Source organism: Dermacentor variabilis, chromosome 2, assembly GCF_050947875.1.
Source record: "Dermacentor variabilis isolate Ectoservices chromosome 2, ASM5094787v1, whole genome shotgun sequence".
Taxonomy (NCBI): domain Eukaryota; kingdom Metazoa; phylum Arthropoda; class Arachnida; order Ixodida; family Ixodidae; genus Dermacentor; species Dermacentor variabilis.
This window is the reverse complement of record NC_134569.1, coordinates 191018281-191090369: the sequence shown is the minus strand read 5'-3', so window position 1 is coordinate 191090369 and position 72089 is coordinate 191018281. Positions and strand designations below refer to the sequence as shown.

The 72089-nt window shown below is 47.0% G+C and overlaps 1 pseudogene; it reads left to right on the top strand.

Moving 5' to 3' along the window:
* The first annotated feature begins 34134 nt into the window (after positions 1 to 34134).
* LOC142570611 (uncharacterized) lies at positions 34135 to 48404 on the top strand (annotated as a pseudogene).
* The last annotated feature ends 23685 nt before the right edge of the window (positions 48405 to 72089 follow it).

Genomic DNA, 72089 nt, shown 5'->3' with positions numbered 1-72089 from the left:
AGGCATTCGTGCAACCTTGATAATTTGACTATTCTGTCTACTCTCACTGGTACGTAAGATAATTGTTAGCCACATGGGCCGATCGCTGTGGCAAAAAATAGGCGCCTTTTTAACAAGTTCGGGAAAAGAATTTTCTAGGAACAGACGCGGTAAACTAACGATAGTTTTATAGCCAATTGGGGGGAGTGGGTTACGTCCCAAGGACGCCGTAGTGGAGGTCTACGGAGAATTTTGCCCAACTGGGGATCTTTAACGTGCGCTACGATGCACACGGGCGCCTTCGCAGCTTGCCTCCATTCAAACTGAAATCTCCGGAGCCGGGGATTAGCCCGCAATTTCGAGCCGAGTATACTAGCGCCTTAGGTACTCGGCTACCCCGAAGGGTGATAGAGTAAGTTTATACAGGGATATGAATGTGATGAGTCCAGGTAGGTGTGCATCGATTCTCAAGCACTGCAGGTTGAAAGTGTATTTGACCCAGGTTGCCGAGCTAGTAGCTGGATATATAGGGGGTCGTAATGATAGCGACAGTTTGACATCAATCGGGCAGTTGAGGACTTTGTCGACTTTCTCGCCTACATGTACCATCGGGTCGTCCACTATCCCCTCACTATATCAATGATGAAGGGCTGTTTTCGTGGCGAAACGGCATTACTAGCCGATAGGCTGAACAGGTTGTGTCCTAGGAATGTGGCATTACATGTGCAGCTCTCCTCAGCTGACCCATTTGAAGCGAACCTGTTTTATTAGCTATATTTCGCTGATTACACGTGGACCTTTCGTAAAATCAATGTAACCGCACTTTAAATGCGTTGCCGAGACTGGGTGTGCGCCACAATTCAATGAAAGTACCTAACGGGAATCTAACTGAAACGGAGACAGTTTTCTTGTGGTTTTCTTCAACAAAACGGGCTCAGTCAGACTTGCATGATTGAATAGATGAAAGCAGGCTAGTGCCAGATTCAATGAACATCTTTGACGTGAATGTCGGTCACATCGTAGTTGCCACTGCCATGTGCTTTTCTTCAAACAACCTAACTGACTAAAACTTGCATAAGTGGGCATACCAAACTAGTTGTGCACCAATCTGCAAGGAACTTCCGTGATGAGCATTTGCGTCACTGTAGATGGGCCAATAGGTATGTGCCCCTCTTCAATAAAGCTTGCTGGCCCCAACATGTACCGCTATGTACGAGCCGCACTTCAATGTAGTGAAATTGGAAGATCAGTCAAGTAGTCAGTCATACAAAAAAGAAAGGCATTCGTGCAACCTTGATAATTTGACTATTCTGTCTACTCTCACTGGTACGTAAGATAATTGTTAGCCACATGGGCCGATCGCTGTGGCAAAAAATAGGCGTCTTTTTAACAAGTTCGGGAAAAGAATTTTCTAGAACAGACGCGGTAAAGTAACGGTAGTTTTATAGCCAATTGGGGGGAGTGAGTTACGTCCCAAGGACGCCGTAGTGGAGGTCTACGGAGAATTTTGCCCAACTGGGGATCTTTAACGTGCGCTACGATGCACACGGGCGCCGTCGCAGCTTGCCTCCATTCAAACTGAAATCTCCGGAGCCGGGGATTAGCCCGCAATTTCGAGCCGAGTATACTAGCGCCTTAGGTACTCGGCTACCCCGAAGGGTGATAGAGTAAGGTTATACAGGCATATGAATGTGATGAGTCCAGGTAGGTGTGCATCGATTCTCAAGCACTGCAGGTTGAAAGTGTATTTGACCCAGGTTGCCGAGCTAGTAGCTGGATATATAGGGGGTCGTAATGATAGCGACAGTTTGACATCAATCGGGCAGTTGAGGACTTTGTCGACTTTCTCGCCTACATGTACCATCGGGTCGTCCACTATCCCCTCACTATATCAATGATGAAGGGCTGTTTTCGTGGCGAAACGGCATTACTAGCCGATAGGCTGAACAGGTTGTGTCCTAGGAATGTGGCATTACATGTGCAGCTCTCCTCAGCTGACCCATTTGAAGCGAACCTGTTTTACTAGCTATATTTCGCTGATTACACGTGGACCTTTCGTAAAATCAATGTAACCGCACTTTAAATGCGTTGCCGGGACTGGGTGTGCGCCACAATTCAATGAAAGTACCTAACGGGAATCTAACTGAAACGGAGACAGTTTTCTTGTGGTTTTCTTCAACAAAACGGGCTCAGTCAGACTTGCATGATTGAATAGATGAAAGCAGGCTAGTGCCAGATTCAATGAACATCTTTGACGTGAATGTCGGTCACATCGTAGTTGCCACTGCCATGTGCTTTTCTTCAAACAACCTAACTGACTAAAACTTGCATAAGTGGGCATACCAAACTAGTTGTGCACCAATCTGCAAGGAACTTCCGTGATGAGCATTTGCGTCACTGTAGATGGGCCAATAGGTATGTGCCCCTCTTCAATAAAGCTTGCTGGCCCCAACATGTACCGCTATGTACGAGCCGCACTTCAATGTAGTGAAATTGGAAGATCAGTCAAGTAGTCAGTCATACAAAAAAGAAAGGCATTCGTGCAACCTTGATAATTTGACTATTCTGTCTACTCTCACTGGTACGTAAGATAATTGTTAGCCACATGGGCCGATCGCTGTGGCAAAAAATAGGCGTCTTTTTAACAAGTTCGGGAAAAGAATTTTCTAGAACAGACGCGGTAAAGTAACGGTAGTTTTATAGCCAATTGGGGGGAGTGGGTTACGTCCCAAGGACGCCGTAGTGGAGGTCTACGGAGAATTTTGCCCAACTGGGGATCTTTAACGTGCGCTACGATGCACACGGGCGCCGTCGCAGCTTGCCTCCATTCAAACTGAAATCTCCGGAGCCGGGGATTAGCCCGCAATTTCGAGCCGAGTATACTAGCGCCTTAGGTACTCGGCTACCCCGAAGGGTGATAGAGTAAGGTTATACAGGCATATGAATGTGATGAGTCCAGGTAGGTGTGCATCGATTCTCAAGCACTGCAGGTTGAAAGTGTATTTGACCCAGGTTGCCGAGCTAGTAGCTGGATATATAGGGGGTCGTAATGATAGCGACAGTTTGACATCAATCGGGCAGTTGGTACATGTAGGCGAGAAAGTCGACAAAGTCCTCATCTTGTCGTCCACTATCCCCTCACTATATCAATGATGAAGGGCTGTTTTCGTGGCGAAACGGCATTACTAGCCGATAGGCTGAACAGGTTGTGTCCTAGGAATGTGGCATTACATGTGCAGCTCTCCTCAGCTGACCCATTTGAAGCGAACCTGTTTTACTAGCTATATTTCGCTGATTACACGTGGACCTTTCGTAAAATCAATGTAACCGCACTTTAAATGCGTTGCCGAGACTGGGTGTGCGCCACAATTCAATGAAAGTACCTAACGGGAATCAGTCTAACTGAAACGGAGACAGTTTTCATGTGGTTTTCTTCAACAAAACGGGCTCAGTCAGACTTGCATGATTGAATCGATGAAAGCAGGCTAGTGCCAGATTCAATGAACATCTTTGACGGGAATGTCAGTCACATCGTAGGTGCCACTGCCATGTGCTTTTCTTCAAACAACCTAACTGACTAAAACTTGCGTAAGTGGGCATACCAAACTAGTTGTGCACCAATCTGCAAGGAACTTCCGTGATGAGCATTTGCGTCACTGGAGATGGGCCAATAGGTATGTGGCCCTCTTCAAAAAAGCTTGCTGGCCCCATCATGTACCGCTACGTACGAGCCGCACTTCAATGTAGTGAAATTACAAGATCAGTCAAGTAGTCAGTTATACAAAAAAGAAAGGCATTGGTGCAACCTTGATAATTTGACTATTCTGTCTACTCTCCCTGGTACGTAAGATAATTGTTAGCCACATGGGCCGATCGCTTTGGCAAAAAATAGGAGTCTTTTTAACAAGTTCGGGAAAAGAATTTTCTAGGAACAGACGCGGTAAACTAACGATAGTTTTATAGCCAATTGGGGGGAGTGGGTTACGTCCCAAGGACGCCGTAGTGGAGGTCTACGGAGAATTTTGCCCCACTGGGGATTTTTAACGTGCGCTACGATGCACACGGGCGCCTTCGCAGCTTGCCTCCATTCAAACTGAAATCTCCGGAGCCGGGGATTAGCCCGCAATTTCGAGCCGAGTATACTAGCGCCTTAGGTACTCGGCTACCCCGAAGGGTGATAGAGTAAGTTTATACAGGCATATGAATGTGATGAGTCCAGGTAGGTGTGCATCGATTCTCAAGCACTGCAGGTTGAAAGTGTATTTGACCCAGGTTGCCGAGCTAGTAGCTGGATATATAGGGGGTCGTAATGATAGCGACAGTTTGACATCAATCGGGCAGTTGAGGACTTTGTCGACTTTCTCGCCTACATGTACCATCGGGTCGTCCACTATCCCCTCACTATATCAATGATGAAGGGCTGTTTTCGTGGCGAAACGGCATTACTAGCCGATAGGCTGAACAGGTTGTGTCCTAGGAATGTGGCATTACATGTGCAGCTCTCCTCAGCTGACCCATTTGAAGCGAACCTGTTTTACTAGCTATATTTCGCTGATTACACGTGGACCTTTCGTAAAATCAATGTAACCGCACTTTAAATGCGTTGCCGAGACTGGGTGTGCGCCACAATTCAATGAAAGTACCTAACGGGAATCTAACTGAAACGGAGACAGTTTTCTTGTGGTTTTCTTCGACAAAACGGGCTCAGTCAGACTTGCATGATTGAATAGATGAAAGCAGGCTAGTGCCAGATTCAATGAACATCTTTGACGTGAATGTCAGTCACATCGTAGGTGCCACTGCCATGTGCTTTTCTTCAAACAACCTAACTGACTAAAACTTGCGTAAGTGGGCATACCAAACTAGTTGTGCACCAATCTGCAAGGAACTTCCGTGATGAGCATTTGCGTCACTGGAGATGGGCCAATAGGTATGTGCCCCTCTTCAATAAAGCTTGCTGTCCCCAACATGTACCGCTATGTACGAGCCGCACTTCAATGTAGTGAAATTGGAAGATCAGTCAAGTAGTCAGTCATACAAAAAAGAAAGGCATTCGTGCAACCTTGATAATTTGACTATTCTGTCTACTCTCACTGGTACGTAAGATAATTGTTAGCCACATGGGCCGATCGCTGTGGCAAAAAATAGGCGTCTTTTTAACAAGTTCGGGAAAAGAATTTTCTAGAACAGACGCGGTAAAGTAACGGTAGTTTTATAGCCAATTGGGGGGAGTGGGTTACGTCCCAAGGACGCCGTAGTGGAGGTCTACGGAGAATTTTGCCCAACTGGGGATCTTTAACGTGCGCTACGATGCACACGGGCGCCTTCGCAGCTTGCCTCCATTCAAACTGAAATCTCCGGAGCCGGGGATTAGCCCGCAATTTCGAGCCGAGTATACTAGCGCCTTAGGTACTCGGCTACCCCGAAGGGTGATAGAGTAAGGTTATACAGGCATATGAATGTGATGAGTCCAGGCAGGTGTGCATCGATTCTCAAGCACTGCAGGTTGAAAGTGTATTTGACCCAGGTTGCCGAGCTAGTAGCTGGATATATAGGGGGTCGTAATGATAGCGACAGTTTGACATCAATCGGGCAGTTGAGGACTTTGTCGACTTTCTCGCCTACATGTACCATCTTGTCGTCCACTATCCCCTCACTATATCAATGATGAAGGGCTGTTTTCGTGGGGAAACGGCATTACTAGCCGATAGGCTGAACAGGTTGTGTCCTAGGAATGTGGCATTACATGTGCAGCTCTCCTCAGCTGACCCATTTGAAGCGAACCTGTTTTACTAGCTATATTTCGCTGATTACACGTGGACCTTTCGTAAAATCAATGTAACCGCACTTTAAATGCGTTGCCGAGACTGGGTGTGCGCCACAATTCAATGAAAGTACCTAACGGGAATCAGTCTAACTGAAACGGAGACAGTTTTCATGTGGTTTTCTTCAACAAAACGGGCTCAGTCAGACTTGCATGATTGAATCGATGAAAGCAGGCTAGTGCCAGATTCAATGAACATCTTTGACGTGAATGTCGGTCACATCGTAGGTGCCACTGCCATGTGCTTTTCTTCAAACAACCTAACTGACTAAAACTTGCATAAGTGGGCATACCAAACTAGTTGTGCACCAATCTGCAAGGAACTTCCGTGATGAGCATTTGCGTCACTGGAGATGGGCCAATAGGTATGTGGCCCTCTTCAAAAAAGCTTGCTGGCCCCATCATGTACCGCTACGTACGAGCCGCATTTCAAAGTAGTGAAATTACAAGATCAGTCAAGTAGTCAGTTATACAAAAAAGAAAGGCATTGGTGCAACCTTGATAATTTGACTATTCTGTCTACTCTCCCTGGTACGTAAGATAATTGTTAGCCACATGGGCCGATCGCTGTGGCAAAAAATAGGCGTCTTTTTAACAAGTTCGGGAAAAGAATTTTCTAGGAACAGTCGCGGTAATGTAACGATAGTTTTACAGCCAATTGGGGGGAGTGGGTTACGTCCCAAAGACGCCGTAGTGGAGGTCTACGGAGAATTTTGCCCAACTGGGGATCTTTAACGTGCGCTACGATGCACACGGGCGCCTTCGCAGCTTGCCTCCATTCAAACTCAAATCTCCGAAGCCGGGGATTAGCCCGCAATTTCGAGCCGAGTATACTAGCGCCTTAGTTACTCGGCTACCCCGAAGGTTGATAGAGTAAGGTTATACAGGCATATGAATGTGATGAGTCCAGGTAGGTGTGCATCGATTCTCAAGCACTGCAAGTTGAAAGTGTATTTGACCCAGGTTGTCGAGCTAGTAGCTGGATATATAGGGGTCGTAATGATGGCGACGGTTTGACATCATTATGGCAGTTTGAGGACTTTGTCAACTTTCTCGCCTACATGTAACATCGGGTCGTCCACTATCCCCTCACTATATCAATGATGAAGGGCTGTTTTCATGGCGAAACGGCATTACTAGCCGATAGGAGGAACAGGTTGTGTCCTAGGTATATGGCATTGCATGTGCAGCTCTCCTCAGCTGACCCATTTGACGCGAACCTGTTTTACTGGCTATATTTCTCTGATTACATGTGGACCTTTCGTAAAATCAATGTAACCGCACTTTAAATGCGTTGCCGAGGCTGGGTGTTTGCCACAATTCAATGAAAGTATATAACGGGAATCAGTGTAACGGAAAAGAAGACAGTTTTAATGTGGTTTTCTTCAACAAAATGGGTTCCGCCAACTTGCATGACTCAATAGATGAAAGCAGGCTAGTGCCAGATTCAATGTACATCTTTGACGTGAATGTCGGTCACATCATAGGTGCCACTGCCATGTGCTTTTCTTCAAACAACCTAACTCACTAAACCTTTCATAAGTGGGCACACCAAACTAGTTGTGTACCAATCTGCAAGGAACTTCCGTGACGAGCATTTGCGTCACTGGAGATGGGCCAAGAGGTATGTGGCCCTCTTCAATAAAGCTTGCTGGCCCCAACATGTACCGTTACGTACGAGCCGCACTTCAATGTAGTGAAATTGGAAGATCAGTCAAGTAGTCAGTTATACAAAAAAGAAAGGCATTCGTGCAACCTTGATAATTTGACTATTCTGTCTGCTCTCACTGATACGTAAGATAATTGTTAGCCACATGGGCCGATCGGTGTGGCAAAAAATAGGCGTCTTTTTAACAAGTTCGGGAAAAGAATTTTCTAGGAACAGACGCGGTAAACTAAAGATAGTTTTATAGCCGATTGGGGGAGTGGGTTACGTCCCAAGGACGCCGTAGTGGAGGTCTACGGAGAATTTTGCCCAACTGGGGATCTTTAACGTTCGCTACGATGCACACGGGCGCCTTCGCAGCTTGCCTCCATCGAAACTCAAATCTCCGGAGCCGGGGATTAGCCCGCAATTTCGAGCCGAGTATACTAGCGCCTTAGCTACTCGGCTACCCCGAAGGGTGATAAGAGTAAGGTTATACAGGCATATGAATGTGATGAGTCCAGGTAGGTGTGCATCGATTCTCAAGCACTGCAGGTTGAAAGTGTATTTGACCCAGGTTGTCGAGCTAGTAGCTGGATATATGGGGGTCGTAACGATAGCGACGGTTTGACATCATTATGGCAGTTCGAGGACTTTGTCAACTTTCACGCCTACATGTACCATCGGGTCGTCTACTATCCCCTCACTATATCAATGAAGAGGGGCTGTTTTTATGGCGAAACTGCATTACTAGCCGATAGGCTGAACAGCTTGTGTCCTAGGTATGTGGCATTGCATGTGCATCTCTCCTCAGCTGACCCATTTGACGCGAACCTGTCTTACTGGCAATATTTCGCTAATTACACGTGGACCTTTCGTAAAATCAATGTAACCGCACTTTAAATGCGTTGCCGAGGCTGCGTGTGCGCCACAATTCAATGAAAGTATATAACGGGAATCAGTGTAACGGAAAAGAAGACAGTTTTCATGTGGTTTTCTTCAACAAAATGGGTTCCGCCAACTTGCATGACTCAATAGATGAAAGCAGGCTAGTGCCAGATTCAATGTACATCTTTGACGTGAATGTCGGTCACATCATAGGCGCCACTGCCATGTGCTTTTCTTCAAACAACCTAACTCACTAAAACTTGCATAAGTGGGCATACGAAACTAGTTGTGGACCAATCTGCAAGGAACTTCCGTAAGTGACGAGCATTTGCGTCACTGGAGATGTGCCAAGAGGTATGTGCCCCTCTTCAATAAAGCTTGCTGGCACCAACATGTACCGCTATGTACGAGCCGCACTTCAATGTAGTGAAATTGGACGATCAGTCAAGTAGTCAGTCATACAAAAAAGAACGGCATTCGTGCAACCTTGATAATTTGACTATTCTGTCTGCTCTCACTGGTACGTAAGATAATTGTTAGCCACATGGGCCGATCGCTGTGGCAAAAAATAGGCGTCTTCTTAACAAGTTCGGGAAAAGAATTTTCTAGGAACAGACGCGGTAATGTAACGATATTTTTACAGCCAATTGGGGGGAGTGGGTTACGTCCCAAGGACGCCGTAGTGGAGGTCTACGGAGAATTTTGCCCAACTGGGGATCTTTAACGTGCGCTACGATGCACACGGGCGCCTTCGCAGCTTGCCTCCATTCAAACTGAAATCTCCGGAGCCGGGGATTAGCCCGCAATTTCGAGCCGAGTATACTAGCGCCTTAGCTACTCGGCTACCCCGAAGGGTGATAAGAGTAAGGTTATACAGGCATATGAATGTGATGAGTCCAGGTAGGTGTGCTGCGATTCTCCAGCACTGCAGGTTGAAAGTGTATTTGACCCAGGTTGTCGAGCTAGTAGCTGGATATATGGGGGTCGTAATGATAGCGACGGTTTGACATCATTATGGCAGTTTGAGGACTTTGTCAACTTTCTCGCCTACATGTACCATCGGGTCGTCCACTATCCCCTCACTATATCAATGATGAGGGGCTGTTTTTATGGCGAAACGGCATTACTAGCCGATAGGCTGAACAGGTTGTGTCCTAGGTATGTGGCATTACATGTGCAGCTCTCCTCAGCTGACCCATTTGACGCGAACCTGTTTTACTGGCTATATTTCGCTGATTACACGTGGACCTTTCGTAAAATCAATGTAACCGCACTTTACATGCGTTGCCGAGGCTGGGTGTGCGCCACAATTCAATGAAAGTATATAACGGGAATCAGTGTAACGGAAAAGAAGACAGTTTTCATGTGGTTTTCTTGAACAAAACGGGTTCCGCCAGACTTGCATGACTGAATAGATGAAAGCAGGCTAGTGCCAGATTCAATGTACATCTTTGACGTGAATGTCGGTCACATCGTAGGTGCCACTGCCATGTGATTTTCATCAAAAAAACCTAACTCACTAAAACTTGCATAAGTGGGCATACGAAACTAGTTGTGGACCAATCTGCAAGGAACTTCCGTAAGTGACGAGCATTTGCGTCACTGGAGATGTGCCAAGAGGTATGTGCCCCTCTTCAATAAAGCTTGCTGGCACCAACATGTACCGCTATGTACGAGCCGCACTTCAATGTAGTGAAATTGGACGATCAGTCAAGTAGTCAGTCATACAAAAAAGAACGGCATTCGTGCAACCTTGATAATTTGACTATTCTGTCTACTCTCACTGGTACGTAAGATAATTGTTAGCCACATGGGCCGATCGCTGTGGCAAAAAATTGGCGTCTTTTTAACAAGTTCGTCGGGAAAAGAATTTTCTAGAACAGACGCGGTAAAGTAACGGTAGTTTTATAGCCAATTGGGGGGAGTGGGTTACGTCCCAAGGACGCCGTAGTGGAGGTCTACGGAGAATTTTGCCCAACTGGGGATCTTTAACGTGCGCTACGATGCACACGGGCGCCTTCGCAGCTTGCCTCCATTCAAACTGAAATCTCCGGAGCCGGGGATTAGCCCGCAATTTCGAGCCGAGTATACTAGCGCCTTAGGTACTCGGCTACCCCGAAGGGTGATAGAGTAAGGTTATACAGGCATATGAATGTGATGAGTCCAGGTAGGTGTGCATCGATTCTCAAGCACTGCAGGTTGAAAGTGTATTTGACCCAGGTTGCCGAGCTAGTAGCTTGATATATAGAGGGTCGTAATGATAGCGACAGTTTGACATCAATCGGGCAGTTGAGGACTTTGTCGACTTTCTCGCCTACATGTACCATCTTGTCGTCCACTATCCCCTCACTATATCAATGATGAAGGGCTGTTTTCGTGGCGAAACGGCATTACTAGCCGATAGGCTGAACAGGTTGTGTCCTAGGAATGTGGCATTACATGTGCAGCTCTCCTCAGCTGACCCATTTGAAGCGAACCTGTTTTACTAGCTATATTTCGCTGATTACACGTGGACCTTTCGTAAAATCAATGTAACCGCACTTTAAATGCGTTGCCGAGACTGGGTGTGCGCCACAATTCAATGAAAGTACCTAACGGGAATCAGTCTAACTGAAACGGAGACAGTTTTCATGTGGTTTTCTTCAACAAAACGGGCTCAGTCAGACTTGCATGATTGAATCGATGAAAGCAGGCTAGTGCCAGATTCAATGAACATCTTTGACGTGAATGTCGGTCACATCGTAGGTGCCACTGCCATGTGCTTTTCTTCAAACAACCTAACTGACTAAAACTTGCATAAGTGGGCATACGAAACTAGTTGTGCACCAATCTGCAAGAAACTTCCGTGATGAGCATTTGCGTCACTGGAGATGGGCCAATAGGTATGTGGCCCTCTTCAAAAAAGCTTGCTGGCCCCATCATGTACCGCTACGTACGAGCCGCACTTCAATGTAGTGAAATTACAAGATCAGTCAAGTAGTCAGTTATACAAAAAAGAAAGGCATTGGTGCAACCTTGATAATTTGACTATTCTGTCTACTCTCCCTGGTACGTAAGATAATTGTTAGCCACATGGGCCGATCGCTTTGGCAAAAAATAGGAGTCTTTTTAACAAGTTCGGGAAAAGAATTTTCTAGGAACAGACGCGGTAAACTAACGATAGTTTTATAGCCAATTGGGGGGAGTGGGTTACGTCCCAATGACGCCGTTGTGGAGGTCTACGGAGAATTTTGCCCCACTGGGGATTTTTAACGTGCGCTACGATGCACACGGGCGCCTTCGCAGCCTGCCTCCATTAAACTGAAATCTCTGGAGCCGGGGATTAGCCCGCAATTTCGAGCCGAGTATACTAGCGCCTTAGCTACTCGGCTACCCCGAAGGGTGATAGAGTAAGGTTATACAGGCAGATGAATGTGATGAGTCCAGGTAGGTGTGCTGCGATTCTCCAGCACTGCAGGTTGAAAGTGTATTTGACCCAGGTTGTCGAGCTAGTAGCTGGATATATAGGGGTCGTAACGATAGCGACGGTTTGACATCATTATGGCAGTTTTGAGGACTTTGTCCACTTTCTCGCCTACATGTACCATCGGGTCGTCCACTATCCCCTCACTATATCAATGATGAGGGGCTGTTTTTATGGCGAAACGGCATTACTAGCCGATAGGCTGAACAGGTTGTGTCCTAGGTATGTGGCATTACATGTGCAGCTCTCCTCAGCTGACCCATTTGATGCGAACCTGTTTTACTAGCTATATTTCGCTGATTACTCGTGGACCTTTCGTAAAATCAATGTCACCGCACTTTAAATGCGTTGCCGAGGCTGCGTGTGTGCCACAATTCAATGAAAGTATATAACGGGAATCAGTGTAACTGAAAAGGAGACAGTTTTCATGTGGTTTTCTTGAACGAAACGGGCTCTGTCAGACTTGCATGACTGAATAGGTGAAAGGAGGCTAGTGCCAGATTCAATGTACATCTTTGACGTGAATGTCGGTCACATCGTAGGTGCCACTGCCATGTGATTTTGATCAAAAAAACCTAACTCACTAAAACTTGCATAGGTGGGCATACGAAACTAGTTGTGTACCAATGTGCAAGGAACTTCCGTGAGTGACGAGCATTTGCGGCACTGGAGATGGGCCAAGAGGTATGTGGCACTCTTCAATAAAGCTTGCTGGCCCCAACATGTACCGCTACGTACGAGCCGCACTTCAATGTAGTGAAATTGGAAGATCAGTCAAGTAGTCAGTTATACAAAAAAGAAAGGCATTCGTGCAACCTTGACAATTTGACTATTCTGTCTGCTCTCACTGGTACGTAAGATAATTGCTAGCCACATGGGCCGATCGCTGTGGCAAAAAATAGGCGTCTTTTTAACAAGTTCGGGAAAAGAATTTTCTAGGAATAGTCGCGGTAATGTAACGATAGTTTTACAGCCAATTGGGGGGAGTGGGTTACGTCCCAAAGACGCCGTAGTGGAGGTCTACGGAGAATTTTGCCCAACTGGGGATCTTTAACGTGCGCTACGATGCACACGGGCGCCTTCGCAGCTTGCCTCCATTCAAACTCAAATCTCCGAAGCCGGGGATTAGCCCGCAATTTCGAGCCGAGTATACTAGCGCCTTAGTTACTCGGCTACCCCGAAGGGTGATAGAGTAAGGTTATACAGGCATATGAATGTGATGAGTCCAGGTAGGTGTGCATCGATTCTCAAGCACTGCAAGTTGAAAGTGTATTTGACCCAGGTTGTCGAGCTAGTAGCTGGATATATAGGGGTCGTAATGATAGCGACGGTTTGACATCATTATGGCAGTTTGAGGACTTTGTCAACTTTCTCGCCTACATGTAACATCGGGTCGTCCACTATCCCCTCACTATATCAATGATGAAGGGCTGTTTTCATGGCGAAACGGCATTAGTAGCCGATAGGAGGAACAGGTTGTGTCCTAGGTATATGGCATTGCATGTGCAGCTCTCCTCAGCTGACCCATTTGACGCGAACCTGTTTTACTGGCTATATTTCTCTGATTACATGTGGACCTTTCGTAAAATCAATGTAACCGCACTTTAAATGCGTTGCCGAGGCTGGGTGTTTGCCACAATTCAATGAAAGTATATAACGGGAATCAGTGTAACGGAAAAGAAGACAGTTTTCATGTGGTTTTCTTCAACAAAATGGGTTCCGCCAACTTGCATGACTCAATAGATGAAAGCAGGCTAGTGCCAGATTCAATGTACATCTTTGACGTGAATGTCGGTCACATCATAGGCGCCACTGCCATGTGCTTTTCTTCAAACAACCTAACTCACTAAACCTTTCATAAGTGGGCACACCAAACTAGTTGTGTACCAATCTGCAAGGAACTTCCGTGACGAGCATTTGCGTCACTGGAGATGGGCCAAGAGGTATGTGGCCCTCTTCAATAAAGCTTGCTGGCCCCAACATGTACCGTTACGTATGAGCCGCACTTCAATGTAGTGAAATTGGAAGATCAGTCAAGTAGTCAGTTATACAAAAAAGAAAGGCATTCGTGCAACTTTGATAATTTGACTATTCTGTCTGCTCTCACTGATACGTAAGATAATTGTTAGCCACATGGGCCGATCGGTGTGGCAAAAAATAGGCGTCTTTTTAACAAGTTCGGGAAAAGAATTTTCTAGGAACAGACGCGGTAAACTAAAGATAGTTTTATAGCCGATTGGGGGAGTGGGTTACGTCCCAAGGACGCCGTAGTGGAGGTCTACGGAGAATTTTGCCCAACTGGGGATCTTTAACGTGCGCTACGATGCACACGGGCGCCTTCGCAGCTTGCCTCCATTCAAACTCAAATCTCCGGAGCCGGGGATTAGCCCGCAATTTCGAGCCGAGTATACTAGCGCCTTAGCTACTCGGCTACCCCGAAGGGTGATAAGAGTAAGGTTATACAGGCCTATGAATGTGATGAGTCCAGGTAGGTGTGCATCGATTCTCAAGCACTGCAGGTTGAAAGTGTATTTGACCCAGGTTGTCGAGCTAGTAGCTGGATATATGGGGGTCGTAACGATAGCGACGGTTTGACATCATTATGGCAGTTCGAGGACTTTGTCAACTTTCACGCCTACATGTACCATCGGGTCGTCTACTATCCCCTCACTATATCAATGAAGAGGGGCTGTTTTTATGGCGAAACGGCATTACTAGCCGATAGGCTGAACAGCTTGTGTCCTAGGTATGTGGCATTGCATGTGCATCTCTCCTCAGCTGACCCATTTGACGCGAACCTGTCTTACTGGTAATATTTCGCTAATTACACGTGGACCTTTCGTAAAATCAATGTAACCGCACTTTAAATGCGTTGCCGAGGCTGCGTGTGCGCCACAATTCAATGAAAGTATATAACGGGAATCAGTGTAACTGAAAAGGAGACAGTTTTCATGTGGTTTTCTTCAACAAAACGGGTTCCGCCAGACTTGCATGACTGAATAGATGAAAGCAGGCTAGTGCCAGATTCAATGTACATCTTTGACGTGAATGTCGCTCACATCGTAGGTGCCACTGCCATCTGATTTTCATCAAAAAAACCTAACTCACTAAAACTTGCATAAGTGGGCATACGAAACTAGTTGTGGACCAATCTGCAAGGAACGTCCGTAAGTGACGAGCATTTGCGTCACTGGAGATGTGCCAAGAGGTATGTGCCCCTCTTCAATAAAGCTTGCTGGCACCAACATGTACCGCTATGTACGAGCCGCACTTCAATATAGTGAAATTGGACGATCAGTCAAGTAGTCAGTCATACAAAAAAGAACGGCATTCGTGCAACCTTGATAATTTGACTATTCTGTCTGCTCTCACTGGTACGTAAGATAATTGTTAGCCACATGGGCCGATCGCTGTGGCAAAAAATAGGCGTCTTCTTAACAAGTTCGGGAAAAGAATTTTCTAGGAACAGACGCGGTAATGTAACGATATTTTTACAGCCAATTGGGGGGAGTGGGTTACGTCCCAAGGACGCCGTAGTGGAGGTCTACGGAGAATTTTGCCCAACTGGGGATCTTTAACGTCCGCTACGATGCACACGGGCGCCTTCGCAGCTTGCCTCCATTCAAACTGAAATATCCGGAGCCGGGGATTAGCGCGCAATTTCGAGCCGAGTATACTAGCGCCTTAGCTACTCGGTTACCCCGAAGGGTGATAAGAGTAAGGTTATACAGGCATACGAATGTGATGAGTCCAGGCAGGTGTGCTGCGATTCTCCAGCACTGCAGGTTGAAAGTGTATTTGACCCAGGTTGTCGAGCTAGTAGCTGGATATATGGGGGTCGTAACGATAGCGACGGTTTGACATCATTATGGCAGTATGAGGACTTTGTCAACTTTCTCGCCTACATGTACCATCGGGTCGTCCACTATCCCCTCACTATATCAATGATGAGGGGCTGTTTTTATGGCGAAACGGCATTACTAGCCGATAGGCTGAACAGGTTGTGTCCTAGGTATGTGGCATTGCATGTGCATCTCTCCTCAGCTGACCCATTTGACGCGAACCTGTCTTACTGGTAATATTTCGCTAATTACACGTGGACCTCTCGTAAAATCAATGTAACCGCACTTTAAATGCGTTGCCGAGGCTGCGTGTGCGCCACAATTCAATGAAAGTATATAACGGGAATCAGTGTAACTGAAAAGGAGACAGTTTTCATGTGGTTTTCTTCAACAAAACGGGTTCCGCCAGACTTGCATGACTGAATAGATGAAAGCAGGCTAGTGCCAGATTCAATGTACATCTTTGACGTGAATGTCGCTCACATCGTAGGTGCCACTGCCATGTGATTTTCATCAAAAAAACCTAACTCACTAAAACTTGCATAGTTGGGCATACGAAACTAGTTGTGGACCAATCTGCAAGGAACTTCCGTGACGAGCATTTGCGTCACTGGAGATGTGCCAAGAGGTATGTGCCCCTCTTCAATAAAGCTTGCTGGCCCCAACATGTACCGCTACGTACGAGCCGCACTTCAATGTAGTGAAATTTGAAGATCAGTCAAGTAGTCAGTCATACAAAAAAGAACGGCATTCGTGCAACCTTGATAATTTGACCATTCTGTCTGCTCTCACTGGTACGTAAGATAATTGCTAGCCACATGGGCCGATCGCTGTGGCAAAAAATAGGCGTCTTTTTAACAAGTTCGGGAAAAGAATTTTCTAGGAATAGTCGCGGTAATGTAACGATAGTTTTACAGCCAATTGGGGGGAGTGGGTTACGTCCCAAAGACGCCGTAGTGGAGGTCTACGGAGAATTTCGCCCAACTGGGGATCTTTAACGTGCGCTACGATGCACACGGGCGACTTCGCAGCTTGCCTCCATTCAAACTGAAATCTCCGTAGCCGGGGATTAGCCCGTAATTTCGAGCCGAGTATACTAGCGCCTTAGCTACTCGGCTACCCCGAAGGGTGATAGAGTAAGTTTATACAGGCAGATGAATGTGATGAGTCCAGGTAGGTGTGCTGCGATTCTCCAGCACTGCAGGTTGAAAGTGTATTTGACCCAGGTTGTCGAGCTAGTAGCTGGATATATGGGGGTCGTAATGATAGCGACGGTTTGACATCATTATGGCAGTTTAAAGACTTTGTCAACTTTCTCGCCTACATGTACCATCGGGTCGTCCACTATCCCCTCACTATATCAATGAAGAGGGGCTGTTTTTATGGCGAAACGGCATTACTAGCCGATAGGCTGAACAGGTTGTGTCCTAGGTGTGTGGCATTGCATGTGCATCTCTCCTCAGCTGACCCATTTGACGCGAACCTGTCTTACTGGTAATATTTCGCTAATTACACGTGGACCTCTCGTAAAATCAATGTAACCGCACTTTAAATGCGTTGCCGAGGCTGCGTGTGCGCCACAATTCAATGAAAGTATATAACGGGAATCAGTGTAACTGAAAAGGAGACAGTTTTCATGTGGTTTTCTTGAACAAAACGGGTTCCCCCAGACTTGCATGACTGAATAGATGAAAGCAGGCTAGTGCCACATTCAATGTACATCTTTGACGTGAATATCGGTCACATCGTAGGTGCCACTGCCATGTGATTTTCATCAAAAAAACCTAACTCACTAAAACTTGCATAGGTGGGCATACGAAACTAGTTGTGGACCAATCTGCAAGGAACTTCCGTAAGTGACGAGCATTTGCGTCACTGGAGATGTGCCAAGATGTATGTGCCCCTCTTCAATAAAGCTTGCTGGCACCAACATGTACCGCTATGTACGAGCCGCATTTCAATGTAGTGAAATTGGAAGATCAGTCAAGTGGTCAGTCTTGCAAAAAAGAAAGGCATTCGTGCAACCTTGATAATTTCAATATTCTGCCTGCTCTCACTGGTACGTAAGATAATTGTTAGCCACATGGGCCGATCGCTGTGGCAAAAAAATAGGCGTCTTCTTAACAAGTTCGGGAAAAGAATTTTCTAGGAACAGACGCGGTAATGTAACGATATTTTTACAGCCAATTGGGGGGAGTGGGTTACGTCCCAAGGACGCCGTAGTGGAGGTCTACGGAGAATTTTGCCCAACTGGGGATCTTTAAAGTCCGCTACGATGCACACGGGCGCCTTCGCAGCTTGCCTCCATTCAAACTGAAATCTCCGGAGCCCGGGATTAGCCCGCAATTTCGAGCCGAGTATACTAGCGCCTTAGCTACTCGGTTACCCCGAAGGGTGATAGAGTAAGGTTATACAGGCATACGAATGTGATGAGTCCAGGTAGGTGTGCTGCGATTCTCCAGCACTGCAGGTTGAAAGTGTATTTGACCCAGGTTGTCGAGCTAGTAGCTGGATATATGGGGGTCGTAATGATAGCGACGGTTTGACATCATTATGGCAGTTTGAGGACTTTGTCAACTTTCTCGCCTACATGTACCATCGGGTCGTCCACTATCCCCTCATTATATCAATGATGAGGGGCTGTTTTTATGGCGAAACGGCATTACTAGCCGATAGGCTGAACAGGTTGTGTCCTAGGTATGTGGCATTACATGTGCAGCTCTCCTCAGCTGACCCATTTGACGCGAACCTGTTTTACTGGCTATATTTCGCTGATTACACGTGGACCTTTCGTAAAATCAATGTAACCGCACTTTAGATGCGTTGCCGAGGCTGGGTGTGCGCCACAATTCAATGAAAGTATATAACGGGAATCAGTGTAACGGAAAAGAAGACAGTTTTCATGTGGTTTTCTTGAACAAAACGGGTTCCGCCAGACTTGCATGACTGAATAGATGAAAGCAGGCTAGTGCCAGATTCAATGTACATCTTTGACGTGAATGTCGGTCACATCGTAGGTGCCACTGCCATGTGATTTTCATCAAAAAAACCTAACTCACTAAAACTTGCATAGGTGGGCATACGAAACTAGTTGTGGACCAATCTGCAAGGAACTTCCGTAAGTGACGAGCATTTGCGTCACTGGAGATGTGCCAAGAGGTATGTGCCCCTCTTCAATAAAGCTTGCTGGCACCAACATGTACCGCTATGTACGAGCCGCATTTCAATGTAGTGAAATTGGAAGATCAGTCAAGTGGTCAGTCATACAAAAAAGAACGGCATTCTTGCAACCTTGATAATTTGACTATTCTGTCTGCTCTCACTGGTACGTAAGATAATTGTTAGCCACATGGGCCGATCGCTGTGGCAAAAAATAGGCGTCTTCTTAACAAGTTCGGGAAAAGAATTTTCTAGGAACAGACGCGGTAAAGTAACGATAGTTTGATAGCCAATTGGGGGGAGTGGGTTACGTCCCAAGGACGCCGTAGTGGAGGTCTACGGAGAATTTTGCCCAACTGGGGATCTTTAACGTGCGCTACGATGCACACGGGCGACTTCGCAGCTTGCCTCCATTCAAACTGAAATCTCCGGAGCCGGGGATTAGCCCGCAATTTCGAGCCGAGTATACTAGCGCCTTAGCTACTCGGCTACCCCGAAGGGTGATAGAGTAAGGTTATACAGGCAGATGAATGTGATGAGTCCAGGTAGGTGTGCTGCGATTCTCCAGCACTGCAGGTTGAAAGTGTATTTGACCCAGGTTGTCGAGCTAGTAGCTGGATATATGGGGGTCGTAATGATAGCGACGGTTTGACATCATTATGGCAGTTTAAAGACTTTGTCAACTTTCTCGCCTACATGTACCATCGGGTCGTCCACTATCCCCTCACTATATCAATGAAGAGGGGCTGTTTTTATGGCGAAACGGCATTACTAGCCGATAGGCTGAACAGGTTGTGTCCTAGGTATGTGGCATTGCATGTGCATCTCTCCTCAGCTGACCCATTTGACGCGAACTTGTCTTACTGGTAATATTTCGCTAATTACACGTGGACCTTTCGTAAAATCAATGTCACCGCACTTTAAATGCGTTGCCGAGGCTGCGTGTGCGCCACAATTCAATGAAAGTATATAACGGGAATCAGTGTAACTGAAAAGGAGACAGTTTTCATGTGGTTTTCTTGAACAAAACGGGTTCCCCCAGACTTGCATGACTGAATAGATGAAAGCAGGCTAGTGCCACATTCAATGTACATCTTTGACGTGAATGTCGGTCACATCGTAGGTGCCACTGCCATGTGATTTTCATCAAAAAAACCTAACTCACTAAAACTTGCATAGGTGGGCATACGAAACTAGTTGTGGACCAATCTGCAAGGAACTTCCGTAAGTGACGAGCATTTGCGTCACTGGAGATGTGCCAAGAGGTATGTGCCCCTCTTCAATAAAGCTTGCTGGCACCAACATGTACCGCTATGTACGAGCCGCATTTCAATGTAGTGAAATTGGAAGATCAGTCAAGTGGTCAGTCATGCAAAAAGGAAAGGCATTCGTGCAACCTTGATAATTTGACTATTCTGTCTGCTCTCACTGGTACGTAAGATAATTGTTAGCCACATGGGCCGATCGCTGTGGCAAAAAATAGGCGTCTTCTTAACAAGTTCGGGAAAAGAATTTTCTAGGAACAGACGCGGTAATGTAACGATATTTTTACAGCCAATTGGGGGGAGTGGGTTACGTCCCAAGGACGCCGTAGTGGAGGTCTACGGAGAATTTTGCCCAACTGGGGATCTTTAACGTCCGCTACGATGCACACGGGCGCCTTCGCAGCTTGCCTCCATTCAAACTGAAATATCCGGAGCCGGGGATTAGCGCGCAATTTCGAGCCGAGTATACTAGCGCCTTAGCTACTCGGTTACCCCGAAGGGTGATAAGAGTAAGGTTATACAGGCATACGAATGTGATGAGTCCAGGCAGGTGTGCTGCGATTCTCCAGCACTGCAGGTTGAAAGTGTATTTGACCCAGGTTGTCGAGCTAGTAGCTGGATATATGGGGGTCGTAACGATAGCGACGGTTTGACATCATTATGGTAGTATGAGGACTTTGTCAACTTTCTCGCCTACATGTACCATCGGGTCGTCCACTATCCCCTCACTATATCAATGATGAGGGGCTGTTTTTATGGCGAAACGGCATTACTAGCCGATAGGCTGAACAGGTTGTGTCCTAGGTATGTGGCATTACATGTGCAGCTCTCCTCAGCTGACCCATTTGATGCGAACCTGTTTTACTGGCTATATTTCGCTGATTACACGTGGACCTTTCGTAAAATCAATGTCACCGCACTTTAAATGCGTTGCCGAGACTGGGTGTGCGCCCCAATTCAATGAAAGTACATAACGGGAATCAGTGTAACTGTAAAGGAGACAGTTTTCATGTGGTTTTCTTCAACAAAACGGGTTCCGCCAGACTTGCATGACTGAATAGATGAAAGCAGGCTAGTGCCAGATTCAATGTACATCTTTGACGTGAATGTCGCTCACATCGTAGGTGCCACTGCCATGTGATTTTCATCAAAAAAACCTAACTCACTAAAACTTGCATAGTTGGGCATACGAAACTAGTTGTGGACCAATCTGCATGGAACTTCCGTGACGAGCATTTGCGTCACTGGAGATGTGCCAAGAGGTATGTGCCCCTCTTCAATAAAGCTTGCTGGCCCCAACATGTACCGCTACGTACGAGCCGCACTTCAATGTAGTGAAATTTGAAGATCAGTCAAGTAGTCAGTCATACAAAAAAGAACGGCATTCGTGCAACCTTGATAATTTGACCATTCTGTCTGCTCTCACTGGTACGTAAGATAATTGTTAGCCACATGGGCCGATCGCTGTGGCAAAAAATAGGCGTCTTTTTAACAAGTTCGGGAAAAGAATTTTCTAGGAGCAGACGCGGTAAAGTAACGATAGCTTTATTGCCAATTGGGGGGAGTGGATTACGTCCCAAGGACGCCGTAGTGGAGGTCTACGGAGAATTTCGCCCAACTGGGGATCTTTAACGTGCGCTACGATGCACACGGGCGACTTCGCAGCTTGCCTCCATTCAAACTGAAATCTCCGTAGCCGGGGATTAGCCCGTAATTTCGAGCCGAGTATACTAGCGCCTTAGCTACTCGGCTACCCCGAAGGGTGATAGAGTAAGGTTATACAGGCAGATGAATGTGATGAGTCCAGGTAGGTGTGCTGCGATTCTCCAGCACTGCAGGTTGAAAGTGTATTTGACCCAGGTTGTCGAGCTAGTAGCTGGATATATGGGGGTCGTAATGATAGCGACGGTTTGACATCATTATGGCAGTTTAAAGACTTTGTCAACTTTCTCGCCTACATGTACCATCGGGTCGTCCACTATCCCCTCACTATATGAATGAAGAGGGGCTGTTTTTATGGCGAAACGGCATTACTAGCCGATAGGCTGAACAGGTTGTGTCCTAGGTGTGTGGCATTGCATGTGCATCTCTCCTCAGCTGACCCATTTGACGCGAACCTGTCTTACTGGTAATATTTCGCTAATTACACGTGGACCTCTCGTAAAATCAATGTAACCGCACTTTAAATGCGTTGCCGAGGCTGCGTGTGCGCCACAATTCAATGAAAGTATATAACGGGAATCAGTGTAACTGAAAAGGAGACAGTTTTCATGTGGTTTTCTTGAACAAAACGGGTTCCCCCAGACTTGCATGACTGAATAGATGAAAGCAGGCTAGTGCCACATTCAATGTACATCTTTGACGTGAATGTCGGTCACATCGTAGGTGCCACTGCCATGTGATTTTCATCAAAAAAACCTAACTCACTAAAACTTGCATAGGTGGGCATACGAAACTAGTTGTGGACCAATCTGCAAGGAACTTCCGTAAGTGACGAGCATTTGCGTCACTGGAGATGTGCCAAGATGTATGTGCCCCTCTTCAATAAAGCTTGCTGGCACCAACATGTACCGCTATGTACGAGCCGCATTTCAATGTAGTGAAATTGGAAGATCAGTCAAGTGGTCAGTCTTGCAAAAAAGAAAGGCATTCGTGCAACCTTGATAATTTCAATATTCTGCCTGCTCTCACTGGTACGTAAGATAATTGTTAGCCACATGGGCCGATCGCTGTGGCAAAAAAATAGGCGTCTTCTTAACAAGTTCGGGAAAAGAATTTTCTAGGAACAGACGCGGTAATGTAACGATATTTTTACAGCCAATTGGGGGGAGTGGGTTACGTCCCAAGGACGCCGTAGTGGAGGTCTACGGAGAATTTTGCCCAACTGGGGATCTTTAAAGTCCGCTACGATGCACACGGGCGCCTTCGCAGCTTGCCTCCATTCAAACTGAAATCTCCGGAGCCCGGGATTAGCCCGCAATTTCGAGCCGAGTATACTAGCGCCTTAGCTACTCGGCTACCCCGAAGGGTGATAGAGTAAGGTTATACAGGCAGATGAATGTGATGAGTCCAGGTAGGTGTGCTGCGATTCTCCAGCACTGCAGGTTGAAAGTGTATTTGACCCAGGTTGTCGAGCTAGTAGCTGGATATATGGGGGTCGTAATGATAGCGACGGTTTGACATCATTATGGCAGTTTAAAGACTTTGTCAACTTTCTCGCCTACATGTACCATCGGGTCGTCCACTATCCCCTCACTATATCAATGATGAGGGGCTGTTTTTATGGCGAAACGGCATTACTAGCCGATAGGCTGAACAGGTTGTGTCCTAGGTATGTGGCATTACATGTGCAGCTCTCCTCAGCTGACCCATTTGACGCGAACATGTTTTACTGGCTATATTTCGCTGATTACACGTGGACCTTTCGTAAAATCAATGTAACCGCACTTTAGATGCGTTGCCGAGGCTGGGTGTGCGCCACAATTCAATGAAAGTATATAACGGGAATCAGTGTAACGGAAAAGAAGACAGTTTTCATGTGGTTTTCTTGAACAAAACGGGTTCCGCCAGACTTGCATGACTGAATAGATGAAAGCAGGCTAGTGCCAGATTCAATGTACATCTTTGACGTGAATGTCGGTCACATCGTAGGTGCCACTGCCATGTGATTTTCATCAAAAAAACCTAACTCACTAAAACTTGCATAAGTGGGCATACGAAACTAGTTGTGGACCAATCTGCAAGGAACTTCCGTAAGTGGCGAGCATTTGCGTCACTGGAGATGTGCCAAGATGTATGTGCCCCTCTTCAATAAAGCTTGCTGGCACCAACATGTACCGCTATGTACGAGCCGCATTTCAATGTAGTGAAATTGGAAGATCAGTCAAGTGGTCAGTCATACAAAAAAGAACGGCATTCTTGCAACCTTGATAATTTGACTATTCTGTCTGCTCTCACTGGTACGTAAGATAATTGTTAGCCACATGGGCCGATCGCTGTGGCAAAAAATAGGCGTCTTCTTAACAAGTTCGGGAAAAGAATTTTCTAGGAACAGACGCGGTAAAGTAACGATAGTTTGATAGCCAATTGGGGGGAGTGGGTTACGTCCCAAGGACGCCGTAGTGGAGGTCTACGGAGAATTTTGCCCAACTGGGGATCTTTAACGTGCGCTACGATGCACACGGGCGACTTCGCAGCTTGCCTCCATTCAAACTGAAATCTCCGGAGCCGGGGATTAGCCCGCAATTTCGAGCCGAGTATACTAGCGCCTTAGCTACTCGGCTACCCCGAAGGGTGATAGAGTAAGGTTATACAGGCAGATGAATGTGATGAGTCCAGGTAGGTGTGCTGCGATTCTCCAGCACTGCAGGTTGAAAGTGTATTTGACCCAGGTTGTCGAGCTAGTAGCTGGATATATGGGGGTCGTAATGATAGCGACGGTTTGACATCATTATGGCAGTTTAAAGACTTTGTCAACTTTCTCGCCTACATGTACCATCGGGTCGTCCACTATCCCCTCACTATATCAATGAAGAGGGGCTGTTTTTATGGCGAAACGGCATTACTAGCCGATAGGCTGAACAGGTTGTGTCCTAGGTATGTGGCATTGCATGTGCATCTCTCCTCAGCTGACCCATTTGACGCGAACTTGTCTTACTGGTAATATTTCGCTAATTACACGTGGACCTTTCGTAAAATCAATGTAACCGCACTTTAAATGCGTTGCCGAGGCTGCGTGTGCGCCACAATTCAATGAAAGTATATAACGGGAATCAGTGTAACTGAAAAGGAGACAGTTTTCATGTGGTTTTCTTGAACAAAACGGGTTCCCCCAGACTTGCATGACTGAATAGATGAAAGCAGGCTAGTGCCACATTCAATGTACATCTTTGACGTGAATGTCGGTCACATCGTAGGTGCCACTGCCATGTGATTTTCATCAAAAAAACCTAACTCACTAAAACTTGCATAGGTGGGCATACGAAACTAGTTGTGGACCAATCTGCAAGGAACTTCCGTAAGTGACGAGCATTTGCGTCACTGGAGATGTGCCAAGAGGTATGTGCCCCTCTTCAATAAAGCTTGCTGGCACCAACATGTACCGCTATGTACGAGCCGCATTTCAATGTAGTGAAATTGGAAGATCAGTCAAGTGGTCAGTCATGCAAAAAGGAAAGGCATTCGTGCAACCTTGATAATTTCAATATTCTGCCTGCTCTCACTGGTACGTAAGATAATTGTTAGCCACATGGGCCGATCGCTGTGGCAAAAAATAGGCGTCTTTTTAACAAGTTCGGGAAAAGAATTTTCTAGGAACAGACGCGGTAAAGTAACGATAGTTTTATAGCCAATTGGGGGGAGTGGGTTACGTCCCAAGGACGCCGTAGTGGAGGTCTACGGAGAATTTTGCCCAACTGGGGATCTTTAACGTCCGCTACGATGCACACGGGCGGCTTCTCAGCTTGCCTCCATTCAAACTGAAATCTCCGGAGCCGGGGATTAGCCCGCAATTTCGAGCCGAGTATACTAGCGCCTTGGTTACTCGGCTACCCCGAAGGGTGATAGAGTAAGGTTATACAGGCATATGAATGTGATGAGTCCAGGTAGGTGTGCTGCGATTCTCCAGCACTGCAGGTTGAAAGTGTATTTGACCCAGGTTGTAGAGCTAGTAGCTGGATATATGGGGGTCGTAACGATAGCGACGGTTTCACATCATTATGGCAGTTCGAGGACTTTGTCAACTTTCTCGCCTACATGTACCATCGGGTCGTCCACTATCCCCTCACGATATCAATGAAGAGGGGCTGTTTTTATGGCGAAACGGCATTACTAGCCGATAGGCTGAACAGGTTGTGTCCTAGGTATGTGGCATTGCATGTGCAGCTCTCCTCAGCTGACCCATTTGACGCGAACCTGTTTTACTGGTTATATTTCGCTGATTACACGTGGACCTTTCGTAAAATCAATGTAACCGCACTTTAAATGCGTTGCCGAGGCTGCGTGTGCGCCACAATTCAATAAAAGTGTATAACGGGAATCTGTGTAACTGAAAAGGAGACAGTTTTCATGTGCTTTTCTTCAACAAAACGGGCTCCGCCAGACTTGCATGACTGAATAGATGAAAGCAGGATAGTGCCAGACTCAATGTGCATCTTTGACGTGAATGCCGGTCACATCGTAGGTGCCACTGCCATGTGCTTTTCTTCAAACATCCGAACTCACTAAAGCTTGCATAAGTGGGCATACGAAACTAGTTGTGTACCAATCTGCAAGGAACTTCCGTGACGAGCATTTGCGTCACTGGAGATGGGCCAAGAGGTATGTGCCCCTCTTCAATAAAACTTGCTGGCCCCAACATGTACCGCTATGTACGAGCCGCACTTCAATGTAGTGAAATTGGAAGATCAGTCAAGCAGTCAGTTATACAAAAAAGAAAGGCATTCGTGCAAACTTGATAATTTGACTATTCTGTCTACTCTCACTGGTACGTAAGATAATTGTTAGCCACATGGGCCGATCGCTGTGGCAAAAAATAGGCGTCTTTTTAACAAGTTCGGAAAAAGAATTCTCTAGGAACAGACGCGGTAAAGTAACGATAGTTTTATAGCCAATTGGGGGGAGTGGGTTACGTCCCAAGGACGCCGTAGTGGAGGTCTACGGAGAATTTTGCCCAACTAGGGATCTTTAACGTGCGCTACGATGCACACGGGCGCCTTCGCAGTTTGCCTCCATTCAAGGTGCAATCTCCGGAGCCGGGGATTAGCCTGCAATTTCGAGCCGAGTGTACTAATCATCATTTCTCCGCATTTCTTAGAATAAATCGTGCTTTGGCTTTAGCCTGTTCGAACTTTAGAAGATTGTTATAAGTGAAGTACCTCCGTATTATTTCCCAAGCCTTATTTTGTTCTTTTTTGGCTTCAGTACATTCGTTTGTCCACCAAGGATTTAGCTTTTTGCGCACAATACCGGATGATTGGTGTATTGTCTTTTCTGCCGCTAAGATTATGACTTCAGTGATTTTTTTATTAAGTTCATCAATACTAAGCTCTGGCGAAAAGGCATTTTCCAGTTTCGCGTTCTCCATAAAAACCTGCCATTCAGCGAGCTGTAATTTCTATCGGCGTGGTGATAGGAGTTTGACGAGTGCGGGTAAGATATGGTTATCATATGACGTGTCGAGAGCTTCCTATTTAAGATCAGTAAAAAGAGAGGGCGAACAGAAACCTAAATCTAAACAAGTGAAAGTGCGGGAAGTCAGTGAGAAATAAGTTGGCGCACCTGAGTTCAAGAGGCAGATGTCATTTGACAGAACAAAATCTTTAACGAGTTGCCCTCTTTGGTCAGTTTTGACACTGCCCCAAAGAGTAAAATGAGTATTAATATTTCCTACTATAACAAAAGGCTCCGATAACTGATCTATTAGATTTCCTGAGTCATTCATAGTGAAATATGTGTGGGGTGGAATATAGTGAGCAAATGGTGATGGCTTTGTACCATAGAATGGTGACAGCTACAGCTTCTAAGGACGTATTCAATTGGACATTTCGGGTAGGGCTGCCGCCCTGCACGACTATAGCCACTCCCCCTGACCAACGGCTGGAACATTCGCGGTCCCTTCGGACAACGGTGAAAGCTCTAAGGAATTGACTGTGTTTATGGCCTAAGTTTGTTTCCTGTAGGCAAAATGCGACTGGCGAAAACTTATTCGTTATGTCTTTATTGTCACCTATACTGTGAATCAGTGCTCTATGATTCCAATGCATGATAAAAGCCCTATTGACAGAATTGAGAATGTTATTTTATATACAGTGTGCTAAGCGACTGTAGGTGATATTTATTAGCGGAAATGAACTATTGGATGAACGGTAACCGTTCAGGTTACCGTTCCCTGTGTTCGCGTAGTTATTGTGATCTTGTTTTTCTTAGTGCGCTGATCTTTTGGTGTCGATGACGCCTGAGTTGTTTTCTCGACCTCCATAGCCTTCTTCGAGGCGCTGGATGATAGAGAACCAGGCGCTGAAACGCGCGTCTCAGGCCTGCATCTCTGTGAAACTGGGGTCTGCAGGCCAGTCTTTAATGATGACGATGATGATGACGGAGCAGCACTGGCTGCTGCCACCAAGGGGCCGGATGGTGTTACTACTGGGCCACTGACTGCGGTCCCTGTAGACTCCTGAGACCACTGCAGTGCTGTCCCCTGCCGCAACGCACTGCTGTAGGTTGTTTGAGGTAAGTGCGCTAATTTCTTTCTTGCTTCATAGAACGAAATATTCTCTGTCACCGTAAGTGCGATTATCTCTTTTTCTTTTTTCCAGCAAGGGCAAGATCGTGAATACGCTGGATGATGTCCTTTGCATTTTCTACAGTGTGGAGCAGCATTGCAGTTCTTCGACTGATGGCCATTAGTACTACACTTTGCACATGTATATTTACCTTTGCATGATTGCGATGCATGTCCGAACCTCTGGCACTTGAAACACCGCCTCGGGTTTGGGATATACGGTCTTACGTTGATGTTTACGTTGACGTTTACGTTGGTGTTTGGTTGGGATTTGTTCGTCCTTTCTTCGGAGAGTTATTCTTTGAACCTTGATTACGCGTATACTTTGTTCTTGGAAACCTTCCAGGAGTTCGTCGCTCAGGTTCAAGAAATCTTCTGACGTTACGCCCCTGGTAGTGTTAAGAGAACGGTGTGCTGAGATTGTGACTTTGATGTCACCGACACTGGCGAGATCAGCGAGCTTTTCTACTTGGTATTTGGTTTTGAGTTCAAGGAGCAGGTCCTCACTTGAAGTCTTTGAAACCTTGTATTCTTTTCCAATTTTTTCTGCTAGTCATTTTGCTACTAGGAATGGGGATAGTTTTCTCATTGGCAGAGATCTTTCACTGTGGATCACGTGATAGTGTGGGAATGTTTCTACGTTGGTTTTTGAAGTGAAATCAACAACTGCTTCGGTGCGCCCTCTTTTGTTCGGACGATTTCGAAGGGGAGGGGGGAATGCATTTGCCATGTCGTTCTTAGAATATTCAGCGGCGACGGTAACCACTCACCACCGAGCCCAACAAGGGGACGCTACGAGGTTAGGAACATACCTGTATACGTCAGGTATACAACGCCGCTATAACCCAATATATGTACCCAAGGCTGGGTAGATGCACACGGTTAACCCTTGCTGCCTGGAAAATGAGTAGTAAAATGAAGTGAGTAGAAGACAGGAAAGATTCATAGTTAGAGAGAAAGACGAATAGTGGAGAAGGGGACAAGAAGAGTCAACTACCTATTTCGCCTGGGTGGGTCAGTCTGGGGGTGCCGTCTACGTGAAGCCAAGGCGAAAGCGATGTGTTCCCTCCGCCGAGCGGCCTTAAAGGTCCTGACACTCAGAATCGGCTCAATTCCCAGGATCCCCTTTTGCCCGAACACGGCTAAGCCGCGCACGGTTAGACGCGGGAGGATCCAACCCACATGTGCTCGGGTACGTTGTGTCGCAACACACCAAATGCCTGCAGACGCCCCTGAGGGGGATATGACGTTTTTTATTATTAAATGCTTTTACACTTTGCATGCCTCGCGACAGAGGAAAACTTCAATACATGCGCTCCACCTGCTGTTCAGGAATTGCTGAAAGCCTCCTGGAAAGGAATGCTTTTTTCACATACAGTAACAAAAAGCTGATAAAAGTGCTTCGAATGGTCTTATATTATTTCTGCAGACCTGACACTAGAATGGCCCGGCGCACCTGCAGGAAGGCCAGGCATGGTCTTCTCAAAGCAGCATTGTTTTTCATTATCACGTGATAAGTGTCCACACGACTTAGTGTAGCTATGGTGTGCGCCTATTGCTCAAGAAAAACTTGCATCTGTTTTTGTTCATAACTCCACTCATTATCATGGTGAAACCTGAAGTTGCAGTCTACACCTACTTGATATCTGTGTAAGTGTGGCACTGCTCATAAAATTCTGACGTGTTCTTGAACGTTGTAACAACGTGCAGGTTTGAAATCATGTGAGCTGTGTGTCTCTTCCTTGCATTATCTGTTAATGCTAGCACATGGCAGCTGTACCTTGGGCTTTTCACCAGCTGGTGAAGTTCCAAAGCTTTACCTCCTTCCCGTATAGCCTCCACTACTCCTCAGGCGGACTTCCCATCTCAGTAATATTTGAATATTTCGGCACCACACAACTGCTACACAACACGCATATTTTATTGATTTACACTATATATGGTCTCATAAACATGGATGGCACATGTACATTGCAAAGCAGAGTAATGTTCATCTACCAATGTAATTGTTGTGAGATAATATAGAAGCCAATAACTGTACCATGCTCAAGATGAGTTCCAGAAATCTGCAACTTCCAGCTAAAGATTCTCACTGTAAGATTTGTGTCAGTGCATGGGCAATGTGGACATTACTATGTACAAATAAAGTAGTTCTTAAGTTCAGGAACTTCCAGCAGCTAATGCGGAATAAAATATGTATGCAGGAAGTACCAGAGCTTTCAAATGTGAGGGAGAGTGGCACTTAGAAAGAAGGCTGGACTTGGAAAAAAAGCGACGGCGCAAGGCAGAGAAGGGGAAGAACTGCGGAAGTCACTCAATACTGCCGTTTCCGAGAGAGAGATAACTTTATTATGTCCTGGATGGGGTTGAGGCGTGGCGAGGGTCGGGAGACTAACCCCCAGTCCCCCCCCTGTCTCAGACGGCGGCCAGTCCTTGCTTTCTGGCGGCGTCTTCGGCCATCCGGACGGCCCGGAGCTGCCCCTCGGGTCCAAGCTGAGCAGCAAAGTCTCCCACTGCTCGGCCGTAGTTATGATGCGTGTTTTTGTGCGGCAGGTGTTGGTGGGTGAGGCTTTGGGGCATTTCCAGATAATGTGATCGAGGTCAGCGCCTCGCATGCATTGCAGAGTGGGGAGTATGCATCGGGGTAAATGCGGTTGTAAAGCACGGGGTTCGGGAAAGTTCGCGTCTGAAGGAGTCGCCAAATGGTTGATATTCATTCAATGTTTTGTGTGCTTGGGGGTAGCGTAACCGCTCTCTGCGGTAGTGAAGAAGAATTTTCTCTGGACGTGACCATTCGGTCCCGCGCGTGACCACGATGCAGAACAGAGGGCTGGTCGGGATCAGAAGACTCAGGAGAAGGATGATGCGCCCGGTGTGCGAGAGCTCGGGCGGCATTGTGGGCGGCTTCGTTTCCTGCCAGACCCGAGTGACCTGGTGCCCAGATGGTCTGGACGCGGCGTTGCCTAGAGGGAGGAATGCCAGAGAGTATCTTCTGCGCTTGGTGCGCTATCAGTCGTCTTGTGTAGTTGCGAATGGCCGTTTTTGAGTTGCTGATGATGCAGCGTGCATTGGTAGCCGCGTAGGCCAAAGCGATGGCCGTTTGTTCTCCTTCTTCGGGGTGCGTGGTGAGTATTGATGCGGCCGCAGCGAGGCGGTACTGCGTGCCCGCGGCTGCGACGACCGCCATGGCGTTTTGGTTGTGTTCCGTTGTGTCCACATAGGCTACGTCGGCGGCTTGGTCGTAGCGCTTTTGTAGTTGTTTAGCTCTTTCTGCACGTCGCTCAGGATTGTGTTCAGGGTGCATATTGCGATGTATGGGCGGGATAACTAGCTGAGAGCGAATGTTTGGAGGGATGGGTACTTTTGGTCCGGATTGGGTGGTGTAGGTTATGCCTATGGTGCGTAGAATGTGCCGGCCCGTGGTGGAATTGGCGAGTCGTTCGTACTGGATAATACGCTGCGCTTCAATAAGCTCGTCTGTGGTGTTGTGAACGCCGAGGGCGTCCAGTTCTCGTTAGAGGTGGAGATGGGAAGATGTAGGGCTTGTTTATAGGCTCTCTTGATCATGCTGTTGAGTTTGAGCTTGTCAGTTGCAATGAGGATGAGGTACAGGGTGACATAGGTGATCCTGCTCAGGGCGTAGGTTGTTACCAGGCGTATAAGGTTGTTTTCTTTCATGCCGTGATGTCGATTTGCGATGCGTGCTATGAGGCGAATGGTTTGGTGTACATGAGTATCTAATTGCTTGAGTATCTGCCGTTTTGTTGGATGCGTAAGCGAAGGATACAGATGCAAGGTACAGTAGGTATGCGTTGCTGGTGCATGCAGAGTTCTATCTTGGGTGGGTGAGGGTCTGGACGTCGACCTCGTCAATTAGGCTTGTACAGAAGGAGCTCCGATTTCTTTGGTGAGCACGCTAGGGCGCGCGGTTCTACGTATGCAACGACATCGTTGGTGGCTTGCTGCAGCGTGTCCTGGATGTCCCCGTCGCTGCCCCCGGTGACCCACACGGTGATATCGTCTGCGTAGAGGCTATGCTTGAGGTTGGGGATGCTAGCTAATGCAGGCGGCAGTCCGAGCAAGGCCACATTAAACAGAAAAGGGGACAGAACCAATCCTTGCGGCGTGCCTTTGCTGCCGAAGTGAATAATTGGCAACCGCAACCCTCCGATGGTAATGGTGGCCGTGCGACCTGTAAGAAAATTCTTCACGTAGTTATATGTTCGATGTCCAACCTGGAGTTGTGCCAGTTGGTTCAGTCTGGCCTCATGCGTGACGTTATCGAAGGCCTTGGTTAAGTCTAGCCCCAAGATGGCTCTGGTGTCCAGCCTGGAGCTTTTATCGCCATAGATAATTTGGTGCTGGAGCTGAATCATAATATCTTGAGCAGAAAGTTTCGGGCGAAAGCCAACCATGGTATTCGGGAAGAGGTCATTGTCGTTCATACGTCTGTGTAAGCGTGTGAGGATGACGTGTTCGAGGACCTTTCTGACACCTGAAGTAAGGGAGACAGGGCGGAGGTTTTCAAGTAGGAGGCGCTTCCCTGGTTTCGAAATCATAATAATTTTATCTTCTTTCCATTGTGAGCGTAGGTTTCCAGTTTCCCAGGACGCGTTGAAATAAGCTGTGAGGGCTAGTATAGAATCCTCATCTAGGTTGCGAAGCATTTGATTAGTACAACATCAGGTCCCGGTGCCGAGCTAGGGCGGAGTGCGAGAATGGCTTCACGTACCTCTGCTGCTTGCATAGGCGCGTCCAGGTGGTCGTTAGCGGGGCCAGTGTATGCTGGAGCGGGTGTAGTAGGTTGAGGTCCTACGTATCGGTCTATCAGCTCTTGAAGAACTTGTGCGTCCATGCCCGGATGGGTATGAATGATTTTTTGCAAGTTGTGCTGTTGCGTGTTCTTGCTTTTGGCCGGATCGAGGAGGCAACGGAGGATATTCCACGTTTTGGGCAGGTTTGGTTGCCGGTCCATGCTGTCGCATGTGCTGTGCCAATTTTGACAAGTAAGTTGTGCATAGTTTTCGATGTCAAGGGCGAGAGTGCTAATACGTTTCCTGAGCGTTCGGCTGAGCTTGATGTTTTTGTATCTGCGTTGCAGACTGGCGAGGGCTTCCCACACATGCAGTAACTTGCTATCTGCCGCCTGCAGATTGGCGTCCTCATGCACCAATTTGGCTTCGCTCGCGTCCGGTAGCAAGGGTGCGACGCAATCTTGGAAAGGGGTTGGGTACCGGGGAAAGAGGTGAGAACTCCGGCCTGCCGGAAAGCGTCCCAGTTCGTTATGCCCAGTTGAAGGCATTTAGGCTTTCGCGGGGGACCAGGTTCGAGCCTTAGGAAAACAATGAAGGCAAGTGCATGGTCACCAGACACACTGCAGAAAGCCATTCACGTAAAAGTTGCTTGTGGCAGCAAGGGCTACAACTTTGTCAAGGAAAACATTGTTCCCTTACCAGCCGCAAGGACGTTACAGAAGCACACTGAGTACATCAAGTTCAGACCTGGTAAGCTTCACTGTGTGTTGGCTGTAAGCACGTAGTATGTTTTCTTTATTCTATCATGTACTTGTAAAAGAAAACTGCTCGTACAGGTATTCTGGACGAAGTTTTCGTTGCCCAAAAGGAGGAAGTGGCTACAATGAGTCCCAGTAAGAGACACGCTTGTGTTTTGATGGATGAAATTCAAGTTTCACCTGGGCATCATAGGCAGAGAAGTTAAGGATTGCCTATTGCAAGTTATACAGCATGCAGAGGCAGCCGGGATGACCACTGATGCAGTTTTAACAGACATGGACCCAGGGAACAAGGCCATCTGGCGTCTGTGCAACATTCAGGCAACAAAATATGGGAAACCAAACGTGTCGTACCCCTACTGCTGTGACCACAACAGACAACTGTACTTTATCGCACACGCACCACATTTACTAAAAAACGTAAGAGGGCATCTTGTTCGAGGACAAGACATAATTCTTGATCAGGCTACTGTGGCTAAGCGTACCCTGTTATGCAACAAAGTAAGGCTAATGAATTACACCTTAGGTCGTAATGCATTCGTATGCGATAGCTTACTGGTTTCCTGTCTAACGGCCTTACCACCGACTTCTATTGCGCACTCCTTAATGATGCCCATAAGATTGTCGTTCATTGCTTCAACACTAAGGTCCTCTTCCTGAGTTAAAGCCGAATACTTAGCAAGAGCATTCAATATAGTGATTTGGCTTTCAGCATATCAATGCAACAAAGCCAACACAGTTTGAGTTGGCTGGATTACCGAAGCTCTAACTGTTGTTGACTCATTTTCACATTCAAAAAGCCAGCTCATTTTCATGTATAAAAACCAACTCATTTTCACGTAGAAAATTTCGCAGTAATTTGGCAAGCCTTACTTGATTTGCTCTTCCGCATCTTTCTTCAGCCCTTCAAAAATTTGGTTATTTAATGTTTTTAGTGCAAAAGTGACAAAGGGTATGGTAAAAATATAGCCACAAGTGAAGAATAAAAATGCAGTCATGATATATGACACACAAAGGCATAAACAAAATCTAGCAGCACAGGGCTACAAGGTGATCTATAGGGGTGAGACAATCGTGAAGAGGTAGTGTAAAAAGTATTGAAATATGACTAATATTTCGAATTCAATGTTTATTGACAATTTATTTAACGTTACCCTTTATTCCATAAATCATTTCATGTAAGGAATACTATAATATACAAAACGGGGTTCTATGCAAAAACATTTAAATTTTTGCCTGTTGGTGTTCTTATCTTTAGAGGACGTGCAAACATAACACGGCCAATGTATTTGACTCGACCATATGCAATTGCCTTTTGATAAATAGGTAAAGAACATTACATCAATGGTTTTCTTATATGGGCACATTGATGGGACGTGCGTTTTGCAAGTCTCTGGAGCACGTGAGAAAGGCCTGTGAAATCGATGCGGGGCATAAACTAAAACTTCTACCTCACCTCAGACTGCGAGATTTGGACCCCGAATCACTATGAAAAGATGAATGTAGCATCTGCACATGCCCTTCTGCACCATGCCACTGCCGCAGCCCTACGGTGCCTTGTGCAAAAAGGTCACCTACCGTAGGAAGCACTCACAACAGCATTTTTATTGGGTAAAATTTTTAAGTGGTTTACTAACATGACTTCTAGGACCAAGAAAACAGCCCTAAGTGAACTCAATGCACAAAAAGCGGAAGAAACAAAAACATTCCTGGATGGTTTCGTTGTCATGTTCACTGGCCTTAATATTGTTACGTGTGGAAATACACAGATGAAAGAGGCAATATACAGACTATTTACACTTGAGCCAGACAGCCAGGCCGACACTCGCTCGCGCCAAGGGCACAGACCCACTTCGTTGTCGTTCTCGCGGCGGCTCGTCCCTCGAGCATCGCTCGATGATATCGTAATACTACCCCTTCACGGCAAAAGCGCCGTCACGGTGCTGTTAAACATCCAAGGCGCTGCGAGAGTTGTAGGGTTTGAGTAGGGCGACGGTGAACAATGTCACTGGTTGTCACAGCGGAGGACTTATTGAGCGTGGCTAGAACGATTTCGTAGGTGACATCAGTCACTTGGCGAAACACGCGATATGGGCCTGTGTAGCAGGAAAGCAGTTTTTCACAAAGGCCAACCTTACGCGATGGTGACCAAAGCAACACGAGGGTGCCGGGCGCAAAATGGACATCACGGTGAGGGAGGTCGTAGCGTTGGTTTTGTTTGGCTTGAGAGACTTGTAGGCGAGCGCGCGCAAGTTGGCGAGCATGGTCAGCATGGACGATAGCATCACGGGCATAAGCGCTAGTTGAAGCTGTGGTGGACGGAAGCACAGTGTCCAGGGTAGCGTCGGTTCACAGCCATACAAGAGGTAAAATGGCGAAAAGCCAGCAGTTTCTAGACTGGAAGAGTTGTACGCAAAGGTAACGTAAGGTAGAGCTTGGTCCCAGTCACGGTGTTCGTCTGAAACGTATTTGGATAGCATGTCTGTAAGGGTGCGGTTCAATCGCTCAGTGAGGCCGTTCGTTTCAGGGTGATAGGAGGTGGTAAATTTATGCTGTATTGAGCAGGCACGCATGATGTCGTCAATAGCTTTGGCTAAGAACGTACGGCCACGGTCCGTTAGCAATTGACGCGGAGCACCATGAATCAAAATGATATTATGCAGGAGGAAGTCCGCAACATTAGTTGCGCAACTGGTCGGAAGAGCGCGGGTTACGGCGTAGCGGGTCGCGTCGTCCGCCGCGACTGCACCCCACTTGTTTCCTGATGTAAATTCCGGAAATGGGCCGAGAAGGTCTAAGCCGACACGATGGAAGGGCTCGGCAGGGATGTGAAGCGACTGCAGGTAACCAGCGGGGAGCTGGGAAGGCTTCTTGCGTCGTTGGCAAAGTTCACAAGCGGCGACGTAACGTCGTACGGAACGGGCAAGGCCCGGCCAGAAAAAACGGCGACGCACACGGTCATAGGGTCGAGATACGCCGAGGTGTCCTGCCGTTGGTGCATCGTGAAGCTCTCCTAGAACGGTTGAGCGGAGGTGTTTAGGTATGACAAATAGGAACTCAGAGCCGTCCGGATGAAGGTTACGGCGGTACAAAGTACCGTCGCGTAGGACGAACAGGCGTAGAATGGCGTCGGCCGCAGAGTGTTCAAAACGGTCGATGAGTGCTCTGATGTAGGCGTCACGACGTTGCTCGTCGGCGAAATGAAGCAGCTGCGACACAAACAATACGCAAGCAGCGCTGGTAATATTGGAGGAGTCAGGGTCGTCAACAGGGCAACGCGACAAGCTGTCAGCGTCTTGGTGCAGGCGGCCAGATTTGGAGACCACGGAGTATGAAAATTCTTGTAGCCTCAAAGCCCATCGACCAAGCCGGCCTGTAGGATTTTTTTGCGATGAGAGCCAGCAGAGAGTATGATGGTGAGTGACTACGGAAAAAGGGCGACCGTAAAGGTAAGGACGGAACTTCGCAACCGCCCAGACTACAGAAAGGCATTCTCGTTCCGTAATGGAATAGTTGCGCTCCGATGGTGCTAGGAGGCGGCTCGCATAAGCAATAACGCGATCCTGGCCACGCTGACGCTGGGCTAAGACGGCACCTACGCCATGACCGCTGGCATCTGTACGCAATTCTGTAGGGGCATTATGGTCGAAATGGGCGAGAATGATTGGTGACGAGAGAAGAGTGACGAGACGTGTGAAGCCAGCGGCTTCTGCAGTACCCCACGAGAATTGCACGCCTTTCTTCATTAGATTAGTGAGGGGTCTAGCAATTGCTGCAAAAAATTCAACAGAACGACGAAAGTACGTGCATAGCCCGACGAAACTTCGAACGTCTGCGGCTGTCTTCGGAACCGGAAAGTCTCGGAGAGCGCGAGTTTTGTCGGGATCAGGCTGTACTCCGGAAGCGTCAACGAGGTGGCCCAGAACAGCAATTTGGCGGCGGCTGAAACGACAGTTGGACGAGTTAAGTTGCAGCTTCGCCTTTCGAAATACATCAAGTATATCTGTGAGACGCTCAAGGTGATTATCGAACGTGGGCGTGAAGACGATGACGTCGTCAAAGTAGCAGAGACATGTGGACCATTTCAAACCTCGGAGCAAGGAGTCCATAATACGCTCAAATCTGGCAGGCGCGTTGCATAATCCAAACGGCATTACTTTAAATTGGTATAGGCCATCAGGTGTGATGAACGCGGTTTTTTGTCTGTCCATATCGTCAACAGCAATCTGTCAGTATCCACAACGAACAACAATAGAAAAGAAATAGCTCGAACCGTGGAGGCAGTCAAGGGCGTCGTCTATACGTGGGAGCGGGTAGACGTCCTTCTTAGTAATGCTCGTCCCTCGAGCATCGCTCGATGATATCGTAATAATATCATTGGCAAAGCAGGAAAATCATCTTGGAAGCCTGCCCTGTACTGTAGTGTAAGCTGTACTGTCAACGCTATGCGCCTAAAGATTGAGGCAGTATTACATTGTGGAGCAAAAGTTCGAATTTCTGTTGTTGAGAAGGCTCAGCCACGATTTAATGGAGAACTTGTTTATTAAATTTCACTAAAAACACCTGTTCCACGTGCCAGGGAGTTTAAACCACTTTGATAATCATTGTGCTTGCACAATTTTCGCAGCCCAGCCGAAATGGGTCTTACGCAATCGATGAGTCACATGATCTTTTAACTTAAAGAAAAGAAAGGAGTACCACAGTCAACAATCGATGATTTAGTGGAGACAAGCTTTGCAGGTGTCATTGAACTTTGCCGAGAAGAGGAGGACAGCCTAGAATATTTTTCGGGCTATGTTGCGTATGCTCTAAAGCGCAAATACACACTGCAGGCTCTGTCACAGCAGCATTATTGAAAATAACAAGCAGATCTCTTAACTCGTAGCACTGACCTCCTATGTGACACAAGGAAGGAACCCATCAGAGGTCCCTTCAGACAACCTTCTTGAGCTACTTCATTTCTGTGAGCAACTGTTTCGCATCAATGAGGCCCGCCTCCCAGACTCTAAATGCACAAAGGATAGCTTAAAGAAGGCTGCTCAAGAAAGATGTGATTCATTTTAGAAATTCCCATCATGTCATAGTGTTGCTGAAAAGGCTGTGCGACACTTTTCCTTGCAGGCTTCGCCTTGCTTTTCAGCAAAAAAAAATGTTCACCTTACTTCCAAGATGTGTTCAGCTGGCAAATGAGCTTCTAAGAGCATTGTAATGCGCATACTGAGCGAAAATTTCGCTTCAGCTTTTCATTAATAATCTGACATATTCGAGCTATTGTGTGCATAACTTTAGAAGATTGAGCACAGATGTGGTTTATCAACCATTATTTCACTTTAGGCTTTTTGTTTGCCCATGTGCATTTTCACAGCAAGAAGCTGTTAGCCAGTAACAAGTTCACTTTAATATGACTATCTCGTATGTGAAAACTTAAAACAAATAGTTGTGAATGCACTGAGCAAAAAGATAAAAAATGAAAGCACTTCATCATGTTTTAACGGTAGAAAAGTGCACCTCAACAGAGTAAGCGAACATGATGCAGAATACAGCTTTTTATTGCGACTGAAACAGTGCACTGAAAAGACTGAAACAGTGCCTCACAGCTCACTTTGTGGGGCACATGAGTGTGGTATGGATACAAATATTGAGATAAGCAGCGCAGGATTAGCCTTAATGTGAAGTTGACAGTGGGAAAATGCATTTTCTAGCGCCTAAACAAATAATTGAATGGCAAGGCTTTTTCGGGAAAGCGAAATCACAAAACGATGCTTAAAATAGGCTTGTGATTGCTTTCCTAAATGCATATTCAGCCCATTGTAGGTGGAAAATAGGACAGAGCACGATGTTTTCCGACAGCTGGCTATTACTCTGATTTCATTATCTGACCGCGCGATAGATGAGCGAGTGCATGAGCTCAAGTGTTTTTCATCTTCCTTACACTATGCAGACTTGTCCTTATGCCAATGAACTATTATATGCTGGGACTGGCTACCAAAAGTGATAGTTGTTTTCTGCAAAGTGTGTTAAGTATTTGTTGCAGCGATGCTAGTCATAACTTATTGACTTGAATGCACCTACTCAGGGTTATTAATACATTTTGTCAGGGAACAAATTGTCATGCAAACTGGCACGTGCCCTTTTTAATTCAGCCGTCGAAGTAAATGCTGCAGTGAAGCAAACTAGCTGGAGGCACACTGATACTATTGTGAGGGCATTGTTGCTAATAAGTCTGGCCTTCTTGACTTTAAGTGCACCCTTCATAGTTTAAAATTGAACTTAATATTTTACGTAAGAAGACACCGACGAAAATCTATATACAAGTATATTTACAAGGCAATACGCCGCACTAGCTAAGAGGCAACAGCCCGCGCTAGCCTCTAATCGTCGTCGTCGTCTTCACCCTGCTGGCCTCATTGTCATCGCAAATGCTGTTCGGTAGCACAACCCCGGGCGGCAAAAGCGCCGTCCTGGAGCGACTAAACGCCGAACTCGGAAGCAGTGTAGTAGGCCTTGAGCCCACTGACGTGCACAACATTACTAGATATCAGAGTAAAAATACTTTTGTGGTTTTACGTGCCAAAACCACTTTCCGATTACGAGGCACGCCGTAGTGGAGGACTCCGGAAATTTTGACCACCTCGGGTTCTTTAAGGTGCACCTAAATCTAAGTACAAGGGTGCTTTCGCATTTCGCCCCCATCGAAATGCCGCCGCCATGGCAGGCATTCGATCCCGCGACCTCGTGCTCAGCAGCCGAACACTATAGCCACTGAGCAACCACGGCGGGCTGTCAGAGTAGAGGACGAGGTTGAACGCACAGGGGTAATTTTGTACGTCACAGGCGTCACTTCGCGCAGCACGCGGTATGGCCCTGTGCGTCGCGAAAGGAGCTTCTCTGAAAGTCCGACGTGCCGAGAGGGCGACCACCGGAACACAAGCGCATCAGGCGAAAACTGCATATCACGGTGGCGGGCGTTGTACTGGCGCTGCTGAGTGGTTTGCGAGGCCGTCAGGCGAGTACGGGCAAGCTGGCGTGCATGGTCGGCGAGGGCGATGGCGTCGCGCGCATACTCCGTTGTCGAGATCGCAGCAGGAGGAGGTGCCGTGTCTAGGGGCAAGGTCGGTTCGCGACCGTACAATAGATAAAATTGAGAAAATCCGGCGGTGTCGTGCCGGGAAGAATTGTACGCACATGTGACGTAAGGAAGGGCAATGTCCCAGTCGTGGTGCTCCTTGGAAACGTACTTGGACAGCATAACGTTAAGAGTACGGTTTAACCGCTCTGTCAGGACATTGGTTTGAGGATGGCATGAGGCAGTCAGCTTGCGTTAAATGGAGCAGGAACGCACAATGTCCGCGATAACTTTCGAGAGGAAGTTAAGACAACGGTCAGTAAGCAGCTGTCGCGGGGCGCCATGAAGTAAGATAATGTCACGCAAGAGAAAGTCCGTGACGTCATAGCGCAACTGGTAGGGAGAGCCCGCGTGATAGCGTATCGGGTGGCGTAATCAGTTGCGACGGCTACCCATTTGTTCCCAGAGGATGTCGTGGGAAAGGGACCGTGGAGGTCTAATCCAACACGAAAGAACGGTTCCACAGGGAAGGTGATCGGCTGGAGAAGACCGGCAGGAAGCACCTGATGTTTTTTCCGACGCTGGCAGGGATCACAGGCATCAATATAGCGTCGGACGGAGCGAGCGAGACCAGGCGGTGGCGGACGCGGTCGTACGTGCGGGTTACCACAAGATGTCATGCAGTGGGTGCGTCATGCATCTCAAAGAGCACAGTCTGTCGTAGATGTTTTGGCACGACAAGAAGAAGACCAGATCCGTCAGGCTTCGGTACAGAATGCCGCCCTGGAGGACATATCGGCGAACGGATGCGCCGGTAGGTGTAGAGAGCAGACGCTCGATGAGTGCTCGCAGCGATAGGTCTCGGTACTGCTCATCGGCGATGTTAGCGAAGGCAAACACAGAGAAAATGCCGTTGGCGGTACTACTGTCGGCGTCCTCACGCTCGTCTACCGGGTAGCGAGACGACAGTCAGCGTCCTTGTGTAGTCGGCCAGATTTGTAGGTGACAGAGTACGAATATTCTTAGAGGCGTAAGGCCCAGCGACCGGGTCTTCCTGTAGGATCTTTCAGTCAGCATAACCAGCAGAGCGCGTGATGGTCTGTGACAACGGAAAAGAGTCGACCATATAAGTATGGGCGGAACTTCGCAACCGCCCAAACTAAGGCCAGACACTCACGCTCAGTGATGGAAAAGTTATGCTCCGCGGGCGAGAGGAGCCTACTGGCTTAAGCGATAAGACGGTCGTGGCCGTGCTGGCGTTGTGCCAGTACTGCGCCTATTCGATGACCGCTGGCATCAGTACGGACTTCGGTAGGTGCAGAAGGATCGAAATGGGCCGGAACCGGAGGTATTCTAAGAAGGTCGATTAGAAGCGAGAATACAGAGGCCTCTTTATCGCCCACTGGAAAGGGGCGTTTTTTTTTCAAAAGCTCGGTTAGTGGTCGTGCTATGGCGGCGGAATTTTTCACGAAACGGTGGAATTACGAGCAAAGGCCGATGAAGCTGCACACATCCTTGACACACTTTCGAACAGGGAAGTGCGCAACAGCATGGATCTTGTCTGGGTCCGGTTGCACAAAGGCAGTCTTCTCGCAGTAGAGATCGTCCACGGCAATCTGCCAGTAGCCGGAGCGAAGGTCAATAGAGGAGAAATGACGAGCACCGTGGAGGCAGTCAAGGGCGTCAACAATCCGAGGTAGCGGATACACGTCCTTTTTGGTAACCCTGTTAAGCTGCCGATAATCCACGCAAAAGCGCCATGATCCATCGTTCTTTTTCACCAGTACAACAGGTGACGCCCATGGACTACATGACGGTTCAACAATGTTCTTGGCAAGTATTTTGCGAAATTCGGCGTGAATAACTTGACGCTCAGCCGGTGATACTCGATACGGGCGGCGATGAATAGCAGGGGCATCGCCGGTATTAATGCGATGTTTAACAGTTGTCGTTTGGACCAAAGGACGATCGTTAAAGTCAAAAATATCGTGGTAGGAAAACAGAACGCGGTAGAGCTCACGAGCGTGCTCGGACGGCATGTCGGGCGCAATCATTTTCTGTAAGTCGGAAATGGTACAAGTTGCCGACTGCGATGGTAGAGGAGGAGCGGCTGAATTGTCGTCTACTGCAATAGATGTTACTGAGTGATCCTCGAATGAGCTAAGCTGGGCCGGAGACATCCCGCAAAGCAGCACTTGTGTCGTCAACCCAAAATTGACCACTGGCAGGCAGACGGAATTCACCGTAATAGATAAAACTGTATGAGGTACTGTGATCCCGCGTGTAAGGAGGACGTCTTGCATAGGAGCCGCGATGTAGTGACCGTCGGGGACTGGTGGGGACGACACGAAGTCAACGTAAGTCAGTGCCGAATGTGGCAAGCGAACGAAGTCGGCGGAACTGAGGCGACTTGGGTGCGGTTCAGCGAAATCTAGAACAGGCAGGTAAGGCGGAGAGTACTGGCGGAACAATCGATGAGAGCATAATGTGCGGAGAGGAAGTCTAAGCCGAGAATGATGTCGCGCGGACAGTGGGTGATGACTGTGTATAGCAGGATAGTGGAACGATCCGCGAAGGAGACGCGGGCGGCACACATACCAATTACTGGGGATGTTCCGCCATCGGCGACACGGACAACAGGCGTCGTGGGGGGCGTGATTATATTGCTCAGCCGGTTAGCAAGGTCAGCGCTCATTACAGACAAATGCGCCCCGGTGTCTATGACAGCAGGTACAGAAACACCGTCGACTTGCACGTCAAGAGGGTTCAGATGAGTGGGCAACGTCAGTAGAGGATTTGGCGGCGTAGGGAGCAATGCAGCGTCACCTCGAGGCGCTGCATCGTCTAGTTTTCCCCCAGCCCCGTCTAGGAGCGACGGGGCTGGGGGGAGAGAGATTGTCGTCGTTGGGGCCAAGGCGAACGAGAATAGGGGCGGTTCGGTGCAGGAGGATCTGTGGCGGCATTATCGGGGCGGGCAGCATAGGGACGAGAAGGGCCACCTGGGAGGCGAGAGTAGGCAGTATAGTAGACCGGTTCGGGGAACTCCAGCGACTGCGACAGTGCCGAGAAATGTGCCCGATTCGATGGCAGTGAAAACAAATGGGCTTGTCGTCAGCAGTGCGCCATTCTGATGGGTTGCGGAAACGTGGTGGGTAAGAAAACGTGGCACGAGGCGGAATCGAACAAGTCGGATGGGTATCAGGGCGATGGGCCGAGCAGACGTGTGAAGACGCATGTTTGCGAATTCCAGGCACACAACTGCCTGGATCAGGGAAGCCGTGACTGCAGGTGCGTTGGAGGGGCTAGAGTCGAAGGCAGCCGGATAGGGGGCCTCGATCTGACGCCGCACGATTCTGGTAACATCGCCAGTGTTGTTGGGACGAGGAGCGTCGGCACAGGAAGATGTCGCTGGGGTGTTCGGTAGACGGGCAAACTGCTGTTCGATACGTCGGCTTTTAGCGAGTTCCGGGCGGCAGCACTCCTTTATGCCTGCGTCCTCCGTGGCCACGTTGTTAAAAACGAGCAAGTTGAAGGCGTCATCAGCAATGCCTTTGAGGATGTGGGAGACCTTGTCGGACTCAGTCATGTGTGCGTCAACTTTGCGGCACAGAAGCCAAGACGTCCTGAATGTACGTGACGTAGGGCTCTCTTGACGTCTGCACACGGCCGGAAAGCGCCTTCTGCGCGGCAAGTTCGTCACCGTAGGCGTTGCCGAACAAGTCTCGGAGCTTTTGCTTAAGTGAATCCCAACTGGTGAGCTCATATTCGTGCGTTCGAAACCAAACTCGAGGTGTGGCACCGAGGTAAAGAAGTACGTTGGCGAGCATGATAGGACGGTACCACCGGTTATTGCGGCTGACGTGTTCGTACAGGCTGATCCAGTCCTCGACGTCTTCCACACCTTTGCCCGAGAATACGCCAGGATCACGGGGAGCGGGGAGAGTGATGTAGGTCGTCGAAGTGGCAGCAGCTGTCGGAGCCGGCAGAGTCGAGTTGTCGCCGGGAGCCATGGAGGAAGGATCGACGTACAGTCCACTGCGAAGCTCCGTGACGAGGTACAGGGAGCGTCCATCTCCACCAGATACGTTACGTAGGAAGACACCGACGAAAAGATATATACAAGTTTATATACAAGGCAATACGCCGCACTTGCCCAAGAGGCAAGAGCCCGCGCTAGCCTCTAATCGTCGTCGTCGTCTTCACCCTGTAAATACTGTTCCGTAGCAATATTAAGTGCCTGTCTCATCAACCGCAATTTTTGAAGAGCTAGGACACTTTTGCAGAAAGCACACAAGGGAACAAGGACCAAACGGGTGCAGAGTTGGCACATGCATATTTAGCTCTCTAGCTGCGATAATTTACATATTTCTTCTCTGTGTGAAGTTTTGATAAGGGTAAAATTGATTCTAGTCAATTTATTATGTTGAAGTGCATAAGCTTATTTAGTCTGTTAACTAATTGCTGGCATAGAAGCTAAGCCGGAATTGTATGTGTGCTAGCTTGTGAGCATCAAGTATCAGCCAGTGGAACAAAAACTTGTCGTTCAATTAAACATGCTAGAAATCTACGTTGTGCTTTGGTGAATGTTGTTTCCTGTGGGCGGGAGTGGGTTAATGCACTTTTTCAATGGCGTAAAATTCCTTAGATCTGATGCGATAGGGCGGAAAGCTTTGTAACCTGGCCTTCTGGCCAAAGCCGGATTCAATGATTACATTGACTTTACACAGTTTCTTACACTACTGACTCTCCTCTGAGTGGTAAGAGATCAAGGAAAGTGTATCGTCATATTACAGTCTGCACTGTGTGAATAATTACTCTACAAGTTTGCCATTTTGAAGGGATTAGTGCAATAAAACAAGTTACTGTTGCTTTTAATAGCTTGGTGCCTTTCCAGTTGCTTTGAATTCTGCCACCCCGGCCCCCAAGGTTCCGAGAACCAGCACACTTGGCCTGCTGCCAGCAGCCATTGTACATCCATTCCCTTGTATGAAATAAATTTCATCTAGAAGCTCCTGCATCTTGAATCTTTTTCTACTTGTAAATTTGCTGCTACGAAATAGCTGCAGTATGAAAGTCTGCCGTATGAATAAATTGTAAAAATAAGATTTCCTCAAAATGTGCGTATGTGAACATCTGAAATACGTTTACATCTACGTGTCTGCACCGCATGTATCGAAAATGAGCAGCTGTTGTGAACGATGGTTAGTGATAAATGACGCTCTGTTAACGGTCACTGACATAACTGCAGGCATGATACCTCTCTTCGCAACGGTCATTATTCGACTAGTTTCAGCAGCCAAAATGCGCTAAGATAATTGTCCACCTCACGTGTGTGAAGTTTTCTTTAAACACTTTTTAAACCTTTATTGCCTTCTGGCCATGACAAGAAAACTTCATATACATGCCGAAAATCATTGCACCGCTTTTTGTGGCAAGGTACTGCGCGTTTGCAAGCGAACGTATGAGCTGTTCGAGCCACGGGAGTATATTCTACTTGTACGTTCGTGCATGTGTTTATGTATGCGTGTTTATATAGGTACATACAAAGTTTCGGTTGGTTGGAACCCCACCCCCTTCGCCTGCACGAATGACTCGTTCGAGCGTACCCTGTATTAAGAAGTGCCCTTTGCTCAGCGCTTGCGAACAATTGGCGTTTGTAGCTCGCCACCACTAGAGAAAAAGGCGTAACACTGCGCGGTATTTGTCGCCTGCGCGCGCGAGGAGTGGCTTCGCTGCAGAGCTTGAGCCCAACGGAAGACCTATGCGCAACTATGCTACCTGCGGGAGCATGGCCAGCCAACCGGCCAGCGCCTTATAACGGCGCGAAGCGACTAGGCCAGCAAGAGTGGCGCATGCGGGCCAAGTTCACTCGAAGAGCAAGTGTCGGCTGCCAGGCTTTTCCTACCAGCACGTCACAGCCCCTGGCGCGATTAATTCGGCGCGAGCTTCCCGGGTCATTAGAGAGATTTAGTTGCACGTACGTAGAGGGTTTGCGTACGTAGAGCTTCTACGTGTAAGCAGTGCGTATGCGTAGAACGTAGCGGCCGCGCGCTGGTCTCACGGACGTACGTGAGATTCAATTATTTGCGTGCGTTTCTTGCGCACGTAGACAGCTTCGCGCGGGAGTTTCGCGAGATCACGAACAAGCGATAGCGGGCCGTACGCGCGCAGACCGCTTGCATCGAAACACGGCGACAGGATTGAATCGGCTACCGCCGTGTTCACATTTCCCGATAGATCGAGCTACGTGGTCCCTCTTGGCGCGCGTCGCGTACGCGTAGCTAAAAGCGTTTCAGATAGCGTGCACGAAAGGTACGCAGGCTTTTCACGTTTGCGTACGTGAAGTCTCTACGTATGTGTAAATAAAACTGTCTTTTGGAGATGGCAGGAGCATGTGCCCCTGCCTTGCGTTATTCTTTTTTTTTTTTGGCGTATGCTACTCCAGTGCACATACAGAGGAATTTAATAAACAAACGCTGCAAAGCTCCAATACAACTATCATAGGGGTAAGAAGGTGTAGTGCAAGAGGAGATTATCAAGTCTGCGAACTAGTTTCAAACGTGGGACAAGCAACCGACCTGTTTTAAGACACATTGCCACTACGCGAAATAATATAATGCCCGAACTGTAACGCACATATTGCTTTCACGTTGCTGCCATTCTTTAGTAGTTGTATAGCGGGAAGAAGAATGCCACCTCGCATTTAAAAAAAATCGAGACTCCGAGTAGCAGAATTTTCTAAGGTCGTCTAGTCGCAGAGAGAATAACATCAGACGCACAACAGTTAATAGAATAATGCAGGCATTTGGTTACGAAGGCCACATTCGTGACGCAGCTCGATGTTTGAGCAGGAAAACAATAAAGGAGCAGGATATGGCCATCGTTGCTGCAGCCATGGTGGATCCTATTTTCACTGCGGGACAGGTCAACGATATTGCCATATTGGACGCAGTGATGATCTCGTGCGAAATAGACTCCGTGAAGCAGGATTGAAGAACAGACGGCGACTCAAAAATCCTTCCGCAACAAGGCGAAAAGGCTGCAGTTTGCGGAGGATCGCATGCATTGGACAGTGAATGACTGGAGCAGAGTAGAAATTAAAGACGACTCCACCTTCCGCAAAGAATGGAAGCAGAATCAAAGTTTATCGTTCGGCTCTCACGAGGTATGTTTGCTGTTCAGTATTTGCGAGTATCTGGCTAAACCTTACAACACAAAAGCTCTCAATTCTTGCTTTGGCAGAATTGACTATCACTACACCCAGGATGTGAAGGCAAGTGACCGCCACAGCGTCAGCGTTTGGGGCGTGCTCACGAAGGACGGGCTTGGACCCGTCTGCCGACTTCTGGGTCGATTCTGCTCCGACACCTACATTAGCATCCTTAACCATCAGCTTATGCCCCACTTGCTCGATGGGCCGTTTGGAGATGGCCCATCGAGCAAGGCCATTCTACTGACAACTCTCCTCAAGGGTGAATGAGGTTCTCGTGCTAGCCGTCGTTGAACTCCCCTTCTTCGGAATCGTCGTCATCGTCTTCGCTGCCGCTGCAGCCAAGTGGCGCCGAGGAACTGCTACCAGAGTCTGAGACTTCGCTCTTTTCGGGTTCGGACGACAACACGCCGCTATTGTTCTCGGCGTCGCTACCCGTCGAGCGGTTCTCCCGGGCCGTTTTCTTCGACAGTTTGCCTTTGCGTGCCTTGGCGGCTCCCTTACTGTGAACGGTCCAGTCGTCGTCACTCTCCGACGTCTTCGAGTCCCTGGACGCCGCCGCGCCGCCGGGCTTCGAACCATGCGTGGTCTCCGTGCTTTGACAACGTGTTGCGTTGATGCAGTAACCGCGCCGGCAGGTCTCTTCTTCAACGGTGGCGCCTGGAGCCGCCGCCATTTTCCATGGCAGACCCGATGACGGAGACGAAGGAGGAGCTGGCGGAAACGCTCCTCAGCGAACGCCAGAACTGCACCTCGCGCCGCGGTGATTGTCACGCACCAGGGCAGGGAGGCGTCGACACTGGCCGTGGAATGGGTGCCGCCCGCCTTCCCCAATATCATGGTCCGTCCCGCAACGCAGCTGCGGTCTCACGTTGGGCGCCAAAATGGGAACCGCGCGGTCAGGCCACGCCAGCAAGGCCCCAGTTTTGGCCGGCCGCGCAGAAGAGCGGACAGCCGAGCCTCCAGCCACCACCCGCGCCCGCGAGTCACTTTGTCCTCCACTTCTGCGACTGTTGACTCCGATACCAGAGTTCGCATACTACCTACAGCAGCACCTTTCACCGTTGCACATTGCCCGTGCCCATATTGATGAACTGGGGGTTATGACTCTACCATGGCCTCCACAGGGAGGCCACCGTAACATTATCGAAAATGTCTGGGGCATAATGGAGAGCTATCTTGCAAGGATGGGTTTGAAGAACGTGACACTCGGTAAACTCTGAGAGGCGGTGAGGGCGCATTTTTAAGACTCGTAAAAATGCGACGCCAACCTCGTGCCTGCGCTGTAAGATTTACTCCCACGGCGTGACTGGTGCTGTACAGTTGGCGGGAGATTTACAGCCTTAAGAAATTTGTTTTACGCGAATGCCGCGTCTATGAAATCCTCGAGATTAAGTCGGTGGCCACCTGGCTGGGACCCCAGGGAGGCTAGCACCCGAATAGGAGGGCTCCTGGATGTGAGTAGGAGTAGCGTGGGGCGGAGTGGAGAAGGGTCTTTCGTTGGACTTGTTTGTTCACCTGCCTGTTGTTCACTCAAAAGGAGCAGGGGAGGAATGAGACAGAGCGTCACGGAGGAGGGAGGCACGCGGAGGCGCGCTGGGTTCACAGCTAATTCGGAAACGATGGGACGCATTTTCAGAGCCTGCGGCAGGGGAGAACAATAACGTACAGACGGAAGATCAGAGCGCTCACAGATTCAGTGAACTTTCTATGCAAGGGGAAGAAAAGGCAATCGAGCGCATTTCGCTCGCTCAAGACGCAAGGAAAATGGGACTGAGACACGTCAAGCCTTTTTGAACAAAACTATGGCGACGACAAGAACTTGCGCTGCAAGCAAAAAATGATGAACTGCGCAGAACACTAGATACCCACAAAGAAATTCGAAAATTGAAAGAGTGCCACGTGTTTGCATTGTTAGAAGTGGTGGCTGACGCCGAGGAGGAGACGGCAAAAGCAGTGCTACTTCTGGACCAAGGAAAACACTACAAAACGAAAACTCTATGGCGGTCGGAAATAAAAATCACGCATGACATCGTAATGCGACACCTCTCAACAAAAGCATATGAAAACTTGAGGTGAGAATAGCTTCTCAAGCTACCTTGGAGAACAACTCTGCAAAAATACTTTGGTACTGGGTCTGGTGAAGTGTGTTTCAGCAAGTTGGTTCGCTCCCGCATGGAAGGAGAGCTTGAGAGTCTAGACATACCAAAGTCAAAAGATTGTAAGGCCTCTTTTCTGCTTTGTGGACTGCCCGCAAGCTATAACATACCTGTCGATTACTTCTTGACCAAAGGTTGCACTGCGCACCAGCTCACCGAGGTCATTCGCCACGTCATCAAAACAGCCATCATTGGTATTGAGATCATCAGACTTCTAATAGACAACCACAAAATTAACGTAACCGCTATGGAAATTCTAAGGGGAGGAGAAACAAAGTCACGGGCACCGCATCCGGCAGATCCATCAATAGATATATTTTTCGCATTACAAAGGGCCACGTTACAAAGAACATCAGGTCTCGATTCCTGGCCAAGGAATTTGGTAAAAACAAGGAAATTTCATGAAATTGTGGCGACACACTCTGCGCATATTTCCGCGCAGCCTTCGCCTTGTTATCATCCGGCCCAGCGTAACACGGCCACACGCTGGACTGCGTTACCGATAAAACACAGCACTACCGCTGGGTCACACAAGGTATGCGTCACCGTCGTGGCTACAAAAACAGGCTGCGCGGATGGGAAGAGTCGCATTTTTTTTCCTTCCGCTACCGAGACGGGCGTAGCGTTGGTATGCTCGACCGCTTCCACCGCTAATCGAATAAACAGTTATGTTTTTATGTTGGGATTCATCCTTCACCAGGCACGACATCCCACAAAAGTATATCAAGATGCTCTACACGATGCAAAGACAATCTCCGGTGCAGCCAATCAGGTTTAATACAAGGAAGCACGTTTTCCCTTCGAATATTGAAAAAAGAAATAATGTGAGGACGACCTTTGAAGTTATTTTCTCCTGCAGTACCCGCAGCACTGAAGTGTTAGGCAGGCCACAGCTGCGATTGCGAATTTGCATCTGTGTGGCCGACTGTTGGATTCATGGAAGCGTTCTACAAGTGGTTCACATGCATGGACGTGGGCAATCGTCAGTAGCTGGGTGGTTGGTATGTACGGTTTAACGGCGCAAAAGGCGACTACGGTTATGATGCGGTAGCCACAACAACCAGCAGCAGCACATCCAGCACAATAACGAAGATGCTATTTGATTTTCTAAAGTTAGGACTCAAGGCTGGATAGGCTTGATGGCGAGTTCATTTCTTACACTGAGCAGTTGAAAACTACAAACCGCGCGCAAACTTCCTGAGTAAGCAAACGCACCAGGCGCTTGTCTTTCGAAGAATTTCAAACATCGAATGTATTCCGTTACTTCTTTATGACACGAAATTTAAATTTGTGCCTGCCCGCAAGTTCTGAAATGACCCCCGTAGAGGCTATGTTTGGATCTCTGGGGCGCAGTTCCGTCTGCAACGAGACCCTGGATGTGAAAAGCAGTGTGTGGAATAGAAAAGGTGCTCAAGGCCGGTATCGTCGCCTCCTCCTCCCAAAGCAACGTCAGAAGCTGGACATTGTTTTCATGAGCACAGCTTCTAACAGCCCATCAGATTCCCACAAGGACCACAAGTACTGCTGAAGAGGTGTTGGATGTGGCGGTAGATAGACCAAAAGAACAGTACATTGAGACATGCCATGCGCGTCAAATTCAGATTTCACCAGCTTGGCGATGTTCGGCGAATTCATTGTGACAGCGGCAAGCAGAAACATATTTTGCGCCAAATGCATTGCAGTGCTGTATGGAACCAAAGCGAACACTCCCCTTGGCTTACAGAACACCAAGATATTGGGGAGGTCATGTATCCCTATGACAATGACAATTGAAATGTTGGTGGCATATTGTTGGTGAATTCTTAATTCAATATCTTTTCAGCAATGCTTCTACAGATATTGAAAGCGCACAATAACTGAGAAATAGAGCTGTTGAGTTGTTCACAACAGTAAAGTAGTTGACTGCTGTTGACTTATTGTTGAACATTGAGTATTCTTGAGCCATTGTTGAGTACGCAACAATAAAGTCGTGCGCTAAATAATGCTGACTTATCATTCATTATTATTCAGCCATTGTTCGAGTCGTTCACAGCAATAAAGCTGTTGACTTATTGTTGAAAAATGAGTCTCATGAGCAAGATTGAGAAAACACACATGTAAATGTGTGCGTGTTTTCCATATATCATTTCATTAATCACTTGATCACCATTAGATATAGGGTGTTTCACGTTACTTGAACCATATGCGTACGTACCGAGTGGGCAGGGGGGCATGCGTTCCCCGCCCACCAGCTTGATACGCGTATAGTTCAAATTACGTGACTTTCACCCTCCCCGATTTCTGAGAGTTGGGATGAGCAAGTGCCTCCACTTCAATACCACTTGGGCACCCTGTCTAAAACCCTGCTGAAACGAGAAAGTTGTATTAGGCACTCTTCTCTTCAAGTTCATATCCGGCCGGAACCATTTAACATTATATATATATATATATATATATATATATATATATATATATATATATATATATATATATATGCCCATGCATTAACGGTGATTGAACTTACACAAGAATTTTCAATGAGAAAGCTGTTGAGCATTTCACACCAGTAAAGCTAATGGCAACACCTTATTGCATTATTGGTAACGAAATACGTGCATGGGTGTTCCTGTTACTTTAGCGCTTCGTTGATAAAACAGTGCTTTGTTGATAAAGTGGAAGAAACGGCATTTTTCCGCATGCTTGATGGCGCATCAGTCGAAGTTTGTGCCATGCTCAGATTTCATTTAAAGTCTCTGTGCCTTGCCATCTTACGGGCTACAATTCGTAAATTTCAATATATGTCGTAATGAAATTCTGATTCGTGATTTTTAATTAGTCAAATATACATCTCAATTTCTATAGAAAAAGTAATATCTCCCACTTCATGTATTCCAGCTCAATGACAACAATTACATCTTCCTTGCGATATTTCACAATTTCTGTATTGTGCAGAAAAATTCACCTACGATTACGATACCCACTAGCGCGAAATTCGAGCGAAGCTCTATACGTGTTCTCATTTTGCGATATATTCGCTGGCGCGGAGAATTTGTCTCCTGCGGCACGTTGCAGAGGGGCGAAGTGGGGCGCAAGTGCCTCGCTAATCTGGAGATTACGATAGCCAGCGCGTGGGTGACGCGTGGGTGACGCGTGGGCGCGATTCACAGCAGCCGCCGCCGACACACCTCCCACGCCATAGAGACGTTTCATACAATAATTACTCGAGAGAACTCTGGCACTAGTGTCTACGAGAGCTGCAATGGGATCGGTTGAGCCAGCGTGGGAAATGTGCGAAGTACACGGATTTCTCTGAAAAGTGGTCATTTTCAACAATGTACTGCGTAATAAATAAAGATTATTAAAATTGGCCGACGCAAAGGCAAAGGACCTCTAGCACAGATGGCTGTTATTTAAATTATTTAGCCACGGACACAGGCATCGAAGAGCGACATAGACCCTTGGCGCGTTTCGACTTGGCCACCTCGACAAGCTGAACTGTTGCAATGAGTAGCGATTCTGTGTGTTCGCAGCGTCTTCTTGACTTAGAAAACTATTGATGGCTCTGAAACAAACGAATCGACAAGAACGAGGACAAGACAAATCCCTATACTTCTCATCATTAACACGGTGGCTGAACCATTGTCGCGCCAGAGTTCCCTCTAGTAAATCTCTAGTAAATTTTAGGAAACTGTATGTTACAGACGACGCCTGCTGCCCTGGCCATTGTCGCCGCACTACGCTTCTCACGCTATCGCCATAGCTTCCCCCACTTTCCGCCTCCTGGTTCCGCTGCACCCGCCTCTCCGCTTTCCTCCTCGCATCTTTTATCTCTCGCTAGGCCCTGCGTTGACTCTTTCATCCTTCGCTTGTTACGCCGCCGGGCAAAACCGACGCTCGCCGCAGGACCGGGTGTGTTTTTGGGCTAGTTGAGGGTGAACCGTATAATTATTCTGAAATCTGCTCTGTAGCAACATTTGATCGGCGTCACCTAGAGGCTGAATCATCTCCCAATGTTTTGTAATCAGTATCGGGATCACCATCACAATGATCGTTGTCATCATAATCATCGTTACTGCCTTTATTAGGGCTCGCAATACTTTACACGATAATTTCATTATTACATCATTATTTTTCATCATTATGATCATCAGTTATCGTCATCAGTTCTGTCAGAAAATTTTTGGCCCGTTATGTTCGGCATCGGCTCCCGGAGGAGGCTAGAGAATAATAGCAGGCACACCCCAGATGAGAAAGTATCGGTAATTCATGCCGATGAACACATTTTCAGCAAAGCTCAAGCTATATTTAAGGAAATGACCACGCTCGAACGACTTTGTTAAATTCGGAAGTTCGGAAAATCGAGTAACAAATTTTTCGGTCCTTCGAAATCTAAAATTGTAACGCAACGACACCCAAAAGGTCGCTAACTCACGCCTCCGCGAGTAAAAAGTCCGCGCGGGTGGCCCAACACCACCGCCCCTGGGGCCATCTTGTATATAAGAACGCTAGCAACTGTTGGGTCCGTTGTTCTGTGAATGGGCGTGGCGTGCTGCCCCGTCGAAATAAACCTTAGGCAGTGACTAGGCTGCTGCGATGCTTTAACACGATAGCGTTAGAGCGCACGCTCGAAGAAAAACTCGTCTGTGTGGAAATAAAGAAATCGCAGCTTTTCTGGAAAAGCTTCGTTAAATCGGATTTAACGCAAGCGAGTTTCGTTAACTCGAGTTGATGACAACAGTGAACATTATGGGCGCTTGCCGGGGAATGTAAATTTCTTCGTTATATCTGGAACTTCATGAAAACAAATTTTGTTAGATCGAGCTTTAACTGCATTCCTATTGAACATGAAGTCAGATGCGTGAGGAACTGCATATAAATTCAGCATATAGTTATATTCTTTCCAATAGTTTTAGAAAATTGACAAGTATGTCGTAGGCACGTCGTCCCAGGCGACGAAAAGCAACCGTGACGGGTTTCAAATACAGCGAAACAGAATGAAAATTCAGGATACAGCACAAACATGTCAGCCGGCCACACAACGTTGTCTTCATCTCTCCCATTTTACAAAATAAAACGTGACGAATTGGTCACTTTGTCCACTTATAACTGAGGTCCTCTTCTGGCACCTATCTGGTATAGAGAAACAAAAGATTGCTTTAATATGTGCATAGCACATCAGTCAGCAGTGAGAACCGACCTGCAAGGTGACTGCGTTTGAGCTGCGGTCCGGTAACCGGGAGATATATGGTCGTGAGCAGCACTGGCCAACACTCCCAGAGCTAACCTTGTATACGCATGTACAAATACTAGCGGTATGCGGACAGTCATTTTTGAAACCAAATCAAATGCGAATGTAATGGTGCCAAAAAAGCAAGTTATATTCATTACGGAGTACTTTTTAATAGTTTTTGAATGGAAATCTATTTTCGCCATTATTCATTTTAGTATATTCAAAACTTAGCGAGCCTCAGTGATTGCATGGTACATTATGAAGTAGTATGTATTAAAAGCAGAAACCGAGCATTTGGAACAAATGAGCAATATGTTTGCACGCTCCCAGAATTCTTCGCAGATGCGGGAACGACGACAATTGAACTGCCTTAGTGGTGTATAGCGTGCTTTACTACATAACTGCTCGTGCTTTAAGTTATATACTGTGGCTTCAGGGATGAAGTCTATCGCATTTTGCTCCAATTTTGTTTCTATGTGCATATTTTAAAATGAATTTATTAGCACAGTACACAAGAAGTAGTCATGTTTACATATAGCTACTATTCGACTTGACGACCAAATAAAATACAAAACACTAAACTTATTTTTGAAAGTTGTGAATATTCGCGCACCCCGGATGAATACGCCAGAAAGTCTGTGGTAGTGTGGCTGCCGGGTTAATGCACAGAATGCGTAATGCAAGAAATGTGGGTTGAGCTGCCCCCTGAAAAGCATCTCCTGTCCATTTTCATCTCCTCATTATTTCAATTAAACCTGACACTTCTCCCATGCTCTGTTAGGTACCGAAGTCGACTGTATACATGGTCGAGAATAAGGAAAACGAAGGGGATCCATTTTTTGTTACAACCATGCGATGCTCACATTGTGAAGCCAAAAAATAGCGAAGTGGAAACTAACTTCAAATTTATTTGAAGTGTAGCAAAGTGGAAATTAACTTTTAAACAGCATGCACAGATGCGTTAAACAGCAGGCAAAGATGAAGCAAATTGATAATTGATCAAACACTGATCAACGAACTGTAGTGTATGAGCTGTCTATAACATGTCTTTAGTTTGACTTACATTCATCACTACACACTCTCTCTCACACACACCATCCCACTTTTACAGCCCCTTACTCGCATGTCATAAACAAACGAGAGTGCATCAATGAGTTTCCAGATTCACGATTGCAGCCTTGTGTCAAAACTAACACCCAGCGTGATGTTGCACTGTGATATAGTACAGCCTGAGGCTGTGCTATATTGGCCTTGTGTACAACTGTGTGTCTTACAGATTGATGTCAGTTGTGTATGTGGTGGCTGCAAAATTTTTGCAGTGTGGTTTGTATCGACGCTTGTGCTGCAAATAATAAACAAATCACGAGGTTTTAATGATATCACATGACTTGATTGAGCATTTCATGCTTACAGACCAGCAGTTATAAATAAATTCCACCATCACTATCGAAATACAACGATCAATTGCCCAGGGGCGCGATCTTGTACGCGTTCCAAAATAGAACGGAGGCGGTCCGTTCTGTACGTCACGAAATAGGTGGTCCGCAATGTTCGCGAGAACGTGAGGAAGCAGACAGCCAATGAGCGAAGTGGAAGCCTGCATCACGCTTTTGACGTCTGCTTGGGGACCGTATAATATATTGAGAAGCGTTTCCAATATGTTGAGAAATATTTTGTTATTATGACTGAGTAGCAAAATGTGTTGGTGTTGCTTTTCAAAGGTTCAATTTGGAATGCGAAACGACTGAAACAAAATATCGCGGTTAATGTCTTCAAATGGCGCGGGGTGGTGTCGCAGTTTTGCGAAACGTTTAGTGATGGCGCTAGCCACCACCCCGTTTCAAGCACACGGCGCGAATTTTGAAGCGGTCGGTTCAGTCGTTCAGTCGAGCACTGGAAGCCATGGCGCTAAATGTGGCAGCACCGGTGAAGGGGCCGCGTGTGTCGGGGGCACAGAGGGAGACGGGGGTCGCCTTTATGGAGCAGCATCCCAGCTGGCTATAAGATTCAGCGAGCTGGGGCCGCGCTTCACTGTTGGCGACCGCCAACGGCTGCGGCAGCAGCTGGCCACTGAGCAGTGGCAGGAGTGGTGGCGGAAGCAAGTTCTTGAGGCCCGCCGCGACGCTGCCGCAATTGCCCAAGAACAAAGGTGAGTGACCGTCCAATGGTCTGGGCGATTTGTCCTTCGATATTGGGATGTATATTCAGAAGCACAGGAAGGGGGCGGCTGCCCGGTTTTCGTGGCCGAGTCCTCCAGCTCACCGGGACGGTCCGTCTCCACGGCGTGACCGACCTCCCCTACCAAGAGGTAAGCACACCGCCGCCCTAATATCATGTGTTCCTGAACGGTGCCGGTTTAGAGTTTGCCATTATCTGTAAGTGGTACCTTTAGTGGAACGTGGCACCGTTGGTGAACAGGAAAATAGCGTAGGAGAGAATGGAAAAGCAGGTAGGTTAATCAACTAGAATCTCAGTTGGCTGCGCTTTCGGGAAAATGGGGATAAAGTGATCAACACAGAATTAAAATGCCTTCAGGGAAGTGCACGAAGACGGTAATACATGGGATCATTAAGCACTCAGTAATTGCAGAATATGTACGCAAATGTGTAGTACGAAAACTTGTAACATAGGCATTGTAACGAATAGCCACGCAGTGAAGGGACAAGTTATCAGCAGGCTGATATTCCCACCTCCGCCATGGAAGTCGTTGTCCAAGCTACAGACGAGGCTGCGGGCGTGAGGAGCACAGCGACACGTAAGCATCATAGGAATGAGTGTTCTAATTATCGCCAAATGTGTGTGCAGTTCGTAAATTTTTAATATGTTTACTCTACAGCGCCCTATTCGGCCACCACGTCGACAGCGACCGCGACGGGTGGATACCTTGACGACGATGTCGTCGCAGTGCTCCCGCAGCGTGGAAAAGGGCGACAAGATGCTGCAGGTTGGTAGGTCCTTTGGTGTCATTTTACATGAAGGACATAAATATTCTTTATGCTTTGGTATAAGTAAATTATGAATCTGAAAAACAAATCAGCTTGGAATGTAAACAAGAAGTATGCGTTGTATAGAGGGCTCGGTATCGTGTCTTGCCAACGATCAGCCGCCGGGCAAAAAGTTGGTTAGCCCTGAAAAGGGCTGTTTGGTGGTGAGAGATGCATTTGAGTAGATGAAGGAACAGTAGTTCCAGCAGGTGTTTGTCTGTCCAAACGAAGAGGGCATAACTTGTACACGACGCTTGACACTGCCAAAGGATGCCATCAGGCCAGTGGCTCTTCAACAGAGAGGGAAACGTTGTGCACGTTGCAATTCCTGACAACAGCAGCTTCCAGCCGTGAGCTGGTTGCGAGTAATCAGCAACTGATGCGAACAGTTCCACCATGATTATTCATTCCAGGTGCTGCGGAGGATCGAAGCCTCCACCACCCGCCTCGCTGTCGGGGCAGAGCGGACGGCAGCAGCTCAGGAGGGGATCCTGGAGCAGGTGCGCGCCAAAGCGCAAGACATCGCTGCACACCTGCAGCAAGACAGAAATTAATTCATCGTTTTCAATATCATTTTATTCATTTGTGTTTCACCAGTTCTGTTTTTTTTTATTTATTTATTGTTTGAGTATTAGTGTTTAGGTTTCCTTTATGAGTAAGACAGGAGGATTTTTTGGTTGAAAGGTATAATGCGTGCACACATGTTTGTTCTGTGGTATTTGCCTCTTTATATTTATGCTTATCCAGCTGCAATGCCAGCGTGCTTTCTTTATTGACATATTTCGAAGGCGCCTAGTCACTCACATTGGAATCATTACAAATAATTGTCGATTTGTGTGTATGGGTTTTGTACTGTGATATTTATATTGCTTCACTGTGTTGTAGCTTACTGCACTCATTACGAAGCGTTACCGCATAGTGTTTGCACTGTGATATTTTCATTTCAGCACAGTGAGGCTAAGGTGCAACAACTACAATGTGCTCTTTCTTCAGAGCACCAAACTAGTCACTCTTTAAGTTGCATAGTTTCACAAATGAAAATGACCATCATCATTGTACCACGCCAGTCATTGGTTTCCTCTAGTATTCGTTCCAAGGGAGTCATTGCAAGGATAACATTCAGGTGTGACACTTTCTGGATGCTGTGAGATTGTAGAGCCAATTATTCATGTTTTATGTAACAGGTTTCATACAGCTGGCAAGTGCACTCACCTTTTTACAATTATGATTTACCTGTTGTTTAGCATCGCACTACAACTGCTGGCGAGAAATGAATGCTTCTAGTCTGTGACTCATAACACTGACAAGGGAACGTACATACCTGTTAAAGTCATACTGCTGCTCAAAAAAACGAGCTGTGGGAGGAGGTCGCGTGGGTGCTGAACGCAAACGGGCCAGCGGTGAAAACAATCAGCTGCTGGCGGAATCACTCGGTAAAGATGGCTCATCAAGCCAAAAAAGAGGCACCCGGGGTCGCGAGCGAGATGTGATGAGCTTTCTAATAATGCTGAACGTAACGTCGTTTCACGTTGTCTTTGTGTTTGCAGGGAAATGGGAGGCGGAAAAGTGCGTGGAATCTACGGCCGCGTCCTCGATGTCCTGATGAGGACCGGCAGCGTGTTTGTTCCCCCCTCCCCCCAGTTCTTCGGTGATAGCGAGGTGCGTACATTGTATTTAAAAAGCGTTCTTTGTGTGACCTGTGGCTTCACAGATTGTCAGCATTGCATTGTAACGCAAGAATAGAAAATGTTTTCAGTCAATTTTTTTTTGCTTTTGGTGCAAGCGGTAGTAAACACTATTTACTCTGAGCAGCAACTTATGTAAATGATGAGCACTGCACACACTGCTCACGATGTCTCAACACTATTCTAACTGCAGAACACGAGCTCGGAGGAAGCAGCAGGGCCCAGCGTTTCCGTCACGGACACACCAGCCACAAGCGTGTTCGTTATGTCGGGCCCTGCTGCTGTTGCTCGGCCGAGTGGCTTTGCACGTAAGGCAGTGACCTAGCTTTTGTATCAGCATTATTTGCCGTTGCATTATGATCTTGCTGTGGAGTACTCCACTGTGCCTGTTATCACCTTTGGCTCCAGAACACATTACAGCTCTTATTAATGAAACATAAATGCAAGTCTAGAAATGACATGATGTAATAGCGATTTCTTGTGCCTCTTATAGGTTACTATTACCAGCAATTTTCTGTGGCGTCTTTCGCTCTAACTAACCACGAGACTGCTTTGTGTATCATTATTGCAGCTATGCAGCTACAATGACATTTCAAAGTGACTGGTTAGAATAATTAAGCCTTGTGGGCCGGATGACAGTGAATGAGCAGTCTTTGCTTTCGTCTAGCATGAAGAATCAATAGCGCAGGCTACCCCCAGGAGCTGCAGGGTGCTGTCGTGAGGGCAATTTCTGAATACATTCGGGAGGGCCAGTCGGCGCAAGCAAGGGCTCAAGAGGAGGCCCGCTTCCACGAGCTCCTTGAGCAAAACCGGCAGGTAAGGCTACAGATGGATATATTTCTGCGTATGAAATTGACGAGCTCATGACCTCTCTAAAAATTAGATTCATCAGTAAACAAGCATAACATATACATGTAGTGCTGTGATCATTTCTTGTACACATTCGCGTGATATAATAAGTGTCAATATCTATGCAATTACGCCGCTAAAAGAAAGAAGTCGCGTCAAGTTCAAGGAAGCAGGTATAGTCATGTAAGACATCCTAACAGAATGGGACGGCACACGTTTCATGGGCCAGAAAGATATCTTCAGTGTTTTAATATACAATGACAAAAGCCTGCAAATGGGAATGAATACAACACGCCAAGGCCTTGTTACTGAGCTTCTGTAATTAAACTAATTACTCATCTTCTTTGCTAACAGCACCACGAGGCCCATACGGAAAGCCTGCCGTAACTGAGAGAGCAGGCGATGAAGAAAGTGCGGGGTCTGCGCGAGATCCAGCAGCAGCGGCTCGAAATGGAGCGTCGGTCTCATCAGACCAACCAGCGCCTGCTTCGGCTGCTGCTGGCTGCACTAGCCCGTGGTGGCAGCCAAGCTCTTCGCCCCTTTCAGGCTCCACATGATAATTAAAGAAAGCATATGCAAGGAATTTCCCAATTTAATTAACTTAAAATTTGCTTATCTAGTAACGATGACACAAAGGCTAAATATTGGTAGTTTGCAAGAATTAATTGCTTTAGTCACCCTTTAATGCAACCATAAATAGCATAGCCATTGCAGCACGGATTTTCGCTTGAAGTTATACTTCAGGAATAAGAGCGTCCACACCATCGGGCTCACCTCCACAAGTGCCAGTAAGCCTGGTGGTGCGGGCATTCAGACTGTGGCACTGAAATAGTTGTAATGTCAATTTAAGCACGAGGCCACACTGGAAATGCTCTACAATTTAATCCTGTCTCATCGAATGGCGAAAGTGGCTAGCTGAGTGGTGTGATAATTCGGGCCTTAATAAAACGTCGAAAGCAACCTGTTAAAAAACAGAGCAAAAAAAAAGTTATGAAAATTCCCTGCCTATGCTCCTTCATTTCATTTATAATGTGCGCTTTTTTTCTGGGTTGCATTTTTATATTTTTGTCGCGGCATACAGAGCTGTAACTTGTCTTTTTCTTTTATTCTTCAATACTTTCATTAAGAAATATTTTGTTTTAATTCAGTGATCTTTGACAGGTTGTGATACACTGTGTGTTCAGCCATTGTGGTTAAGTTTGTGTGCAATATTTATGTAGCAGTTTCTCTTTGTGGATATCAAAGTATGATGTTATGGCTTTTTCTTTTTCAGTATGGAACTCCACGACAGCATGTTCCTTTCACATGTGATCTACCTATGCGTGTGGCTCTGATAAATATTGTTGGTGCGTGAGGATTTATGCACTTGTACACTTTTTTCCTCGTGCAGTTTAAACAGTTTGCTATTCTATGTACTTGGGCAATGCACAATAGTTTTCTTAAGCACTGTGTATCATTACCTCTGACATATTATGACGCAGTTACCTGTGAATTTGTGAGATGCAAGCACAACATTATCCGATATTTACTTCAGCGTGTATGTGATATGCTGCATATGTCTCTATTACTGCAGTACTCATGATTCTCGCACTTGTTTATTCTAGAGGCTGTCGCACGTGATGTGTACACAAAGAAGTCTTACTGTAAAAAAGGTCTGTATGTTGAAGGTTGAAATAATACAGAACGCTGCAGTTTTCTTATAGTGCTTTTATTTACATGTAGCTACTATATTTGTAATGCTAGCTTGCACTGTACAAATACTACTGCGTAACATTCCTGCTATTTACATTTTAGCGCACTTTGTCGAAATCCATCAACTGCTCATGCATGCACACACTTCACGGGAGCCACAGCATTTGACGTGTCGGATGACCAATTGAACGGAACTTTTGTCCCTAGAAAGGAACTTTGCGGTTGTTGTGAGACAAAATCGTGGAGGACCCAGAAGGTGCACGTTTAACAGCACGTCCAATAGAGCGGAAGGTGTAGCGTGCATTGTGCATTTTGGCTTTTGCGAGCTTCTCTGCGCGAGTAGAAAGCGAGGAGACAGGCGCTTATGTCTATCAATGCGCAAGGGGACATGAGAAGTCTCAACGTACGAGTAAAAACAAAATTTACAGAACTGCAGGCTACATGCATGGCACGCCGGGCATCTCGGTGACCACAGCAGTAACAAGGAAATCCTGGCAGACACTTTGACAATGCACTTCTTTTTAGCTTGCTTTCCGTCTGATATGTCACCACTAAAGATACTTTTTCACTTATTATAAATGTATGCTTTACTAACCATTCACTACACAACTTTTACATTTCTCAACAAATCATGAATATGTTGCATTACGTGGACAGTTATCGATATATCTGAATAAACAGGCTGAAGTAAGCGAAAATCTGCTTTCGAATTTTGGTAATAATTACGTACTTCCCAAAGAAGCCAACTATCGCGTGCTCACGCTCGGCGGAAGCCACCCGCGCAGGAACTTAACTTTGGCCGTCCTGCTTACCGGGGTCGTAGCTTTCAGGTCTGGATAATTTCGAATAGAGTTGAACCCTCAACTAGCCTCGAACGACGCGAAGCTTAAGGTCAGACACACACGCGCCTGATCTTAAGTGACGACGACGAATGCGTGAAACTGTAGTGCGTATGCGCAGCATTTGCTTAGTGTACGTCAGGCGCTCATATGCCCCGTGGTTCGTTGTGCGGGCTGGCTTTGTCCTGTTCCAGCTTGACCGACTTGCAGACTCTCAGGCGCAGGATCGGCCAGCGTGCGCTCCCTCCATCGGTTGCTGCTTTTAGTTTTCCGGATACGGGCTCCCTGACCGGCCCCGGGCTGGGCCAGTGTATGGTCGGCGCTGCGGCGACAGGTAACGGCCTGGTGATGGCGAACGAGACGGTCGTAGAGGGCTCCACTGAGTGGCGGCGAGGTAGTCGGCGATATCGCGAGGTCGTTCGCCAATCTGTGGTCGCGGCGCGTTAACGGAGAACCCTCGGAGTCCCATCTCCCGGTATGGACATCGGCGGTAGATGTGCCCGACTTTTCCACAGTGATAGCAAAGCGGACGGTGGTCGGGGGCGCGCCAAACGTCAGTCTTCCTTGGAACGCCGCGTGAGGTGACGGTTTGGCGTGCTGGCGGCGGGGGTGGTGGTGGACGACGCAACGGTGTCGTCACTGGGCCCTGCTGTGGGCGCGGAGGGGAAACGTGACGGCGGGCTACAGCGGCGTATGTCATCGCTTGCGGCTGAGGTTGCGGCGATCCAGGGGCTACTCGGAGTTGTTGGAGCTGCTCACGTACGGCGTCGGCAATCGAAGCCACTTGAGGCTGTGATGATGGGAACAGCTTCTGCAGCTCCTCGCGCACGACCGCTGGAATAGTCTCGCGCAGGTCTTCTGTGGCCAGTGACTGAATTCCGGCGTAGTTTGTCGAGTTCGTGCGGCGGTCGAATTGCCGGTTTCGCATGTCGAGTGTCTTCTCGATGCTGGTGGCCTGACGAATGAACTCGTCGATGGTCTTCGGTGGGCTTCGTACCATTCCGGCAAACAGCTCCTCCTTCACACCACGCATGTGTAGGCGGACTTTCTTCTCCTCGGGCATTTCACGGTTGGCGTGGCGGAATAGACTGCTCATTTCCTCCGTGAAGATCGCGGTTGTCTCATTAGGTAGCTGCACCCGGGTTTCTAATAGCGCTTGGGCTTGTTCACGGCGTACGACGCTTGCGAATGTCTGCAGGAAGCCGCTCCGGAAAAGCTTCCAGATCGTCACGGTGGCTTCCCCATTCTAGAACCACGTCCTGGCAGCGTCTTCCAAGGCGAAAAAGACATGTCGTAGTTTGTCGTCGCTGTTCCAGTTGTTAAAAGCAGGGACCCTTTCGTATGTCTCAAGCCAGCTTTCCGGGTCCTCGAACGTTGAACCGCGGAACATCGGAAGCTCCCTGGGCTGCTGCAGCACGATGGGGGACGCTGGGGCCGCCATAGGGGTGGACTTGGTGGCGATCTTCCTGGTCGTCTCAGGCAAAAGTCTGTGCTCCGGGGGCAGTTGTTGCAGGCTTGCTCGATGGTCTGGGACTACGTTGGTGTTCTCTTTGTGGTCCGGGCTTGGATCACGGCTTGTCGGGGGCGTCCGGTACTTTAACGCAAAGCACCTCCGCCCGATGTCACGCGATGGTGACGTTGAAGAACACAGTAGCAATACTGTGAAAGACAAAACTAACTTTTATTGGGCGAACCTGTGCCCACAAAAGCAGGCTACACTTATAGCGCAACGATAGCGGCGAATACGGTCGGCGATTGTCGAAAATCTGATCAGCGGGTCAAGCGCGTCGGCTTTTATACATCAGTCGTCGAATGTTCCAGAGTAATCGCTGGGACCCGCGTGCCTTCCACAAAGTTCTACATGATTCGCGTCGCGCACACATGGGATCACATTACACAAGGTTCGGTCACGGACAGCGGATGGAAGCGTCGATAACATTCCAGAAACTTCCGATACCTGCAGGCGCGTCCTGCGCTGTGCGATGACATTTGTTAGGCGACGAAACGTGGTCGCCCGATAAAGATAAGTACACGTGTCACTATTATACGGCTCATTTATGCTGGCACTAATCGGAAGCCTTCGCTTTTCAGCCATGTTTTTATATTTAAAGAATGACTCAGTGTAGTTTGAAGAACTAAAGACTGCAGCGAAATGTTCTAATATATTGGCCTATTCCTCTATACTTGTTTGGATGCCAAGGGTTGACAGGAGAGGAATAGTAAATGGGGAGTAGCTACCATTGAGCTTACGTATCTGCTCCCACATTCCTTAGTTGCGACTGTGCTATTTATGGATGAAACGTATGCTTGCCATGACATCTTTTCTGAATTACGGCGGACGTACCGTGCTTTAGCTCGTGCCTTTTTAACGATTAGGAGGTTTTCCTGAGTGGGGTATCTGCGAAAGACACCCCAGACTTCTTGTTTTCGTTTTGCTTTTTAGCATTCCCGAGTCCACCACACCTTATGGTTTTGTCTCACCACTCCTGAAGTTTGGGGGATAGCAAAACGGGCAGCGCTTAAAAAACAAGTTGTGAATAGTTCAGTAGGATCATCGATACTAAGGTCTTCAGAAAAGACTTCATACAGATTGGCTTTTTCTATAAACAGTGTCCACTCAGCTGCATGGAGCTTCCATCGTCGTGGTTTGTTTGGGATGATTGCAGGTGAGGATGGTAGAGTGTTTATGACTGGTAGATGATCGCTTCCATATAGGTTGTCTATGACGTCCCATTGAAAAACGTTAAATATAGAAGGTGGACTAAAACATAAATCAATAGAGCTCATTTTTCCTGAGCTTGGGGAGCAGTATGTCGAATTGCCAGAATTTAGCAAAGAAACATTATTGCTCAAAATAAAATCTTCCATAATTTGTCCTCTTATGCCTGTTTTCTTCCTTCCCCAAAAGCAGGAGTGCGCATTAAAATCCACAACTACCAGACAGGGCTCTGGCAATTCTTGGAAGAGGTCCTCTCACTCATAAATGTTTACTTTTAGGTTTGGTTCCAAATACACAGAGCATACCGTAATCGTTTTGTAAGAGAGCAATGTGGCTGCCACAGCTTAAAATTTAGTTTTGATTTTCACCTCACAAGCTGCGATGCCAGTTTGTACAATAATGGCTACCCCTCCTGAGAGCCTGTTCGTTTCCTGTAGGCACACTGCTACAGGAGAGAAAGAGTTTATGATATCTTTTATATCACTGAAATTATTTAAGAGTCACCTGCAATTCCAGTATATTAGGAAAGCCATGTTGATTTATGTGTGTGGGGTAGGAAAACGTTTAATTGGTTTTCGCCCCGTGATTCGGGGCTTTCCTTTTTTGCACTATCCAAGGAGTTCCGCCGTCCCTGTGACGTTGACGGCACGGAATTACCCTGGCTCGTCTCCACTACCTCATCAGAGGCGCAGGAGGGTCATGCAGACTTCACGTCGCCACTTTCTTCAGACCTCGGCTCGTGGGCAGAGGCCTTGAGGCATGACAACCCAAGGGACGGCATAGCCTGCTTTGCGGCTGGTGGAGCAGTATGAGCTGCTACCACCGGGGGCAAGGATGGCTCCGTCCCAGCCTCATTGTGTGTGGTCTGGGCAGGTGCCGGAGGCCGGTGTGATGGATCGTCCTGTCGCACCACGTCGGCTAAGGTTATCTTCGGTTTGAGTGCAAAGCTTGTATTGGGGCTAGGATGCGGTTTCTGGCCTCGTTGAATGAAATGTTCTCAATTGTTTTCAATGTAATGATTTCTCTCTACCACGAGGGACAAGATCTGAAGTATGCAGCAAGCTCTCCTTCACAGTTCGCATAGCGAGGTGCTGCTTCGCATATTTCAGAAGTATGGTCTTTGGATGCGCATTTCGCGCAGGTTTTGCGACCGCGGCAACTCTGGGAGCCGTGGCCAAATCTGTGACAGTTGAAGCAACGTCGAGGCTTCGGTATGTATGGACGAACTGCAATTTTCGTATACCCAACTTCAGTTGTCTCTGGAAGTGTGCAGCAGTTGGAAGTCAAAATTAGGTGCTCGGTGGGTAACTCTTTGTTGTGTTTTATTATCTTAGTTCTCTGAACATTGCTCACGTTTTGTTCGGAAAGCGTATTTAGCACTTTTTCAGAAAGATCCAAAAAGTCACAGAAATCACCCAGCGCACTGTGTTCAGCAATCTATGGGTTGAAATTGAGACGGAGATGTATTCAAACGACACGATATTAGGAAGTTTGCGCACTTGAGCTTTGCTTTGGATTTCTAACAGCAGCTCACCGCTATCAAGCTTTGTTACTTTATAGCTGGTGCCTATGGCTTCTTTCAGACATCTTGCTACTGAGAACGGAGATATTGCTACCGAACGGCCGCCACACTGTGGCTGCACTGAGGAGGTAGAAAACAACGTGTGCCCGCTTGATATAGCATCGCCATTTTGGCCTTAAGTTACCTTCCCTGTAAATAAATTGTATATAGCATTGGGCTTGAGCTACACGTAACATTAATTTGGTGGAGGTGGACGTTCCCCGTACCCGTCATGGAGCTTCGCAACGGCGACAGTGCAACTTCGGCTCCTGCTGGCGGCACTTTTATTTATTTATTTATTTCATTTCAGCATCAGACGAAAACAGAGCCTGATGCAGGGACAGAAGCTAAAGGCTGATGGAGCCTTACGAGGCCTCTGACCCTAAACCGGCTACAGCGGTTACAGATACAACATAAATCTTAGAAGCAAAGGAAATAAAGTAGAAAAAAACGCAGCATTTGACACCTGTACACAAACGTATTCCGTATACTATTGCACACAAATGACACATAACAAATCATACATAATAGGACGCTAAGCAATTTACTTGAATAAATCAGCACAAACAGCTGTTGTACAAAAACATACAAATGAAATATAATTGTCAGTGAAACTGAATAATGTTGCTTGAAACGACACAAAAGTAAGATAAGAGCAATGGCTAGAGTCATTGTGTGTTACATAGAGTTTTATGTATCCTTTGTGAGAAAACAGTAAAATATGAAGAACACTTCAATTTTGGCTATAGTTAAATTGGCAAGATAATAATAATATTTGGGGTTTTACGTGCCAAAACCACTTTCTGATTATGAGGCACGCCGTAGTGGAGGAGTCCGGAAATTTTGACCACCTGGGGTTCTTTAACGAGCACCTAAATCTTAACACACGGGTGTTTTCGCATTTCGACCCCATCGAAATGCGGCCGCCGTGGCCGGGATTCGATCCCGCGACCTCGTGGTCAGCAGCCCAACACCATAGCCACTGAGCAACCACGGCGGGTAAATTGGCAAGATAAGAATAGCTCCCTAAGTTGGCTTTTAGATGCTTTTAATTTGCATTCAAAGTTTAGCTTACCTTCAAATTTGTTTAAGATCGCAGGTATTTGACACGCCATTGTTTGCCTTCCATAATTTGTTCGGATTTTTGGTGTTCGGTGTTTTCGGTGCCTCAAAAGGTATTCAGCGTTTTCAGTGTCAATAATTCCGTATAGTTTCTTCTGATGGATTACTTGTAGCGCTTTTAAATAATATAACTGGTCTGCCTTTAGGATGCTGTGTTTCTTAAACAGAGGAGCGGTTCTTAAGTCCCGTGCATTACCACAATAAGATTAAAAACAGCGCAGAAGTTTCTTCTGCAAAGTGATAAATTAAGTATAATTGTATTGCGTAGTAGTGCCCCAACCTATTAACCCACAGAATAATTTGGGATAAAAAAGTGAATAATAAATGTTCCTTTTTAGCCAGAGCGGTATGAGCGCAGATATCCTGTATAGACATCCAACTGTGCGGGCATCTACACTTAGGTTTCTAACGTGCACTGACCAGCTCAAGTCTTCCTGAAACCAAACCACGAGAAATTTTTGTGTCTGAACTTGTTTTATAAGGGTGTTTTCAAATTTCACGTTAGGTTTGTGGTGTAGAGCTTTGTTGGGAGGACGAAATATGACATATGTTGTCTTTGAGGCATTTAATCTTAACTTGTTTCTGCTTAACCAGTTTGAAAGATGCACAAGGTAGTCATTTACAGAGGATTGAAGGGTCAGTAGGTTATGCGAAGAGAAAAGACATTGGTATCATCAGCATGCATTATGGTTTCAGCAGAACTATCAATTTTGACAATGTCATTGATATAGACAAGAAATAGTAATGGGCCCAATATTGATCCTTGTGGTACTCCTTGTTTTAGCTTCGCGAGTGTTGATACCGCATCATTAATTTTCGCCAACTGATAACGATCATTCAGATAACCATCTAGAAGATCTAGTACAATACCTCGGGCACCGTATCTTGATAATTTGCTAAGTAATAAATCGAACTGTATGGAATCAAAAACTTTCTGAATGCCTAAAAACAAACCTAGTGTATATTTTCTACATTCCATGTTTTCAATTATCCTGTCTTTGATGTGTACGAGAGCGTGTTCTGTCGACCGATGCTTGCGAAAGCCATATTGACATTGAGTTATCACCTGATGATTTTCTACAAATGAAACTAGCCTCTCATGAATGACGCATTCAAATATTTTAGATATTGTAGGAAGTACCGAAATAGGTCGGTAGTAAGATAAATTGTTTGTATCACCTCCTTTGGAAATCGCGGTGACTTTGGCGATTTTTAATAGCTTAGGAAATACGCCTGTTGTTAGAGTGAGGTTAATTATGTAGCTAAGAACTTCACATATTTAAGGCGATATTAACTTTATTTCATTTGGACGAAGTTCATCCACCCCTGGAGATGTATTATTTTTAGCTTGCCAATTATACTTGAAATTTCACTAGGATCAGTAGTTTTCAGGAAAAGAGAGTGATTCAATATGGTGTCTAGTGGCACACAGTCGTCGCGGACAGTTTCGCTCATGGTGTTGTAGGAGCCAGCATCCACAAAATGTGTGTTCATTGTATTAGCTAGTCGTTCACCGATGAGTGTTTTACCATCAACTACGAGCTGCGTAATCCTATCCCTAGCTTTTGTTCTTGAAGTAAGCGAATTTACAACCTCCCATACTCGTCGCTGATTATTGTATATGCTCTCAAAAAGATTCTGATAGTAGTACTGTTTCTCTTTTCTTAACTTAGTCGTTAAAGCATTCCGATACTTCTTAAACTCTGTGAATGTATTTGGATCCCGTGAACGGATAAAATCATGGAATAACTTATTCTTTATTTTGATACGGTGATAAAGCTCTGAATTATTCCAAGGTTTCTTGTGTTTTCTTCTATTACGACCGGACGGCTGTAATACAGGAAATGCGGCATTGTATGAAGCGTGTAGTAAAGAAAAGAATTTCTCGTAAGCGCTGTCTGCATTTTCGTCATTGTAAACCTCACTCCATTCAATCACACTGACCAAGTGGAAAAATTCTTTTTGTCTTCAAAGGTCGTCTACCTTCTGTCTTAATATAGGGCTTGTCATAGTGCTTAGTAATTGAAAAAAGCAAAAAAAAAACTGGCAGTTGATCACTAAGAGCATATGAAAATATTCCGCTGGAGATGTCTCGTGGACTGAAGTTTGTTATGCAAACATCCAAAGCAGTGGCAGTTTGTTTTGTAGGTCTTGTAGGTTTATTTATATGGTTTGCGAAGCCATACGTAGATAACTGTGTCTCAAAATTTTCTACGTAAGCATGATTGGAACTTAAGTCGATATTGATGTCCCCCATAATAATGCAAGATGCGTTTGTAAAGACAGGGGAAGCCAACACTAAGTCCAGAAACTCTACGAAACGACCTTTGTGCCCTAGCGGAGGGCGGTAAAGAGCGACCACCACTATTTTGTCGATACGCAAGCAAAAACATTCAAAATCGGCATTCATTACCGAGAAATCACTAAAAAGTTCATAAGAAAAGGTATTCTTAAAGTAGATAGCCAGCCCTCCACCCTTTTTTTTTGCCTACGAAAAAGATGTTCAGACCGATAACCTGGAAAGTTTGGTTTTGTGTCATTATCTGAAAGCCATGTTTCAGTAAAGGTTAGAATATCGAAGTCAACTGATAACGAAAGCAAAAAAAACCAGAAATGCCGTCTGCCTTTGTTCGAATGCTTCTACAATTTGCATGTAATGCAGAAAAAAACTTTCCACAAGAAAACTCACGATTAAAAGCGTCAACTGAGTAGTATCTGCTGTTCTCCTCTGGGTTGATCATCATGAACAGGAAAGGCAATTAAATCAGATTCAATTTAGTCTTCAACAATTGATTTTATCTAAGTCTCCTTCATGAGCAATGTGAATTATGTCGGAGTCGTCATCTTTACGTACAAGCACCTTGCCTCCAGTCGTCCAGGCAAATTTCCATTTGGCAGCTTTTTTCCTTTTAATCGCATCTGAAAGCAGTGCCTTGTTTTTTGTAGTCAAGTGTTCATTCAGAAAAGCCGGGGTTCTTCCTTCAAGACCAAGCATAGAGCTGTCTATCTCTTTTTTCTGCACTTTGATAACAGCTCATTCCGCTGATTTCGTCTGACAAAGCGAACAACTGTGTTCTTGACATCAGCATTGAATGTGCGCACATAGTGACACGTGTCAATGTAAACTATGGTGTCA